At 39.4% G+C, this 64,509-nt stretch overlaps 4 protein-coding genes across 4 annotated transcripts in view; 3 read left to right on the top strand and 1 right to left on the bottom strand.

Annotated features, from left to right (window-relative positions):
• Window positions 1-4,262: 4,262 nt before the first annotated feature.
• Window positions 4,263-23,112, top strand: LOC127622738 (B-cadherin-like). The gene is made up of 15 exons (XM_052096804.1): window positions 4,263-4,398; window positions 5,425-5,532; window positions 5,658-5,798; window positions 5,899-6,054; window positions 6,242-6,386; window positions 8,130-8,296; window positions 8,450-8,578; window positions 8,675-8,860; window positions 12,346-12,590; window positions 13,015-13,157; window positions 16,745-16,969; window positions 17,222-17,443; window positions 19,821-19,945; window positions 20,044-20,175; window positions 20,477-23,112. The coding sequence occupies exons 1-15, from the start codon at window positions 4,372-4,374 to the stop codon at window positions 20,681-20,683; spliced, it is 2,358 nt and encodes a 785-aa protein (XP_051952764.1). The 5' UTR covers window positions 4,263-4,371; the 3' UTR covers window positions 20,684-23,112.
• Window positions 23,113-24,440: 1,328 nt separating this feature from the next.
• On the top strand, window positions 24,441-33,489 carry si:dkey-30c15.13 (uncharacterized protein LOC558731 homolog). The gene is given in 7 exon segments (XM_052097273.1): window positions 24,441-24,665; window positions 31,080-31,190; window positions 31,475-31,531; window positions 32,502-32,609; window positions 32,716-32,830; window positions 32,833-32,861; window positions 33,436-33,489. Coding segments are annotated over 7 exon segments (684 nt in total). The 5' UTR covers window positions 24,441-24,455.
• Window positions 33,490-34,103: 614 nt separating this feature from the next.
• On the bottom strand, window positions 34,104-43,796 carry syt1b (synaptotagmin Ib). Its single transcript, XM_052096839.1, has 8 exons — window positions 43,601-43,796; window positions 43,238-43,413; window positions 41,329-41,442; window positions 40,904-41,071; window positions 38,256-38,423; window positions 35,836-35,953; window positions 35,609-35,742; window positions 34,104-34,307 (listed from the first exon to the last, which is right to left on the bottom strand). The coding sequence occupies exons 1-8, from the start codon at window positions 43,794-43,796 to the stop codon at window positions 34,104-34,106; spliced, it is 1,278 nt and encodes a 425-aa protein (XP_051952799.1).
• Window positions 43,797-59,498: 15,702 nt separating this feature from the next.
• The window catches only part of bbs10 (Bardet-Biedl syndrome 10), a 6,910-nt gene continuing 1,899 nt past the window's right edge, over window positions 59,499-64,509 (top strand). Inside the window, exons 1-3 of the mRNA XM_052096820.1 lie at window positions 59,499-59,574; window positions 60,648-60,835; window positions 64,277-64,509. The exon at window positions 64,277-64,509 is cut by the window's right edge and continues 1,899 nt beyond it. Of these exons, the coding sequence (XP_051952780.1) occupies window positions 60,648-60,835; window positions 64,277-64,509 (421 nt within the window). The 5' untranslated portion in view covers window positions 59,499-59,574. The remainder of the gene's footprint in view (window positions 59,575-60,647; window positions 60,836-64,276) is intronic.

Genomic DNA, 64,509 nt, shown 5'->3' with positions numbered 1-64,509 from the left:
ATTTATGCTGCCTTTATGTGGCTTTCAGAGCTTCAAATTTTGAGTGTGTGTGTGTGTGTGTATGTGTTAGAGTATGTGTTTGTGTGTGTGTGTGTGTGTGTGTGTGTGTGTGTGTGTGTGTGTATGTGTTAGAGTATGTGTTTGTGTGTGTGTGTGTATGTGTTAGAGTGTGTGTTTGTGTGTGTGTGTGTGTGTGTGAGTGTATATGTTTGTGTGTGAATGTGAGTGCGCGTGTGTGTGTGAGTTTGTGAGTGTTTGAGTGCGAGTGTGAGTGTGTGTGTTTGTGTGTATGTTTGAGTGTGAGCGTGTGTGTGTGAGTGTGTGTATTTGAGTGCGAGTGTGTGTGTGTGTGTGAGTGTTTGAGTGTGTGTGTGTGTGTGTGTGTGTGTGTGTGAGTGTGAGAGTGTTTGAGTGCGAGTGTGTGAGTGCGAGTGTGTGTGTGTGTGTGTGTGTGTGTGTGTAAGTGTTTGAGAGTGTGTGAGTGGGTGTGTGTGTGAGTGTGTGTGTGAGTGTTTGAGAGAGCTGAGATACTCTTCTAAAAAACGTAATTTTTGTCCTGCAGAAGAAATAAAGTCATACACATCTGGGATGGCATGAGAGTGAGTAAATGATGAGAGAATTTTCATTTTCGGGTGAACTGTCTCTTTAAGAGCTCCTACAGTTTGCCCATCTACATCAGTGGGGATTTCTTTAAGACTGCAAGGGAAGCTCAGCTTCCCCTATAATGTCAAAAAAATAATGGTCAAATATGTACTATTGTGTAAACAATTTATTGACTAAAAAATGCATTAGAACACGTTCATCTCGAAGACGAGTTCGTTCAGAATCAGCTACATTACATACAGCAGGTCGGCTGACTCGATTTACTTCTCATACATTCCCGTAGCGTCAGTGCATTTCCCTGTTGAAGCCGAGCGTCCATTGACTTCAATGGGGCTGCTCTGAACAGTTTTTTCAGTGCTCGAAAATAGACGGTCATTGGATAAATGCTGCGATTATGTCCGCCCACGGACGCTCAGCGTCTCTGGGGGTGAATGAGGAGTGGGCTGGCCCGGACTCCGGGCTTCAGCGTGATGATTGGAGGATCTGTCGAAGACTGCATCTCCTTTTGATTGACAGCGAATCTGTACTATAAGAAGTCACTGAAGCTATTTTGCGCTCAGTCCCATCATGATTTCTCAAGTGTAGTCGAAAGACAAACTGCTGCAACCTATTTCTTTATATTTGTTTGGCGAAATTGCTAGTCAATTTGCATAATACATTTCACACAATTATACACCACATTCCTTGTTTCAGTTTTACCAAGTTTAATATATTTTGTTTTAGAGCGTCGTCGTTCGTTCGTTAGTTCGTTCATTCGTTCATTCATTCATACAGTAGGCTAGGCTAGCGTCGTACGGGTGAAACTGCGCACGATGGCAGACGGTGCTAATATTGTCGACCTGATTTTGGCGAAGCCATTTGAAAGTCTTCCTTACGAGGAAAAAATTAGAATTAAACAGCAGGGCAGATCAACACCTAAGATTGATTTAGTGCAAAAAATAGGGTAAATAAGTTTATAATGTAGGCTGAAAATGAGCTTCCCCTCTTTGAAAGACCAGCAGCCGCCACTGATATACACTATATGTAGTTTTTAATTCAGTTTGAATTGACATGGTTTTATGTTGTTGTGCAGATGCTGGTTCTCACCAGACACATGAGAGGAGAGAACTGACTGGATGGAGAAACTGAATCAAACCTTATTGGACTTTCAGACCTGGAAAAGGAAACCTGTCCACATGATCTAAAAAAAACGTGATTCATCAGACGAGGCCACCTTCTTCCATCGCTCCATGGTCCAGTTCTGGCACTTACGTGCCCATTTTGGCACTTTTTGCGGTGGACAGGGGTCAGCGTGGGCACTCTGACCGGTCTGTGGCTATGTGATGCCCTGTGTGTTCTGACACCTTTCTATCATGGCCTCAAAGAGCCTTGGGCACCTATGACCCTGTCACCGGTTCTCAGGTTGTCCTTCCTTGGACCACTTTTGGTAGGTACTACCCACTGCACACCTGGAACACCCCACAAGACCTGCCGTTTTGGAGATGCTCTGACAAGGGCCAAATTGTGATGGCTAGATCCTTACGCTTGCCCACTTTTCCTGCTTCCAACACATGAAATTCAAGAACTGACTGTTCACTTGCTGCCTAATATATCACCCCCCTTGACAGGTGCAATTGTAATGATATAACAAATGCTATTCACTTCACCTGTCCGTTGTTTTAATGTTGTGGCTGATCAGTTTATATTTTAATATATTGAGTTATACTTTTAACCTTTCATCTGAAATTGCTCTTTGTTAGCAAAATCTCAATACAGTTATTTTTCGAAGTCCTTGTAAGTAAAAAAAGTATAGAGGTCGAGCGATAGTGGATTTTGCCTATACTGATATTTAAAGGGATAGTTCACCCAAAAATGTAAATGATCTCATCATTTACTCACCCTTATGCCATCCCAGATGTGTATGACTTTCTTTCTTCTGCACATAGACGGACGATGCCCCTTCGCTCTTTTCCATTGGTGAGAACTGAAGCCGCCAGTGTCCCGATATGGCGCTGACATCTTGGGACTTGAGTCTGCGCAGTTGCGATTTCGGGACCAGACCTGCGCAGTAGTTAGCAGGAAGTAAAGCCATGAAATCAAGGCCCCGCCCTCACTCTCGCTGAATCAATCGCAAGCACACGCCCCTGCACTTTTGACTTTTGACTTATGACGGTGTGAAATAATGAATTATAGAAATTTAGATATTACATTTAAAGCTCCAATCTCCTCAGTCCTCCGAAGATCCCGAAAAAAAGTCAGTTGGTGCTTCAGTGACTACTTCGCTCAGAGAACCTGTCAATCACAGCTGTCAATCATGATGTCACAGCACCGTTTTTATAGCATCAAATAACTAAAAACAAACTTAATTTGAAAACAAACACTTGAAATGACATCAACGTGATAGAAACGACAGTAAATGACAGAAACTATCTTTGGAAAAAAGATATGTGAAGTGTAATTTAATTGTTTAGTTGGTCTCACGTCCCGTTGAATAACATGGGGAGGCGGGGTTTATGACCTATACTAGGACCAGCCACCGGGGGGCGATCGAGACGTTTTGGCTTCACTTTTGAGGGCTTGTGCAGCACACTTGCTTCTGCAGGACGCAAATGAAGATTTTTAGAAACATATCTCCACTCTGTAGGTCCATACAATGCAAGTGAATGGTGACCAAAAAGCACATAAAGGCAGCATAAAAGTAATCCATAAAACTCCAGTGGTTTAATCCATGTCTTCAGAAGTGATATGAGGTGTAGGTGAGAAACAGATCAATATTTAGGTTATTGTTTTATCTAAATCTCCACTTTAACTTTCACTTTCAGATGTGAAAGTGATACTAAACAGGCACCACACGTGACTTTCAGAAGTAAAAGGGGAGATTTAGAGTAAACATTCAACAAAAAGTTTTTAAAAACTACTGAGTTAATATCAGTCGAGCTCTAATCTAATAAACCGTTCAGATCAGAGAGATCAGCATTGCACGAATATTTTATTTCTATAACATTTGGATATTGCCTTTCAGAAGAAATTGCACATATAATGGTGCAGACAGCACACACCGTAGAACAAATATAAAACAAATGTGTAAATTTGTCCATAGGTGAGATATGGAAGAAAGCCGGTGCAAATATCAAACTCACCATATGGCAAACGCACCATATGTGCATGTTATCTAATGCTATAGTTACGGTATACTGCATGGAACATCACCATGAAAAGATCAGTTCTTTTGAACTCTATTTTTCCATGAAAACTTTTGTCTCTCCATTTGCCTAAGGGTTAAACCATGTGATAATGCTTTGGGATTATTATTAGTAACCAAACCGTGTGTGCTAAGTCAGTTAGATAGTCAAAACTCAGTGTTTGTACAGTAAAGAGCAGGTTTAATGAGACAATGAGAAGTCTGCAAAACAGACATGCAATGCATTTTATATGATAGGTAGGTCATTTTGAGTGTGTTTATGTTGCTATCTCATTTACATTTTCCATTAAATAACTTTTATGTCCCCAACATGTTTTCTTATGTTTTTAAGCATTGAACCAAATAATACAGTGTTAAAACATGCCAACCTTTCTGTCAGTAAGCTCCTTGTCTTTTGATGCCTTGTCGATAACACCTTCCCATAAACATGCAAATGCACACGCACGGCACGCACACACACACACACACACACACACAGTTCAGACCTTACAGTTACTGCTGGGAAGAGAGAATGATACACAGAGGAACATATACTTGCCATTTAATTTGTTTTTAATTAGTTTTTACCGGGGACGAGTTGCACCAAAATGATTTTCACCTGTGTTTTTTCTCTAGTAAGTGTTTATATGTATATATATGTATTTATATATATATATAGTTAATGCTATTTGATCATCTTATTGTTTTAGATATGTTGATTTCGAGTCACCGTCATCTGTGTGCATTTTTAAATATCTGTCTGTAAATGTTTAAAAAGTCTGAATAATGGATCAAATCCATTTTTAATGTAGTAAATTGAAATAACACGTTCGACGTAGAAATTATAAGTGTGTGTATATTTACATTTACATTTACATTTACATTTATTCATTTGGCAGACGCTTTTATCCAAAGCGACTTACAAAAGAGGAAAACATCAGCGAATCATCTTAAGGAGACCGTGGTACAAAAAGTGCCATACTACAAAGTTTCACTATCATCAGAATAGTATACAAAACAGATTTAAGTGCAACAAGAATTGTAATTTTTTTTTTTGTTTGTTTTGTTTTTTTTTTGTGACCGGTTAAGTGCTTTTGGAAAAGATGTGTTTTTAGCCGTTGTTTGAAGATAGAGAGTGAGTTAGCTTCCCGGATTGAGTTGGGAAGGTCATTCCACCACCGTGGTATGATGAAACTGAAAGTCCGGGAAAGTGTTTTGGTGCCTCTTTGTTTTGGTACAACAAGGCGACGTTCCTTAGCCGACCGCAGGCTTCTGGTGGGAACGTAGCTCTGCATAAATGTTTTTAGGTATGCTGGAGCATACCCAGTGACTGTTTTGTATGCCAGCCTCAGGGCCTTGAATTTAATACGTGCATCAACCGGCAGCCAGAGGAGAGAGACGAGGAGTGGTGTAACATGTGCTCTCTTAGGTTCATTAAAGACCAGACGTGCTGCTTCACTTCTATGTAATTTCATTCTTTTTAATTATAGGATGCACAATTCCTTCTGTGGAGTCTGTAGATGTTTGATAAAGTAAAGAAAAATAATTGTGAATATTTCAGTTTTCCTGTGTAATGAAACAACATCATACAGAAGAGGAAAAGTTATTGACTGGCAAGTAACTTTACGATTTTATTTTAGTGTTTTGTACTTTTTTAACAGGTGGTTTTCACAATCCAGGGAGAGATTATACCAGAGTATGCATCAGTCATTGAAGAGAGGACAACACTGTTCATGCACGATAAGAGAAACGGCGTCCCTCTTTGGCAGGTGTGTGAATTATCTCTAACCGTTTGCTGATTTACCAGATCATTTCCAAACCTATAAAAAAATGCAATTTAAAAGCTTTAAGCATTTAAAAGAATTTCTGATGTACAATAAAATCTTTAATGCAGAATGCGACAACCTCAGAGCTCCATGATGTTCGAATGGAGGCGGCATCTGGTGGCATGATCAGGAGAAAGAGGGATTGGATGATTCCACCCATTAGTATTCCAGAAAACAATAAAGGCCCGTTCCCAAAGGAACTGGTGAAGGTGGTGTTTTTCTCTTTCCCGTGACCCATGTTTCCTTTTTATTATGTCCTGGTTTTAACATTTGACTAAAGCAGAATTCTTGGTTTTATTTGCACCACAGATGAAGTCCACGGCTGCCAAGTCAATGAAAATGATTTATAAAATTACGGGCGCTGGAGCCGATCTGCCTCCCAGGGGGCTTTTCATAGTGAACAAATATTCAGGCATGTTGTCTGTGACCAAAGAACTGGACAGAGAGGAAACTCAACAATACGTTGTAAGTGGTACGGACCGTTTGAATGAATATGCAACTTTAAATTTGACTTGATCCTTCATTTTTCATCACCTTGAATCAGAAGCACATTTTTAGCTTTATGCACTATATTAAAAAGTCTCTGCATTTGAATGATGTATAATGCAGGTGTATTCTTGTTTATTGTGTGTGTTTGTATGTACTTGAGCAGCTGACAACTCATGCCTCGGCAGAAGGTCAAGACTACATCGAAACCCCCATTAATATCATTATAAAAGTTATTGACCAAAATGACAACAGACCGGTCTGCACCCAGAATCCTTTTACAGGAAACGTCCTAGAAAGGGCAAAACAAAGTAAGACATGGAGATATCTTGAAAATCATTAATCCTTATTATTTTTGTATCATATAATATGTACATACATGGGTGTTTCTTCAACTTCGGTCTTTTTTTAGCGCTCATTAAAACATTTTTCACACTCAATTTGTTTTTCTTGTAACGTTGTCCAACAGTGTGCGCACATGCTTTTTATGTACCCTAAATGAACACAGATTAGATTACATTTAGGACTAGGTGATACAATCCCTTGTGTGTTGCACATCCCTTGAGGCCTTGCTGTTATGAGTGGGAATGATGATGACATCTCAGGGTTTTCAAGCGGGCACCCTCCTTCCTCAGCGTTTCACTGATGAGCCCACTACACCTCTAGAGGGTTCAGCAATGAGGCCTGGCCTCCCAGGCTCACCCCCCTTGACGTCAACTCGTTCCTGATGTTACTTTGGAGCCCAGGTGTTGTCTCTCCTCTTAATCCAGAGCTACTGGCTTGCCCTTTCAGCTGCACTGGAAAGGGCTTTGATGGCTTGCCGTTGGGCCTGGCCTCGGATTCCCATGTCTGGTAGTTGACATGCCTACGCAGCCTCTGCAGCCAACTTCCACTGGACAAATTTACATTTGCATTTATGCATTTGGCAGACACTTTTATCCAAAGCGACTTACAGAGAACTTATTACAGGGACAATCCCCCCATAGCAACCTGGAGTTAAGTGCCTTACTCAAGGACACAATGGTGGTGGCCGTGGGGTTCGAACCAGCGACCTTCTGATTAACAGCCCTGTGTTTTAGCCACTATGCCACCACCATTCGAAATGCTTCCTTGTCCCACAACTCCTTCCAAGAGAACTTATAAGTGGTGTGGTGGTGGTGTAGTGGTCTAAAGCACATAACTGGTAATCTGGTAATCAGAAGGTTGTAGGTTCGATCCCCACAGCCACCACCATTGTGCCCTTGAGTAAGGCACTTAACTCCAGGTTGCTCTGGGGGGTAGTAATAAGGGCTCTGTAAGTCGCTTTGGATAAAAGCATCTGCCAAATGCATAAATGTAAATGTTATAACAAATAACATTTTCACACTTTTTGTGCAAGTTAGCAAAAAGACAGCTTGATTGGAAAGTCATCATTTTTTAAATATTGATTGTTACGTTTGTTTCACTCTATGTTCAGATGATCATAGTTTTAAACATGCAAAAGAATTACATATATTTACATATTTATGCATTTGTCAGATGCTTTTTTCCAAAGCGACTTACAGTGCACTTATTACAGGGACAATCCCCCCGGAGCAACCTGGAGTTAAGTGCCTTGACTCAAGGACACAATGGTGGCGGCTGTGGTGATCGAACCAGCAACCTTCTGATTACCAGTTATGTGCTTTAGCCCACTACACCACCAGCACTCTGCTGGAGATTACATTTTAATATGGATTTCTGTAGTTTAATATTAATACTTTGGGTCTGGAGCTTACAGGTTAAAACAGTAAAATCTCTACACAAATGGCATTTGAAAAGTACTAAGAATAAATGATGGCGGCCTGGTAAAAAAAACCTCCAAGTCAGTTTTAAAGCAACCTTCATATAAGAAAAAGAAGAAAGTTGAAGTCTGTTTGTTTTGATGAAATCAACCCCTGGGACATGAAATGGCCAGCGTTTGAAGAAACACCCATATATATATATATACATATACACACATAGTATATATATACTGTATATTCAAACTATAATTTGTCTCTTACAATAAAATGCTTTGTTTCATTCTCATACAGACGTACCAGTCACACAAGTGACAGCAGATGATCTTGATGATCCAGAAACTGAAAACAGCATTATACGTTATAAACTGGTGAGACAGGAACCCATCGGTGGGGTGTTCCACATTGACCCTGTCAGTGGTGTCATCAGTCTGGCCTCTTTTGGCACTTTGGACAGAGAGGTATATACATACAGCACACGCGGAATTACAAAATACATATTACAGGCACGCATACGTTCATAAATGGACGTTTCAGCCCAAAATGAAGCGGGAAAAATTAGAAATGCAATATTAAATGCTTATCTAAACATGGCTGTTTCTATGGCAACACAGACGAATCCTGTACATACACTGGCTGTGAAAGCAGCAGACATGGATGGTCAGGGTCTGTCCTCCACCTGCACAGTCGTCATCCACGTCACCGACAGCAATGACCACGCTCCTAGTTTCAGCCAAAAAACGGTGAATTCATCCTTTGAAATCATTGTTCTGATTTCAAATCAAATCTGCCATTGTTTTGGAAATTGTTGCATTACCATAATCTGAGTGTGTTGACAGTATGCAAGTACAGTGCAAGAAAATAAGGCAGGGGAAATCGTTGCGAGGTTGCCCGTCACAGATAGAGACGAACCTTTAAGTGTTAACGCAGTGACGAAGTTCACCATCATCAAGGGCAACGAGGAAGGATTCTTTAACATCAGCACCGGTCCCAACAAGATGGAGGGAATCATCACAACCACAAAAGTGAATATACACTCATATACCAAACTGAAAATACATTCAACTGACACATACGCATTTGAGTTTTATTATATGTATTTTTTCGTTTATAATTATTTATAGTTTTTTAACTTTGTGGGTGTGACAGGGTGGAGGGCGGGGCCGGGTCATGATTCTTATCAGGCTAATCAAGCCTCCGAGAGGGATAAAGGCAGACTGCGGATGGGGGTGCGACAGAGAGAGAGCATTTACGGGCAGCTGTCCGTCCTATGTGTGTGTTTGTGTCTTTTGGTTTAGTTTTATATTAAATATAATTTATATTTATATCCGGTTCTCACCTCATCCTTTCCCTTATACCGCTTTACACTGGTGCCGGTGAGAACCGGCTTGAAAATATAAATAATATTTTTAATAAAGAACTAAAACCAAAAGACACAAACACACACATATGACGGACAGCTGCCCTTAAACGCTTTCTCTCTGTCGCACAGTGATTTCTTTAAGACTGCAAGGAAGCTCAGCTTCCCTATAATGTCAAAAAATAATGGTCAAATATGTACTATTGTGTAAACAATTTATTGACTAAAAATGCGTTAGAACACGTTCATCTCGAAGACGAGTTCGTTCAGAATCAGCTACATTACATATAGCAGGTCGGCTGACTCGATTTACTTCTCATACATTCCCGTAGCGTCAGTGCATTTCCCTGTTGAAGCCGGCGTCCATTGACTTCAATGGGGCTGCTCTGAACAGTTTTTTCAGTGCTCCGAAAATAGGCGGTCATTGGATAAATGCTGCGATTATGTCCCGCCCACGGACGCTCAGCGTCTCTGGGGGTGAATGAGAGTGGGCTGGCCGGACTCCGGGCTTCAGCGTGATGATTGGAGGATCTGTCGAAAGACTGCATCTCCTTTTGATTGACAGCGAATCTGTACTATAAGAAGTCACTGAAGCTATTTCAGGCTCAGTCCCATCATGGATTTCTCAAGTGTAGTCGAAAGACAAACTGCTGCAACCTATTTCTTTATATTTGTTTGGCGAAATTGCTAGTCAATTTGCATAATACATTTCACACAATTATACACCACATTCCTTGTTTCAGTTTTACCAAGTTTAATATATTTTGTTTTAGAGCGTTCGTTCGTTCGTTCGTTCATTCATTCATTCATACAGTAGGCTAGGCTAGCATCGTGAAACTGCGCACGATGGCAGACGGTGTTAATATTGTCGACCTGATTTTGGCGAAGCCATTTGAAAGTCTTCCTTACGAGGAAAAAATTAGAATTAAACAGCAGGGCAGATCAACACCTACGATTGATTTAGTGCAAAAAATAGGGTAAATAAGTTTATAATGTAGGCCGAAAATGAGCTTCCCCTCTTTGAAAGACCAGCAGCCGCCACTGCTGTCGCACCACCGTCCGCAGTCTGCCTTTATCCCTCTCTGAGGCTTGATTAGCCTGATAAGGGACCGGGTGTGTAAAATCACGACCTCCGCCCTGTGACAGTAGGACAGGTCAGTTTAAATCAACAAGACACTATTTGAGAGGCGGGGAATAGGATAAGGAAAGGATGCAGTCGGGACTCAAACCTGAGTCCCCGTAAAAGCACCAAGTCTCTATTGCGTCACATGTTTTAATGGGATAATTATGAGCCACCACTGCATAACTCATCCTATGCCTTTTGTGCTACAGACATACAGTATATGGTGTGTGATACCTTAAATCATAAGGGCTGTTAAGGAGAGAGGTGTGTTATTACTTTCCTAAGTGATAGTGACTTACAATATCTGAGTTTGGGAGCCAAGAACTGCTTCTTATGCAGAACCAGTTACTACCCGACCAGTGTAGTCTGATTCCAGAACAAATGACTCTTTTGAATCTACAGGGCGAAACATACTACCCGACCTGTGTAGTCTGATTCCAGAACAATTGACTCTTTTCAGGGTTCCCACACATCCTGGAAAACCTGGCAGTTTTCCAGTGATGGAAAAGTCCTGGAACATATTTTCGTATAGTAAAACGGTTTGACTGTTGCTAGCAATGTTTTCGTTACATGTACAAAAACATGGTAACAGTCGGGACTCGGAATAGGAGTCAAATACACAAACTGATGGTGGCTGTGGATTGTGAAACAACATTAATGGTTAAGGGCACTTAAACCCTCATGATTGATTACAGCAGCAGCCAATCGTGTGCTTGGCAATCGCGGTACATCCGAGGCAGATCGCTTGATTGGCAGCTCATGTACAGTGTGAAGTGGCACTCGTAAAACTTCTTATTCATAAACAAACTGAATGACCTGGTACTGTACATGTACCTACCAAGTGTGCCGCACAAGCCCTTAAAAGTGAAGCCAAAACGTCTCGATCGCCCCCCGGTGACTGGTCCTAGTATAGGTCATAAACCCTGCCTCCCCATGTTATTCAACGGGACGTGAGACCAACTAAACAATTAAATTACACTTCACATATCTTTTTTCCAAAGATAGTTTCTGTCATTTACTGTCGTTTCTATCACGATGATGTCATTTCAAGTGTTTGTTTTCAAAATAAGTTTGTTTTTAGTTATTTGATGCTATAAAAACGGTGCTGTGACATCATGATTGACAGCTGTGATTGACAGGTTCTCTGAGCGAAGTAGTCACTGAAGCACCAACTGATTTTTTTCGGGATCTTCGGAGGATTGAGGAGATTGGAGCTTTAAATTGAATATCTAAATTTCTATAATTAATTATTTCACACCATCATAAGTCAAAAGTCAAAAGTGCAGGGGCGTGTGCTTGCGATTGATTCAGCGAGAGTGAGGGCGGGGCCTTGATTTCGGGGCTTTACTTCCTGCTCACTACTGCGCAGGTCTGGTCCCGAAATCGCAACTTGCGCAGACTCAAGTCCCAAGATGTCAGCGCCATATCGGGACACTGGCGGCTTCAGTTCTCACCAATGGAAAAGAGTGAAGGGGTGTCGGCCATCTTTTTTTACAGTCTATGGTACTCTCTGAATGAGAGGGGCATGTTGTTCCTTTACGTCAGCATCGGCATGGAAAAGGATGGAAGAGCTGTTAATGTGTACAAGTGACTGATGTTTATTTACATTCAAATTTATTCATCTGGCAGATGTTTTTATCCAAAAGAGGAATACATCATAAGCGATTCATCTTAAGGAGACAGTGGTACGAAAAGTGCTGCAGAACAAATTACTTTTATCAGCTAGTTCTTTTAAGTGAATAAGTGAAAGTCATTTATTTTGTCTGACTTGAAGTGAACCAAGAATCAGGAGACTTTCCTACTCCTAACCATATCGGCTGGTGGATTATAATTCAGTAGAAATGTAATAGACTTGCATTGAAAGTGGCACCCGGGCCATGCCTAAGGACCAAAATGTCATAGAGGTGTCCTAGCAACTGCATAGTAACCTACCACAACACCCTAGCATTGTGCTGATGAGTTTTGCATGGCCAAGCACCACTCAAACTTTCTTTATCAAATGCTACAATCTTATTGTTTGTGTTTAGGGTCTGGATTTTGAGAAGGTCAGAAGCTTCTCTCTGGTGCTAATGGTAGAGAACGAGGTTCCATTTGCTGTTCCTCTGTCCACCTCCACGGCCACCGTAACCATCTCAGTGCTGGACGTTAATGAGTCACCCATTTTTGAGCATGCAGGGAAACAGGTCTCCGTATTTGAGGACCTCCCAGTGGGCAGCAACATCACCAAATACACCGCCAAGGACCCAGATACGGAAAGAGAGCAGAGAATAAGGTCCTGCAAAGACATGCGTGCACACACTTAAACCATATCTGGATAACAAAATATTAAACCAAGTGGCATCTGCAAAGGAATTATACTAGGGCACAACTCACTTTTTGCAATGGCTTATAACCAACTGGTGGCAACATGATTTTTAGAGGCTGTATTTAATGTCAGTTCCTCTCAGAGTAACCACAGGTGTAGTCCAGCACATTAACTGTGTCCCACTAAATTTCTGCAACCAGAAATTGTCCAAAAAAAACATTATATGTCAATCAATGTCACTTGTTTGGATATATTGCTTTCTAGTGCAATGCATTTTGAAGTATGGTGCCAAAGCATGCTTTTCCAGGCCACTGTAGATGTATACACTTTATAAACACTGTTTTGTTGTGATTTGCCTATTCTCACATGTTTGAGTGTGCTTTCATATCAGATATATGTTGCAGAAAGACGTTGCTAAATGGCTGGACATCACAGAGGACACTGGACACGTTACAGTCAGGAGCTCATTGGACAGGGAGTCCTCGTTCGTTAAAGATGGACAGTACATGGTCTTAATAGTGGCTTATGACAATGGTAATTCAAATGAACATTAGATTGTGATGTCATCCCAGATGGATGACTTTCTTTCTTTGCTGAACACAAATTAAGATTTTAAAAGAATATCTCAGCTCTGTTGGTCCTCGCAATGCAAGTGAATGGGTGCCAAATTTACGAAGCTCCAAAATCCACATAAAGGGAGCTTAAAGGTAATCCATATGACTCTAGTGGTTAAATGCACATATTTAGAAGTGGTGTTATTCATTTTATAATTAATTTATTATAATTAATTATAGTACATTTTTTATCATAAATTCTCCCTGCCCAGTAGGAGGCGATATGCATGAAGAAAGTGAATCGCCAAAAACACAAGGAGAACGTGAAAGTAAAGTGGAGATTGTCTGAGCAGTGAAAAATAAATTAAATATTGATCTGTTTCTCACCCACACCTATCATATCGCTTCGGAAGACATGGATTGAACTACTGGAGTCGTCTGGAGTACTTCTATGTTGCCCTAAAATGTGCTATATAAATACAATTATTATTATTATTATTATTATTATTATTATTATTATTATTATTATTATTATTATTATTATTATTAAGAGGGAGGATGGAGAACAGGAGGTCAAAACACATACATTAACTGTCAAGGAATGAGCAGACAACATGGCTTTAAATGCACAAAGACTAATGAGGTGAGTGAGACACAGGTAAGAAACAATCATAGACAGCTGGCAGTGATGAGGGCAGGGAATTATGGGAAATGTAGTCCGGGAGGAATTGATGACAGAGGCAAAACACAGGGCGGACAACAGAGAATTGTGACAATTACTTGGTAATGGTTCCATTGGATTTGCGAATTAACACGTTTTAAATAATTATTTAAGAGATATCTTAAAAAGCCCTTTTTGAGGTATTGATTATGGGTTACTTTATTGAATCTTGATTTTGAGGTGTATCTCCAACACTCGCAAAATAAAGGGCGATGTCTACGCATATGGATTTATAGAGCCAAAAGTTATTTCAGAACTGACTTAAGACTTAAAATAACTTCAAATATTAATCTGATTAATGCCATGCATTCATTTGATATTACACTCACCTAGAACTTTATTAGGAACACCTGTACACCTGTACACCTACTTATTCATTTGATTATCTAATCAGCCAATCATGTGGCAGCAATGCACTGCATAAAATCAGCAAATATGGGTCAGGAGCTTCAGTTAATGTTCACATCAACCATCACAATAGGGAAAATTGGTGGCATGATTGTTGGTGCCAGACAGGCTGGTTTGACTGGTATAACTGCTGATCTCCTTGGATTTTCATGCACAACAGACACTATAGTCTCTAGAGTTTACTCAGAATGGTGCCAAAAACAAAAAACATACAGTCAGCGGCAGTTCTGTGGACAGAAACACATTGTTGATGAAAAAGGTCAACGGAGAATGGCCAGACAGGTTTGAGCTGACAGAAAGGCTACAGTAACTCAGATAACCACTCTGTACATTTGTAGCGTGCAGAATAGCATCTAAGAATGCAAACACATCGAACCTTGAGGCGAATGGGCTACGACAGCAGAAGACCATATTGGGAACTATTTTTAGGACCATACTGTTCCTAATAAAGTTCTAGGTGAGTGTATATTACTCTCATTCATTATATTTCAGTGTCAGTCTTACGGTTCTCTTTCACATTTCTCTGGAGCGCAGCAAGTCTGCATTCTGTGTCGCATTTATACCATGGTAAAGTTATTTGCGCTTTGAAATATTTAATGTGAGCCGTAAGTGAGTGGTATGGATACATTCATTAATATTAACAAATGCAAAAGCCTCCTTTTGAATAGTGTGTCCACATTTGTGCGTGTGCTTGTTTTCAGTTTTTCTTGTGCACACGCAATTTAATAGATTGCACTTACAAATCGGTGACCTTTATTTGGGATCTCAGTAAATCAGGGCCTTAGAGAGATTGGTCAGCCTCTTTCTCACTCCTTTTGTGTATCGTAGACAAAAATAACTCCTTTCTGTACATGTTTTAAATGACGAGGGTGCATAGATGACATGTTTGCATCTAGATGCAGAATTTGCATTTTTGGGTGAACTGTCTCTTAAAACTGCACATCTTGAAAATATTTTAGCCTTAAAGGGATAGTTCACCCAAAAAAAATTAAAATTATCATCATTTACTTAACCTTCATGATATCGCAAGTGTGTCTGACTTTATTTCTTCACCAGAACACATTTGAAGAAAAATAGTAAAATATCTCAGCTCAGTAGGTCCTTAAAATGCAAGTGGATGGTGATCAGATTTTGATGGTCCAAAAATCACAGACAGTCAACATAAACATCATCCATACGACTCCAGCTGTTAAATTAATGTCTTCTAAAGTGACACAATCACTTTTGGTCAGGGGCGGAGCCAGGAGTTTTTCAAAGGGGGGTGACACCCAGGACGGAGAGGTTTGGTGACCTTGGTGTGCACACATGTTAAGTTTGTACATTTGTACAGAGATGATTTCACCTCTAAAGAACTAAATTGTGCCAAAAAAATGACATAATAAAATTACTAAAACAGGAATTGCTAGCTCCACCACTGCTTTTGGTGTGAAAAAAAGATAAATAATAAAGAACTTTTTAACTATAAACCATCACTTCCAGTAGCTTCACGAGAGCGCTGCATTAACGCGGTCTCTCGTGTGACGTATTCACGTTGGCATGTTACGGACGTTACGGAGACATCCAGGTTAAGCACACAAACGCACCATTGTGAAAAACATACAGATACAAATACAGATCTAAACCAAAACCAACAAAGCTTCTGGTCATGTAAATGTACCCTGAAATGTAATGTAATCTTTGTCTTCAATTTGGTTTCATTCATAAAACAATTAATAATAAAAAATTACTTTAAAGGGTTAGTTCACCCAAAAATGAAAATGATCATAATTGACTCACCCTCAAGCCATCTTATTTGTATATGACTTTCTTCTTTCAGCCAAACACAATCGGAGTTATATAAAAAAATATCCTGGCTCTTCCAAGCTTTATAATGGGAGTGAATGGTACCTGAGATTCTGAAGCCCAAAAAAGTGCATCCATCCACCAAAATGGGGGTTAATAAAGTCCTTCTAAAGCGAAGCGATGCGTTTTTGTAAGAAAAATATCCATATTTATAACTTTATAAACTATAATTACTGGCTTCTGGTATCAGTTGTAAACAGTGCTGCTCTTTTGGGTGTGTCATATGTGCCAATGCGATTACATCACATGCGCATACGGAAGCATGATTCAGAGTTAAAAGTACTTAAATATTCATCTTTTCATACCAAAAGGGATCACGCCACTTTAGAAGATATTAATTTAACCGCTGGAGTCATATGGATGATGTTTATGTTGACTGTCTGTGATTTTTTGAGCTTCAAAGGTCTGATCACCATCCACTTCCATTTTAAGGACCTACTGAGCTGAGATCATTTACTATTTATCTTCAAATGTGTTCTGCTGGAGAAAGAAAGTCAGACAAACCTGAGAAATAATGAGAGAAGTTTCCTTTCTGGGTGAACTATCCCTTTAAACTTCAAGCCTTTAAAGTTGTTGCTGTTGTCTGTTGTCTGTAGATAATGAGCCCACCACAGGTACAGCCACATTAGTGATTGAGTTGATGGATGTTAATGACAACGCTCCGGTACTGGAGCAGCGCAGACTCCAGATGTGTTCTACAGAACCGAAGCCCGTCCGTCTGACCATCACAGATGCAGATGGGCCAGAATATGGCGCACCCTTCTCTGTCGACCTGCATAAAGAATATCACATTAACTGGACCGTCACCAGCAACTCCAGCAGTAAGACGTATTCACATTTTAACCCAAACATCTTTAAGAATGTAAAAGCTGCTGAAAAGTGGTGCAGGAAAAACACTCAAAGTGTTCTGAAGCCATACGATAGATTTGTGTGAGGGACAGCATGAAATGTTTCATGAAGTTATTTAAAAGACATGAGGGTGAGTAAATGATGACAGAATTTTCCATTTCGGATGAGCTATCTATTCCTGTAATATAATATAAATATAGAGGATGTCTAATTCTCTTTCTCAGGCAGTGCAGTGTGGTTTCTGAGTCCTCGCAGATATCTGGCTGCTGGCGAGTATCAGCTGTTGTTGCGTGTGTACGACTCCCAGATGTTATTTCAGGACAGCTCTCTCGTGGTGGAGGTGTGTGACTGTAAAGGTGACGATGTTACCTGCGTCAGTGGCATCCAAGCTGCTTCCATCTCCACCCTCTTCAGCTTTGTGTTAGCTGCCATCTTTTGCCTTCTTGGTAAGGAAACATCTCCTTTAAAGCTGTAACCTTTTCTGTTAAAACACCTTCTCCTATCTTATGATGCAAAGACAACTATAAATATGTCATTTGTATGTTAATTTAAAAAAAAAAAAACATTATACATACAAAAATATATATACATTTTGTCCACCAAATCACATTTATGTGGTGCTACCAATGTATTCATGATGTACATGTGGGGTTAGGGGATCTGCTGCCTGCCAGGAACAAACAGAGGCACCTTTGAACAATAGGCCAGACTAAGAGGAAACTAGTCTTTACATGTTAATAGCGCCCTCGTGTGTACATAACATGTCGTACTACGTGATAAGACCAAATTTCCTCTGTTTCTTGAATTAACCTCTAGGTTCATTTTTAACTGATATTATTAGTCAAATAAATAGTTTATGCCGGTTAATCTGTTCACTGGTTAACGGTCTACATCTCTAAATGTAGGAAGCTATTATGTTGTTAATGTGGTCAGAAACCATAAACAGAGAGGAACCTTTAGACTCTCATGACTAAACGTAAATTGTCACAATTTTTTGGCATTTTTATGAAAAAGCACCTTTTGATCAAGTCCTGTGGTGTAACCCTGAGAAAACGTCTTGAAATTCTTGAGTCAAGAATCAACGATATTTGTTAAAAAATATATTGTTTTACCTTGAAAAAATGTGTTTGAAATGAATGATAAATTTCACTAATGTATTCAAGGTGCAAGGGAAGTATTTTAATACCTTGTACATGATGGTTTCACCACATAGCGTTTGTAAAGGGTTAGTTCACCCAAAAATGAAAATTATTCCATCATTTACTCACCTTCAATCCATCATTTTTGTATATGACTTTCTTCTTTCAGCCAAACACAATCGGAGTTATATAAAAAAATATCCTGCTCTTCCAAGCTTTATAATGGGAGTGAATGGTACCTTAGATTCTGAAGCCCAAAAAAGTGCATCCATCCATCCATCATAAAAGTAATCCATATGGCTCCAGGGTATTTATAACTTTATAAACTATAATCACTGGCTTCCGGTAATGGCCATCTGTGCGTTCATGAGAGAGTCGAGTTCTGGCATATGACGTAGGCCTAGCATAAGCTCCGATGAGAAGTGACTAACGCAGAAGCGTGCATTGTTTACAGCAAAGGAAAATGGCGATAAGAAGTGAGTTGTTTTAGCTAACCTGTAGATTTGTGTTAGTCTTAAAATGGTGCGTTCGTGCGTCTATCCAGTCATTCCAATCGTCCATTCATGGCAGCAAACACTCTCAGCCTCTGTTAGCATTACCTGCATAAGCACCACGTGTCCCGTTCTCTCCGTCTACCGGATTCTTCTGTTTGTGCCGCTGCAGCAGCCTACGCCATCTCCCGGAGTTCCTGCTCGGTGTACTCGGTTCAAACAAATAGGGCTCAATCTCCTCTTCTCTTATATCGAAATCCTCCAGCATTTTTCTTTAAAAATCATCGTTGTTGTTTTCTAATTCGTGACTGGCATTTTGTTTTGCTCTATCCTCTGCGCTTCCGCATTTCATCACTTCTCAGTAGAGCTTACGCTCCGCTTACGTAACTCAACTCTCTTGTGAACGTGCAGACAGCTGTTACCAGAAGCCAGTAATTATAGTTTATAAAGTTATAAATATGGATATTTTTCTTACAAAAACGCATCGCTTCGCTTCAGAAAGCCTTTATTAACCCCCATTTTGATGGATGATTTTTGGGCTTCAGAATCTAAGGTACCATTCACTCCCATTATAAAGCTTGGAAGAGCCAGGACATTTTTTTTATATAACTCCGATTGTGTTTGGCTGAAAGAAGAAAGTCATATACACCTAGGATGGCTTGAGGGAGAGTAAATGATGGCACAGTTTTCATTTTTGGGTGAACTAACCCTTTAAAGTCATTTTGTATTTTTTTTGTAGAATTGTTTTTTTTTTTTTTTTTATGAATGAAACCAAATTGAAGACAAAGATTACATTTCCGGGTACATTTACATGACGTGTCTCTAGATCTTTTCACCTCCGTCATCTTTAGCATTCAGCATGCTATTCTGAATATATGTTAACAGTATTAATATACAGTATACTATGCAATAATAGCATGTTAGATATCGACAAATTAACGAACATTTATTTTATACTAAAGGAACTCAAAATTCACTCAAAATAATAGAAAATGAGTAGCAAGGATGATATATCTGTCTATATATATATCTATCAAAGTCTACATGCTTTGCTGTTTATTTGTATTTGTATGTACATGAATAACAGTATGCACCTGGTGAGCCAGCATGCGAGTTTAAGAGTATTAAAATCTGCTCCCAATTACAGGCGAACCTGCTTTTAATTGGAAAGTTTTCTTTTTTCTTTCCCCCAGTGCTGCTGCTGTTGCTTCTCCTTCTGAGGAGGAAATGTGCCGGAAAGCGGGAGCACTTTATCCACCAAGAACAAGACAGGGGCAATATTTTATGTTACAATGAGGAAGGAGGAGAAGAAGACCAGGTGAACATCCTCTTCAATTGTTCTTCATCCATGCACTTCCACTGAAGCGGTTTACCATACTTAAGCCTCAGTGCTCATGGTTTATGTTTGTGTGACAGGACTATGATATGAGCCTGTTGCAAAGGAGACCAGAGGTGTTCTGTACAGACATTGCCCCGATGGCCTTACCTCCCGTCTTCTATCGGCTACATCGAGAGGAGAACGAAGATATTGTAAACTTCATTGATGATGTATGTGTTGTAAACATGTTTGACTGTATGTTTGTTTAAAAAGGAGTGTTGTATGGAAGTATATTAATGGCAAAAGTTTAGTTTTAATAGTGCATTTTTTGGGGATGCAACTGCATATGACTGTATATTGACAATTGAGATCATTTTGCACAAAATGTCATTATTAACAATTCAGTAGTGAATATTCACCTTCCAAAATTCAGTTAAAAATTATAGATAGATACTTCCATACTGTTGTTCCCGGAACTCGTCATACTTGGTATGGTGGCTTACATGCATGTCTAATTATGTGTTTGTACAGAATCTATGCACTGCAGATGATGAGCACTTTGTGGCGCCGTATGACTCAGTGCTGGTGTTTGGTTATGAGGGAGAGGGCTCTGATGCTGGTTCTCTCAGCTCTCTGCAGTCGTCCAGCAGTGATGGGGATCAGGATTATAAACAGCTGCAGCACTGGGGGCCTCCGTTCAAAAGGCTGGCTGACATGTATGCAGGAGAAGAGGACTGATACATGCTCTGATCACAACATTACTAAAATGATCAGTATGTGAACCCTACCGGGTATAACATTCCTCTCTGGCTGTAGTTTTGGATGTATTATGTTGGCTTGACAAAGTCTACCGACATTAAAGTTTTTTCTTAAATCCCTAAACAAAGACCAAAATTGTAAGTTGTTAGTTCGCATTGAGGTTTCAAGCTACATCCTCCAAACTTGGCGCAGACTTTTAGACTGTTCTGACCTAGTTTATGTCTTTTCTAACTGATTGGATTTGCAGTTTTTCTGTAGGGGGCGATCAAAAATGGGGCAGAGTTACATTGATGAAAGCTCATGCTGTCAAAAATTCAAATGTAAACAAACCCACACAAGGCATTTAATCTCTGTTCAAGTTGCTCTCTCTTGCTTTTTTATCTAACCATCTACACTCCATGGACAAATGTATTGGGACACCTACAGATTACAACTAGAGGAGCTTTTATGACATCCCATTCTAAATCCATAGGCATTAATATTGAGTTGGCCCCCCCTTTGCAGCTATGACAGCTTCCACTCTTCTGGGAAGGTATTCTACAAGATATTGGAGTGTGTCTGTAGGAATTATTGCCCATTCTTCCAGAAGAGCATTTGTGAGGTCAGACACTGATGTTGGACGAAAGGGCCTGGCTCAAAATCTCCGTTCAAGTTCATCCCAATGATGTTCGATAGGGTTGAGGTCAGGGCTCTGTATGGGCCAGTCAAGTTCTTCCACCCCAAACTCATCCAACCATGCCTTTATGGACCTTGCTTTGTGCACTGGGGCACAGTCATGCTGGAACAGAAAAGAGCCTTCCGCAAACTGTTTCCACAAAGTTGGAAGCATAGAATTTTCCAAAATGCCTTGGTAAGCGGAGGCATTCACATTTCCCATCAGTGGAACTAAGGGGCCTAGGCCAACCCCAGTAAAACAACCCCATAGCATTATCCCTCCTCCATCAAACTTTACAGTTGGCACAATGCAGTCAGGCAGGAAATGTTCTCCTGGCATTCGCCAAACCCAAACTCGTCCATCAGACTGCCAGATAGAGAAGCGTGATTCGTCACCCCACAGAACACGTTTTCACTGCTCCAGAGTCCAGTGACGGCGTGCTTTACACCACACCAACAAGCTTGGCATTGTGCTTGGTGATGTAAGGCTTGCATACAGCTGCTCGACCATGGCAACCCATGCCATGAAGCTCCCGGCGTACAGTTTTTGTGCTGATGTTAATGCCAGAGGAGGTCTGGAACTCTGCAGTTATTGAGTCAGTAGAGCGTTGGCGACATTTACGCACAATGTGACTCGGCACTCGGTGACCCCGCTCTGTAACTCTACGTGGACTGCCATGGATAGGAGCTTGATTTTAAACACCTGTGGCAATAGGACTGATTGAAACACCTAAATTCAATGATTAAGAGGTGTGGCCCAATAGTTTTATCCTTATAGTGTAACTATCTATCTATCTATCTATCTATCTATCTATCTATCTATCTATCTATCTATCTGTCTGTCTGTCTGTCTGTCTATCTGTCTGTCTGTCTTGTCATGGGATTATTCAGCCCCAGTTTGTTTTGTGTGTATTCTTTTGTGTTGTTGCGGGTGTGGCATTAATTACGCATGCTGCCTGATTAATGCGACACTTGCACGCTATCTCCTTTCCCATATATAAGTAACCCTTTGTGTAAATTGTGTTTGTCAGATCGTTCTCGTTTGTTGTATTTTTTTTTTGTCTCTGGACATGCATGAATAGGGTTTCTTTGCCTATAGCACAAAGCTGAATTTTAAAATATATATTTTTTCATAGCAATTTTATTAGCCTTAAATCAATGAAACCATTTTTAAACATAAAAGTAATCCAAATGACTCCAGTGGTTTAATCCATGTCTTCAGAAGCAATGTAGTAGGTATGAGTGAGAAACCGATCAATATTAAATCCTTTTTTTTACCCTAAATCTCCATTTTAACTTTCACTTTCAGATGTGAAAGTGAAACTAAACAGGCTGCACATGTGACTTTTAGATGTAAAAGTGAAAGGGGAGATTTACAGGAAAAAAAGAAGTTCAATTTTGATCTTTTTCTCACCCAGACCTTTATAATGATGTATCTGGGCTAATCCCCGGATGTCCACTGACCCTAGAGCCGCCACTGCCTTCAGCTGTCACAGAAATGCTAACAGATGTATGTATTAATGTCATTTATGTATCAAGTATTCTATATAAATAATGTTATTTTAGAAATATGTTTAACCGTACTTAAAAGTAACTGATTGAAAGTAATTTACTGAAATATAATATTACACTACTTTTTACTAAAAATGTAATAGGATTACAGTAATAATTACTTAGTGATTGGATTACATCCAACACACTGCGTATGAATGAACTGACAGAATGTACACAATGTTAATTAAACTCTCAATAAACAGTGGTTAAGTAATACATTGTGTTTAAAATATGTATTTATAAAGAGTTTTTTGTTTTTTTATCCCCTTTTCTCCCCAATTTGGAATGCCCAATTCCCACTTAGTAGGTCCTAGTGGTAGCGCGGTTACTCACCTCAATCCGGGTGGCGGCGGACGAGTCTCAGTTGCCTCCACTTCTGAGACCGTCCTATCATGTGACTCGTTGTGCATGACACCGCGGAGACTCACAGCATGTGGAGACTCATGCTACTCTCCACGATCCACACACAACTCACCACACGCCCCTTTGAGAGCAAGAACCCCTAATCATGACCACAAGGAGGTTACCCCATGTGACTCTACCCTCCCTAGCAACCGGACCAATTTGGTTGCTTAGGAGACCTGGCTGGAATCACTCAGCACACCTCGTGAACTCGCGACTCCAGGGGTGGTAGTCAGCATTAATCCTCGCTGAGATACCCAGGCCCCCCTATAAATATGTAAACCTTTTGAAGACTATAATTTTTTGGTAACTCTTTACAATAAGGTTGTGTTCGTACCATTAGTAATCATGAGCTAACATGAACAATACTTTGACAGCACTTATTCATCTTGGTTATTGTTCATTTCTACATATACTAAAACATTTTTTTTAGGCGAAAAGTTGTAAAGGTTTACATTAATGCATTATGAACTAACAATGACGATTGTGTTTTTAGAAATTAAAATGAACCAAGATTAATAAACACTGTAAAAATGTGTTGTCCATTGTTACTTCAAATTACTTAATTCATTTACTAATGTTAACAAATGCAACCTTATCGTGAAGTCTTTTTGATCATTTTTATATTTGTTTTATGAAATTAGCCTCACACAATAAACACAGTACCACATATGCAGCCTGAGATTTATGACAACTAATACGAAACTTTAAAACAACCTTTGACCAGATCCTGACCAATCACAGGTCAGGACACTCCCTATCGGGTGTACCTTGAAGAAGTAGTTACCAGATGAACTTTGACATGTCTTTCAGGAAGACAGATTCTTTGCGTTGAAGTTAATCTATATATTTGAATGTTTGTTGATACTTTTGTTGGTTTGGACTGATTCAGAAGGCTGTTTCACATCTGATGCCAGGGTTTCAGAGGTAAGTTACATGTCACTGTATGTGGGAGGACTGAATGTTTATCGCAGTCACTATAAAAATGTTTAAAAATGTTGGTGATCCACCATGCCTCGAAATGCTATCTGTACTGTCCCTTACAAATGTGTTGACCACTAGTGAGATTAACCACAGATGAACAGCACAGCATAAAATCAGTTTAGCAATTTTAGCATATTTAACCATTCCATTTGTTGCCATGGTTACTGGTGATGTCACCATTGCATCTTCTCTTTTTGCCCAGATGACTCAGAACATGTTTCAGGAGGGGTTGTATCAGGTGTTTTTTAAGGAACGCCCTTTGCCCCGCCCAGTTCAACCTGCGGCCTCGACCCCTCCAGAGCTAAAGGAAGCCAGATTGGTCCGCTGGTTCGGAACAGTCATCAACACTCGCCTTCTTCTATCTGGGGTAAAACAGATACCCCCGAAAACAGCTGCTAACCCTGCAGGATTGTGAGCGTTTACATGCATGATAAGCTGACAAAAGCCCTTTCGACATTTAAAGAAATGTTCCGGTTTCAATACAAGTTAAGCCCAATCGACAGCATTTGTAGGATAAAACTGATTACCACAAAAATGTATTTAGACTCTACTCTTCTATTCTTTAAAAAAAACAAAAACAAGCAAAAATCTGGGTCCCAGTGAGGCACTTATAATGGAAGTGAATGGGGGACAATTTTTGAATGTTAAAATACTCACAAAAGTATAGCAACAAGAGATAAAGGATAGGCGTGTAAACATGATTTTAGTGTGATAAAATCCCTTACAAACCTTTTTTGTGTAAAGTTATAGCCAATTTTACATTTGTGTTGCCATGACGATGTAGTGTCAAATCTACACCCCTGTTTACAGCTCAAATAACACATGAGTTTTACAGAAAAAATGATGTAAGTGCTTTTATAAAATTAAAAGCTGCATATTTCTACCTTTTAAATACTCCAAAAATTGGCCCCATTCGCTTCCATTGTAAGTGCTTCACTGGAACTTGATTTTTGCCTTTTATTTATTTTTATTTTGATTGTATCCCCTTTTCTTCCTAATTTTAAATGCCCAATTCCCACTGCATAGTTGGTCCTCGTGGTGGCGCGGTTGCTCAACTCAACCAGGGTGTTGGAGGACGAGTCTCAGTTGCCTCCGCTTCTGAGACCGTTAATCCGCGCATCTTATCACGTGACTCGTTGTGCATGACACCGCGGCGACTCACAGCATGTGGAGGCTCATGCTACTCTCCACGATCCACACACAACTCACCACACGCCCCATTGAGAGAACCACTAATCACCACCACGAGGAGGTTACCCCATGTGACTCTACCCTCCCTAGCAACCGGGCCAATTTGGTTGTTTAGGAGGCCTGGCTGGAGTCACTCATAACACTCTGGATTCAAACTCACGACTCCAGGCTTGCTAGTCAGCATCAAAACTGGCTGAGCTACCCAGGCCCCAGATTTTTGCTTTTTTTTTTTTAAGAAATGGTAGAAAAGGAGTCAAAGTTAATGTATGTGGTAATCAACATTATGCCACAAATGCTGTCGATTGATCTTAATGTGTATTGAACCCGTAATATTCCTTTAATCAGGTGTAGGATATGAATTATAGCTATCAACAACTACATTTTCACTAGTTTAAATGCTAATACTTGATATCAGTTATGGAATTACTTTTAGTCAAAATGCTTTGTAATGTATAATTTGTTGACATTACTTTAATTACACATGAAACTTATGATACACTTTATATAAGTTGGCCTTAACTACTATGTACTAGCATTAAATATATACAAGTATATGTATTTACAGTGTAACTACATGTTGTTCTGCAAATTGCCCACATTTGCTGCTACTGGGGTTGAGGTACGGGTAGGTTTAGGAGTAAGGGTAGGGTTAGGGTTAGGATTAGGGGTAAAGTTAACAGTGTGACTACAAATGTATTTATTAACAAATTATATTTGCACCAGTAAAAATGTTAGTTTATCATGATATGACAAAATTATTAAAGGAAATAGCCGCATCAAAAATGGAATTTAAACTGGTAGGATTTCACAATGATCATTCGCTCCTATTCAAAATGCAATTATACAGATATCCATAATTCATTTCTTACTAGTTTTAGTATTTAAATTGTGCATATCAGCACTTCTAACTAGTAAAAATTATTATTTTTGACATCAGTAATTATGTTGTAATTAGTATGATTAACTAGTGAAAATGCAAATTTTTCTATCTAGAAATGTATTTCCAACATTTTTAGAAATGCACGATTTATCGGCGGCCATATCGGTATCGGCCGATAAATTAGAGTTGTTCAAGTTATCGTTATTGCATGAGACATTGCTTTAGAAGATCATTCTGGACATGGGTCCATATTTTATTTATTAATGACAAACATGCATTTTGGTTCTTTATGTATGTCAAATCATGTTGTTCATGTTTACACTAGCTGCGTTTCCATCCAAGGATTTTTTTGCGGAAAAAGTTTTAGCGCATCAAAATAAAGCTGATGGAAACGCACATTATCGCTAAAATGTCACAAATGTCAACATAATATTTTTCCGTTTAACTCAAGCGCATAAACTCTGTCGATACATTAAATGTTGCGAAAAATTGGTTTGCTGATAAAATTTGCATTAATGCAAAATTTTGTGTCACATGACAGAGTTTGCCCCAACGGTGTTGTCATGACGACAGTATTGAAAGCCAATTAATTGTATGTGATTATGGATTGATCTTTACGGCATATAGATCCGATCTGCAAATGGGACACTTTCAGGAGTGCAACACAAATACCTCCTGCACATTGAACAAATGAATGGCCACTGTTTGTGATTAATTTAATCGCTGTATCCATCGGTTTGTTTATTAAAGTTGCTTTTTCACACCATTCAAAATAGATGGCAGTCACAGAATTAGCCACAACACAAAAAAACATCATTTCTGTGCACAAAGATAAAATAAAAAATAAATACACAATACTAGGAGAAAATCATCAGTGCTTTTCTTTCTTTCTTTCTTTCATTTTTTTTTTAACTTACAGCCCAATTCTATTAAATTATTGTTTAGTTTTGCTTTACAAAAAATGCTAAATCCCCTGTATTAAATAAAATAAATTACAAAACGAAAAAACTTCAACGCACACGTTGACTTCAACGCACACGTGGGAAATGACAGGGACACCTGGAAAGGCGTGATTGGGAGGAACGGCCTCCCTGATCTGAACTCAAGTGGATGTTTGTTATTAGACTTCTGTGCTAGTCATGGATTATCTATAACAAACACCATGTTCGAACATAAGGATGCTCATAAGTTTACGTGGTACCAGAGCACCCTAGGCCGAAGGTCGATTTTGTAATCGTGTCATCGGATCTGAGGCCATATGTTTTGGACACTCGGGTAAAGAGAGGGGCAGAGCTGTCAACCGATCACCATTTGGTGGTGAGCTGGGTCAGGGGGTGGGGAAAGACTCTGGACAGACCTGGGAAGCCCAAGCGAGTAGTGCGGGTGAACTGGGAACGTTTGGAGGAGGTCCCTGTCCACGAGATCTTCAACTCACATCTCCGGCGGAGTTTTTCAGGCATCCCTGCGGAGGTTGGGGACATTGAACCGGAGTGGGCGATGTTCAAAGCTTCCATTGCCGAAGCCGCGGTGGAGAGCTGCAGCCTCAAGGTTTTAGGTGCCGCAAGGGGTGGTAACCCTCGAACACCGTGGTGGACACTGGTGGTCAGGGAAGCCGTCCGACTGAAGAAAGAGGCCTTCCGGGATTTGTTGTCCCGGAGGTCTCCGGAGGCAGTTGCAAGGTACCGACAGACCTGAAGGGCTGCGGCCTCAGCCGTGAGGGAGGCAAAGCAGTGGGTGTGGGAAAAGTTCGGAGAAGCCATGGAGAAGGACTTTCGGTCCGCACCAAAGTGCTTCTGGAAAACCGTCCGCCACCTTAGGAGGGGGAAACGGGGAACCATTCAAGCTGTATACAGCAAAGATGGGACGCTGTTGACCTCAACTGAGGAGGTTATTGGGCGGTGGAAGGAACACTTTGAAGAACTCCTAAATCCAAACACGCCCTCTATGGTAGAGGCAGAGCCGGAGGATGATGGGGATCAGATTCTATTTCCCTGGGGAGGTCACTGAGGTAGTCAAACAACTCCGCAGTGGCAAAGCCCCGGGATTGATGAGATCCGACCAGAAATGCTGAAAGCTTTGGATGTGGAGGGGTGTCATGGATGACACGCCTCTTCAACATTAGCGTGGAAATCTGGGAAAGTGCCTAAGGAGTGGCAGAACGGGGTGGTGGTTCCCCTCTTCAAAAGGGGGATCAGAGAGTGTGTGCCAACTACAGGGGTATCACACTTCTCAGCCTCCCTGGTAAAGTTTACTCCAAGGTGCTGGAGAGGAGGGTTCGGCCGATTGTCGAACCTCGGATTGAAGAGGAACAATGCGGTTTTCGGTCCTGGCCGTGGAACGACGGACCAGATCTTTACACTTGCAAGGATCCTGGAGGGGCCTGGGAGTATGCCCATCCGGTCTACATGTGTTTTGTGGATCTGGAGAAGGCGTATGACCGGGTCCCCCGGAGAGACTGTGGGAGGTGCTGCGGAGTACGGGGTGGGGGTCCCTTCTTAGGGCGATCCAATCCCTGTACGTCCAAAGCGAGAGCTGTGTCCGGGTCCTCGCACGCAGTCGAGTTCATTCCATGTGGGGTTGGTCTCCGCCAAGGCTGCGCTTTGTCACCAATCCTGTTTGTGATATTCATGGACAGGATATCGAGGCGTAGTCGGGTGGGGAAGGTGTGCTGGTTCGGTGGGCTGGGGATCTCATCGCTGCTTTTTGCAGATGATGTTGTCTTCATGTCATCATCGGTCCGTGACCTTCAGCTCTCACTGGATCGCTTGGCAGTCGAGTGTGAAGCAGCTGGGATGAGGATTAGCACCTCTAAATCTGAGGCCATGGTTCTCAGCAGGAAACCGATGGAGTGCGTACTCCAGGTAGGGAATGAAGTTTTGCCCCAAGTGAAGGAGTTCAAGTACCTCGGGGTCTTGTTCTCGAGTGAGGGACAATGGAGCGGGAGGTTGGCCGGAGAATCGGGCAGCGGGGCGGTATTGCACTCGCTCTATCACACCGTTGTCACGAAAAGAGAGCTGAGCCGAAAGGCAAAGCTCTCGATGGACCGGTCAATTTTTGTTCCTACCCTCACCTATGGTCATGAAGGTTGGGTCATGACCGAAAGAACTAGGTCGCGAGTACAAGCGGCCGAAATGGGCTTCCTCAGAAGGGTGGCGGGCTTCTCCCTTAGAGATAGGGTGATGAGCTCAGTCATCCGTGAGGAGCTCGGAGTAGAGCCGCTGCTCCTTTGCGTTGAAAGGAGTCAGTTGAGGTGGTTTGGGCATCTGGTAAGGATGCTCCCTAGGGAGGTGTTTCAGGCACGTCCAGCTGGGAGGAGGCCTCGAGGAAGACCCAGGACTAGGTGGAGAGATTACATCTCCACACTGGCCTGGGAACGCCTCGGGGTCCCCCAGTCAGAGTTGGTTAATGTGGCTCGGGATAGGGAAGTTTGGGGCCCCCTGCTGGAGCTGCTGCCCCCGCGACCCGACTTCGGATAAGCGGTTGAAGATGGATGGATGGACAAAACGAAAAAAGCATTAAATGAAAAAAAATTAATTACCAAACGAAAAATATATATATTTTTAGACCTATATATGCCTTTTCTTTACACAAACTTAAATTAGCCGTACCCTGTCCTGTAGATGAATACAGTCGGCTGAATGACGTTCTCAGAATGTTCTAGACTTTCCTCAAGACTATAGGCCTAATATCTGAACTATTTGTCCAATGCTGAGTTCACTTTCAGAAAACGAGTTTTTGAACATTTTAAATGATTAAATATTTTGAATCTAACCCTATTTACCTCAGATCGCATTTACTGCTTCTTCAGAAAATATAATTTGCCTTATGAAGCTAAAATTGATTTGAGATGATAATCTAGTTCCGTTGGTGGTTAAAAGTTGCTGGAGAAATATGCGTACCTTTTTTAGGTATGACGTCATCACGCACACCATTTTTAGCGGTAAAAGGCCATTTTAATGGAAACGGGCGGCAAATGTTGCAATTTTTCCCCGCATTTTCACTGTCGATATCAAAATAGCGCGAAAGGTGGATGGAAACTGAGTTTGAGACTTGTTTGCATTGTTTATTGAGGTCTTTTGACTGGTTTGGAGTGTGTGCAATGCACTTTATTTATTAAAGTAGCTCACTCACATAATAAACTGCAGTCAACAGAGTCCATTTTTAAAAGTAAGTTGTCATATCTGAATGTAAAATGTATTTATTTAACTGGTTCAAAGTAGGCTACGTTTAGTGAACGATTATGGGAAAACAACATTTTGGATGTTTCCTTAAAGTTTCCTTGTGTTCTGCAATTAAAGTTATTTGCAGTTAATATAAAAGCGGTTATCCACGTTACATGTTTACATTTGTAATGCTCTGGAGTGGCATTTTAAGCCTTTTGTTTTTTTAATCAGGAACACAAAATGTTTATATCCAGAGTTAGATTTATCAGCAAATATATCGGTAACTGGCCTCCGGATAGAATGAATTATCGGTTTTGCCAAAATTCCCATATTGGTGCATCCCTATAGATTTTGATAGATATGTGGGAATTGATTTCAGATATTAATAAATTAATTATGTATATCTGCTATTAGTTTTTGTAGTTAGTCAGTGGATTGGTATGCATGTAAATGTGCTCTTTACTCTTAATGAGGTACGTCTGCAATGACATTGTAATAATTCTTGTTTTTTTTCCTCTCCCTGTGTGTCTCTTTCTTTCTCTCTCAGGTTGTTCAGATATTCAGTGCTGTCTCCTGTATTCTCTGCACCATTTCTTACACTTGTTTGAGTTTCGGCTGTTCTGTGTCTATGTCGACTCCAGTATGGTGTGGCTTGTTGGTAAATTCTCCCATCACATTACAGGCTCTCAAAATTGTTTCGTGACTGCTAAAAACAGCCAAAAATTCACATAATATCTGCATCTTCGGAACTCCACAGATTTCTGTACAAACATGCAAGAGAATTGTTATAATGCTTTCGGCTACCAATAAGTAGCCTCAAAATATGGACCCCTTCAGTGACGTTCAACAACTGAGTTAATAATTCGTTGTTTATCAATCCAAATGTACCAACAACATTCCACAAGGTCTCAATATCTGTGAATTTGTTTGTGTGTGTCTCAGTATGTCGTCACGGGGTCACTGACAATAGAGGTCCAAAGGAAACCAAATAAAATCAAAGTGAGTGTTCCTGAATTTGTATGTTTGTTAAAGGGATAGTTCACCTAAAAATGAAAATTCTCTCATCATTTACTAACCCTCGTGATATCCCAAGTGTGTCTGACTTACTTTCTTCAGCAGAACACATTTGAAGATAAATACTAAAATATCTCAGCTCAGTAGGTCCTTAAAATGGAAGTGGATGGTGATCAGACGTTTCAAGCTCAAAAAATCACAGACAGTTAACATAAACATCATCCATACCACTCCAGCGGTTAAATTAATGTCTTCCAAAGTGAAACGATCACTTTTGGTGCCAAAATGAAACGATCACTTTTGGTGCCAAAATATGAATATTTAAGTACTTTTTAACTCTGATTCATGCTTCCGGTATGCGCATGTGACGTAATCGCGTTGGCACATGTGACACACCCGGAAGAGCAGCGCTGTTTACAACTGAGGAGGAGGATCGTTGTACAGAAGCTTTGTTGGTTTTGGTTTAGATCTGTATTTGTATCTGTATATTTTTCACAATGTGAGATTACGTCTGTAACATGCCAACGTGAATACGTCACATGAGAGACAGTGTGAACTCCACCTTCTCGTGAACCCGCATACTTCTGCTGACAGGAAGCGATGATTTATAGTTCAAAAGTGACCTTTTTTGCACCAAAAGTGATCATATCGCTTTAGAAGACATTAATTTAACCGCTGGAGTTGTATGGATGATGCTTATGTGATTTTTGGAGCTTCAAAGGTCTGATCACCATCCACTTGCATTTTTAAGGACCTACTGAGCTGAGATATTTTTCTGTTTTTCTTCAAATGTGTTCTGCTGAAGAAAGAAAGTCAGACACAGATATCATGAGGGGGTGTAAACAATCTTAAATATCCCTTTAAAGATTCTATATTATGCATTTCTGTGCAAATTGACAAAACATAATGGGTCCAGTACTTGTTTGATTAAGGTGAGATCTGTGCTGTATTTCAGGTCATCACTCTGATGGGTCTGATCATCGTCAGCTTGCTGTTTGCAGTCTGTTCTTTCATCACCTTCGTACTGAAGTCCAAAGCACTAGGGAAAATCAACACTCAGCAGGTGTGTGTATAGTTTAGCAGTGCAATAATGCAGACAACATCACAGATGATTCAACACTGTTTCTGTGTGAGTGTGTGTATCTAATCGATCTCTGTCTCTGTCTCAGCGCATTGGTGTGTATGTGGTCAAGGGCAGCTGTATACTGTTCATCCTCCAGTGTATGTTCACAGCCATGTACATACTTTTTCTTACTTGGAGAGGTCTGAGGAGCTACAGCGCCCCTTCAGACAAGACTACAGCAGAGTAATGCAGGTACAACACACTGTGCCTTTATGGATACACTGTCATACAGAGTCTAGGAAACATATTACTATAAATGTGCTTAAAGGAATCTTCCGAGTTCAATATAAGTTAAGCTCAATCAGCAGCATTTGTGTCATATTTTTAAAAAGAAGCAAAAATGGAGGTTCCAGTGTGTCACTTACAATAGAAGTGAATGGGGCCAGTTTTTGGAGGGTTTAAAAGCAGAAATGTGATGCTTAGAATTTTATAAAAGCACTTACATTAATTCTTATGTTTAAACTGGTGTATTATTTGAATTGTTGTGTTGTCTAAATAGTCAATTTCTGGGATTACAGCGTTGACGGCTTTATGTTATGACATCATCATGTCAACGAAGTTGTTAAAATAGCTATAACTTTACACAGAAAATGTTTGTAAGGGATTTTATCACACTTAAATCATGTTTAAACGCATATCCTTTATGTCTTGTTGCTATACTTTTGAAACAGTGAGTATTTTAACGTTTACCGATAAACGGTAAATTGACCCGAACTTGTGTTGAGCCCGGAATATTCCTTAAATATTTAATCTCTTTGTGTTTTAGGAGTCAGACGATCATACAAATCCACTACTGGACAATGAACATTTCAGCCTTTGAAAAACGAAACCAAAGGAAACAAATGGAAACACTTCACCCTAATTTATGGCTTGCTTTATTTGGGAGTCATCTAGAAAAATGAAAAGTTCATTGTTTAGCATTTGCAACCAGGTTTATTAGTATAAGATGTAATGCGTAACATAGTTATAAACTGCATATACTGTATGTTTTGGACAGTTTTAAAGCATTTATATTATGTACATCCCTATGCATAGAGTTTATGAGGGTCAAATGGACCCCATGTGTGATTTTCTTTATTTATTTACAATTAAATGTGATTTTATTCTGAAGGTGAGTGCAATTGACCATTGCTTACATTGATAGATACAGAGTATGAAACGAGACTCTTGAATCTGTGTCATATAAACATAGCTGTGCAATTCAAAACATGGATTACAAATCTTCATGGAAAAGTTGAATGTGGAAGGTGTGTTTATATTTAATGACAGTATTTACTGTATTAATACATCTATTATTTATGCATCTTCATATTGTGCGTACATGCTGCACGTGTGAAATGACGTGGTATTATTGTGGCTGAGAGAGAAGCGATTTTACCCAGTCCACAGTCCCGCAAATACTCAAAACAGACAAACACACACTTGGTAACGGCTTCATTTCTTTGACAGTTCAGCATCCACATCTTCTTCAGGTTTGAGGGCGTGCCATTGGGCGATTGGCCTTCTTGGATTGGCCAACATATCTGACCAATGGCGTTGCTCACTTCCTGAGCTGTGCTGTCCAATGAAAACCTTTCCGATGGCATCGTTCTTGCCGATTTTATCGTAGTCCAAGACTGCCACAACAACCTGCACTTTCTACAAGACAACGAGAAGGCCGGTCAATAACCATCAATGTGTTTATTTTCAAGACTTGAACATTTAAAGCTGAAATGCGCAGTTAAGTGTCACCAAAGGTTTTTGCTCTTATGGAAGGAAATTGGTACTTTTATTCACCAAAGTGGCATTCAGCTGATCACAATGTATAGCAGGACATTAATAACGTGAAAAACTACTATTATACTGATTTTTTTTTTTAATTACTTTAAAATCTCCATGTGCAGCAATGACAGCTTTGCAGATCCTTGTTATTCTAGCGGTCAGTTTGTCCGGTGACCTTTCACCCCACACTTCCTGTAGCACTTGACCTTTCACCCCACACTTCCTGTAGCACTTGACCTTTCACCCCACACTTCCTGTAGCACTTGACCTTTCACCCCACACGTCCTGTAGCACTTTACCTTTCACCCCACACTTCCTGTAGCACTTGACCTATCACCCCACACTTCCTGTAGCACTTGACCTTTCACCCCACACTTCCTGTAGCACTTGACCTTTCACCCCACACGTCCTGTAGCACTTGACCTTTCACCCCACACTTCCTGTAGCACTTGCCATAGATGTGTCTGTCTTGTCGGGCACTTCTCACCCACCTTACAGTCTAGCTGATCCCACAAAAGCTCAATGGGGTTAAGATCCGTAACACTCTTTTCCAATTATCTGTTGTCCAATATCTGTGTTTCTTTCCCCACTCGAACCTTTTCTTTTTGTTATTCTGTTTCAAAAGTGGCTTTTTCTTTGCAGTTCTTCCCATAAGTCCTCCTGAGTCTTCTCTTTACTGTTGTACATGAAACTGGTGTTGAGCGGGTAGAATTCAATGAAGCTGTCAGCGGAGGACATGTGAGGCGTCTATTTCTCAAACTAGAGACTCTGATGTACTTATCCTCTTGTTTAGTTGCACATCTGGTCTCCCACATCTCTTTCTGTCCTTGTTAGACACAGTTGTGCTTTGTCTTTGAAGACAGTAGAGACACCTTTGAATGAAATCTTCAGATTTTTGGCCATTTCAAGCATTTTATCGCCTTCATTCCTCAAAACAATGATTGACTGACTCAAGGATAAGGTGTTGGAGTGATGCTGCTGTCTAGATTTGATCAAAATTGACTTTTTTCAAACAGTGATGGTGCTGTTTTTTTACATCAGTAATGTCCTGACTATACTTTGTGATCAGTTGAATGCCACTTTGGTGAACGAAACAGCAAAATCTGCACATTATTCCAAAAATGACGCACTTCGGCATTAACACAAGTACGTAAAACTTTAAATAGAAGTCGAACTACCTGAATCTGCTCGTATGGAACTTCAAAGCTAAATGATTCATTGTAATACGGGTTCAGCGTGTTTTTCTTAATCGTAGTTTTCTTCTTCTTCAGTCTTTTACCGTTCTGCATCAGGTGGATTTTTACATAGGGGTCTGTGAAACAGATTGTCGGCAAATAAAATGTGTCACAAGCAGGATGTCATATAAAGGCGTGTCTTGATTTTTCTTTTTCACTTTTTAACTCACCTGACAGACCACCCACGTCCATTTTCTTGAGGTTTTTGGCCTCCAGAACAACTATAGTCAGTTTTCCAGTGGTGGGTACATAGCGGAGAGACAAGCAGATGTCACCTAACCGCTCGTGCTGTTGAGTCAACAACAAAAAGGTTATTATTTCACACTTCATCTTAATATCAGCAAATTCACCAAAAGGGGGTGACATTCAGTAACACTAAACATCACCACAGACACCCTTGATCTAAACTAGGATGTATACTATTCTGTTCTTTACTTTTTATATTATTGTAGTTGTTTATATACCCAACAAATGTTCTAGAAAATTCCCTGAATGATTTCCTTTGACTTTTTTTCTTCTGCAGAACACAAAGGTTTTTAGAAGAATTTCTCAGCTCTGTTGGTCCATACAATGCAAGTGAATGGTGCCCAAAACTTTTAAATTCCAAAAAGCACATAAAGGCAGCATAAAAGTAAACCAGACGACTCCAGTGGTTAAATCCATGTCTTCAGAAGTGATATGATAGGTGTGGGTGAGCGTCCAATATTTATGTCCTTTCTTAGTATAAATCTCCACTTTTGGTGATTCACATTCTTCATGAATATCGCCACCTACAGGACAGGGAGGAGAATTTATATCTACAGAGCTGAGATATTAAAAAAATCTTCATTTGTGTTTAGCAGAAGAAAGAAAGCCTGAGACATCTGGAAAGGCATGAAGGTGAGTACATTTACAATTATGCATTTGGCAGACACTTATTACAGGGACAATCCCCCCGGAGCAACCTGGAGTTAAGTGCCTTGCTCAAGGACACAATGGTGGTGGCTGTGGGGACTGAACCAGCAACCTTCTGATTACCAGTTATGTGCCCTAGCCCACTACGCCACCACCACTCCTTGTGGTAAGTAAATGATGGGAGAATTTTCATTTTTGTGTGAACTATCCCTTTAACCTCTAAACTCAAGGAATCTTTCTGCAACTAAACTGGACCATTAAATCAATAATTAGTCTACAAGCCATGTGGCCATTGCACAAGCCATTGCAGGGTATATACAGTGCATTCAGAAAGTAATCAGATCCCTTCATTTTTACACATTTTGTTATATTACAGCCTCAAGTCTTTTTGGGTATGATGAGACCAGCTTTGCACACCTGGATTTGGGGATTTTCTGCCATTCTTCTCTGCAGGTCCTCTCAAGCTCTGTCAGGTTGGATGGGGACTGTTTGGTGGACGGCCATGTTCAGATCTCTCCAGAGTTGTTTGATTGGGTTCAAGTCTGGGCTGTGGCTGGGCCACTCAAGGACATTCACAGAGTTGTCCCTAAGCTACTCTTACATTGTCTTGGCTGTGTGCTCAGGGTCATTGTCCTATTGAAATGTGAAACTTCGGTCCATTCTGAGGTCTTGAGCACTCTGGACCTGGTTTTCATTAAGGATATCTCTGTATTTTGCTGTGTTCAGCATTTCTTCAACCCTGACCAGTCCCACAGTCCCTGCCACTGAAAAACACCCCCACAGCATGATGCTGCCACCACCATGCTTCACCGTTGGGATGGTATTGCGCAGGTGATGAGCGGTACCTGGCTTCCTCCAGTCATGATGCTTGGAATTGAGGCCAATATGTTCAATCTTTATTTCATCAGAGCAGAGAATCTTGTTTCTCACAGTCTGAGAGTCCTTTCGGTGCTTTTTTGAAATTTCAAGAGGGCTTTCATGTGTCTTGCACTGAGGAGAGTCTTCCGTCTGGCCACTCTGCCATAAAGCCCAGATCGGTGGAGTGTTGCCGTGATGGTTGTCCTTCTGAAAGTTTCTCTCATCTCCATACATGATCTCTGGAGGTCAACCAGAGTAGCCATCGGGTTCTTGGTCACCTCTCTTGTCAAGGCCCTTCTCCCGGGATTGCTTAGTTTGGCAAGGCAGCCAGCCCTAGGAAGAGTCCTGGTTGTTCCAAAAATCTTCCATTTAAGAATTATGGAGGCCACTGTGCTCTTGGGAACCTACAATGCAGCCGAAACTATTTTGTAGCCTTCCCCAGATCTGTGCCTCGACACAATCCTGTCTCTGAACTCTGCAGGCAGTCCCTTTGACCTCATGGCTTGGTTTTTGCTCTGATATGCATTTGCAGCTGTAGATCTTATATAAACAGGTGTGCCTTTCCAAATCATGACCAGTCAGTTTAATTTGGCACCGGTGGGCTCCAATCAAAGTGTAGAAACATCTCAAAGATGATCCAGAGAAGTTGGATGCACACAAGTTATCAAAAGTCTGGTTTTTCTTTGACATTATGGGGTATGGAGTGTAGTTTGATGTGAAAAAATGTATAATTAAAGCAGTTTAGCCTAAGGCTGCAACATGTCAAAATGTAAAATAAATGAAGGGGTCTGAACTCTGAATACTTTCTGAATGCACTGTATCTAAGATTCCCTCTTACCTCCTCTTTTTCGGCTTTCTGCAGATCGCACCACTCCTCCGTCAGGTGACTGAAGTCCACCTTATTCATCTGCACCCTCACATCCCCGATAGCGTCGTGTTTGGAGAAACGGTCAAAGTCATATACTGTCATGACCAGCGTCTTTCCACCGAGCTCTGCGTACGGAACCTGCAGACAAAGTGTCACAAGAGTCTCAGGAGTAGCTCACACACACAGGAATAAATTAATGGCTTTACAGTACACTGACAGGAAAACAATAATTACAAGATGGATTTACTTGAATCATGAAACATTGATTCATGACAAATGGAGAGCGATTAGCTGGCTCAAATATCTCACAATGCAAATTCAGTGCATAATTGTCCTCATGGCAATTCCATAATTTTGACTTTCCCTTCATGTTAGCATATGGTTCTCATTTGGTACATTTTAAGAACTATCTTTTTTAGAACTTATTCCCAGATTATTGCAGGGAGGTTTTTGTGTGATAACCTAATAAGAACTTATACAGAATGTTCTTGAATGGTTATTTTTAGGTTTTATTTTTCATTATATATATATATATATATATATATATATATATATATATATATACACAACAGTTAGTTCCGGTCCTCGAATCTGATTGGATGAGAGACGTTCCATGTGTGCTGATGGTCTGACACCATCAGCACTCGGACACTTCACTGTGTGTATCACTCCGCTTGTGTTCCTGCCATTCTAAACTAAAGTGTAAGAGCGGTGCAGATGTGTTAAGAGCTACTGTTTGTCTTTTTTTTTACATTACATATGTTAGCCAGCAGATGGTGGCAAAAGATCATTTTTGTGTGTAATATGAACCAATGGGTACTGTTTAAAATGGCGGAAGACATTGTGGTATCTGTAGTGATCGACTCTTACTCACCATTTTTTCCACATGTGGCCCATGTGACGTATTTCGCCACTTACCTCCCTGTTCCTGGGCAGGTGTGGTCTCCGCATGGTCTTTTTCCAACTGGGTAAGACCCCCTTCCCACGATGCGTGTAAGGGCCCCAGCCGTTTGGCTCTATGCATGAAACATAGAGAGAAAAGAGGCCCATCTAGGCTCGGCCCATTCCAAGGTTGGCAAGTGTCACCTTGTTCCCCTTCTTAGGGTAACCAAAAGGATTCCGACGACTTTTTATGGGGCATTGGGGAAGGGTACGTGCAGTCTGACACAACTGGTCACCTTTGCACTTAAGAAACCTGCCCGCTCTTGTGTCAGCAGTACACGTACACGGCTCAACGCATGGCGTGATTTGAATTGGACCCCTAGTGTCGCTTCTCCGACACAACGTCGAGAGAGCGACAGATGGGGAACGTCTAGGTTACGGATGTAACCTCCGTTCCCTGATGGAGGGAATGAGACATTGTGTCCTCCCGGCCACGTCGCTGAGCCGAGCCACTGTAGTGGCTGGACCATTTCCAGCTCCTCAGAAAATTCCTGAATGAACTCGACGTATTTGCCCACTTTTATACCCGTATGTCCGGGGGCGGGGTATGCAAATACTGTCTGCCTAATTCCCATTGGCCTTTTTTCATAGATCAGAGGCATATTCGGTGCTCAAGAGAGACCCCTAGTGTCGCTTCTTCGACACAACGTCGAACGGAGGTTACATCTGTAACCTAGACGTTTGTCTTTTTTTTTACATTACATATGTTAGCCAGCAGGTGGTGGTAAAAGGTAATATTTGTGTGTAATAATAACCAGTTAGGGGACGTGAAGTGAATCCGCGTCAGCCAGTGTTTACATACAACAGCTCTTCGTGATCGCTGGTATTACTGCTACACTACTAAAGATAGGAAACAGCTTTAAACGGCTTTAAACAAACAACTTCAGCATTATGGCTCATCACAGCTGAGAGACACAACAGACTGATTAATTACACAATGGGTGCTGTTTAAAATGGCAGAAGACATTGTGGTTTCTGTAGTGATCGATTATTGCTCACCGGCTACCACGAAATAGAGAGAATTACCCCCTCTTGAATGCTATTTTTCCACTGAGAAAGCTGATCTTCAGAAAGCTGACAGTATCTCTGCTTGGGAGTGGCAACAGGTGATCACACATGCTCCATCTCGCTCTCTCTCTCTTTCTCTCTCTCTCTTGCAATCATGCTATGTGGCCCTAAATGATGCTGATGTTAAAGGTGATAACCTTTAAAGACTTTACACAGAATCTTCTTAAATGGTTATTTTCAAGTTTTATTTTTCATTCATATTTTTCATTATTCTTCATTATTGTATTTGTTGAGTTTCATAGATGTTGCAAAGAGGTTATTGATAGACAAAAATAACTTACATTAGTGTAGTACAGCATTAAAACAAGAAATGGCTTGTAGATGTAATGTTGCCATATGGTTGCAGAAATGTTACCAGAATTTAGAGGATACGGGAACATTGGGGGAATGTTATGAGAGCCATTATGCACAACCTAAAACAAATGTTCCATTTCTGTAAAGATACATTTCCTGACTAACCAAAAAAGAACCTTTAAGCTCTGTTCTAGAAACGTTCTAGATACCAAAAACGTACATACCAGGAACCAGAAATTGTTCGTTCGGTGGGATCTCGCTTACAATCTTGACAGTTAGTATTTTCATGTTAGTAGATTTTCATATCAAGATACCTTAAAAGTGAAATGTTCATTGAAAGTTGGATCTAATGTTTTACGATGAACTTTCGTCTCAAACTTTTTCTTCTTGTCCGGGAGGAGGTAGACTTTCACATATGGGTCCGAGGTGCCACTCATGTCCATCGCAGCAAGACCTTCTGCCTGCATCACACCTACAATTAGCTAAGAAAGAAGAAATAATAAAATTACCAGTTTTAAATAACATTTTCATGCATAAAAATTAAGAAACATCATACTTTATATGCCAATGATCTGAACCTTATATATATATATATAATTATTTGTAATTAAAATTTTTGAAGAAGTTTCTCCACTCTGACGATGCCAGTGTGGCCTTTGCCAACACATTAAACAAGTTTCTCTCATTAACATGGATATTGATGACTGAATTAATCCTAGTCATTCATTTGCATTCATACCGCATTGTCAGTGAAGTTGTAGTCAAGGGTATACAGCAGTTTTCCAAGTTTTGTGGCCTTTTTAGGCTCTACGTCCTCTTCCTGAGGGTCAGAATCAGTGCCATGATGGACAGCCTGAAAACACAACCATCCAAGTGCCAATCATTACCATGAACATGCCCAGATTCTGTTATTATTTAAGTAGGAAATGGCATTCCAGGAATTCCCTGACTATTTCCCATTATATCTGTTTAGATGTTCAGTTTTGCTCTTATTCATGAATTCATTATTGGCATTTAATTATTCATTTCTTGTAGGAGTGCACTGAAATGAAAACTGTTTGCTTATTATTTATGCTTTAAATTTTAAGCGAGCCACAATTAATGATCAATACAAGAGAGGGGGAAATAGGTTATTTATTTTGCACTTTTAAAACGTTTTTTGCACTTCTGTTTTTGCAGTTTTAAACAATAGAACGTTTGACATTTTATGAATTTGGTCAATAATCGTCCGATAAATATCGGTGGCTGATACCTCGGTGCATCCAATGTTTAGTGCATTATTTTCATTGTATCGCCGCGATTATGGTGATGATCAGTACATTTAAAAGTATCAAGCAAATTGATGTAGTTCAAATAGATTGGTGTATTAACATTATATAATTTCCTGTACGATATACAATCATCAAAATGCCATCCCTAACACCTAAAACAATATCCTGTTTTTGTTGTCATATTATATTGTAAAGTTCTGTCAACCACAGCTGCCAGTTCATTACTGTAAATTGAGTTTGTTTGCCACATTTTGGGAATGTTCTGTATTTAAAGGAATATTCCAGGTTCAACACAAGTTAAGCTCATTCGACAGCTTTTGTGGCATAATGTTGATTACCACAAAAATATATTTTGAGGGGCCTGGGTATCTCAGCGAGTATTGATGCTGACTATCACCCCTGGAGTCGTGCATTTGAATCCAGGGTGTGCTGAGTGACTCCAGTCAGGTCTCCTAAGCAACCAAATTGGCCCGGTTGCTAGGGAGGGTAGAGTCACATGGGGTAACCTCCTCGTGGTGGTGATTAGTGGTTCTCTCAATGGGGCGTGTGGTGAGTTGTGTGTGGATCGTGGAGAGTAGCATGAGCCTCCACATGCTGTGAGTCTCCGCGGTGTCATGCACAACAAGTCACGTGATCAGATGCGCGGATTGATGGTCACAGAAGCGGAGGCGAACTGAGACTTGTCCTCCGCCACCCGGATTGAGGCGAGTAACTACACCACCACGAGGGAGAAATAGTGTAAATAGGCGAAAAGTGTTCTTTAAAAAAAGGTTCCAGTGAGGCACTTACAATGGAAGTCAATGGGGGCCAATTTTTGGAGGGTTAAAAAGCATAAATATGAAGCTTATAGTTTGATAAAATCACTTACATTAATTCTTCTGTTAAAACACGTGTGTTATTTGAGAAATGGATGGAAATGTAAATTTGTTTATATCATCATCATTATTACAGTCGTTTTAGGGTTTTAGGGTATGTGGCATTGTGTCGTCATGGCAACAAAGTTGTAAAATTGGCTATAACTTAATGCAAATGCTAGTAAGTGATTTTATCACACATAAATCATGTTTACATGCATGTTGTTTATGTCTTGTGGCTATACTTTTGAAAAAGTATTTTAATGTTTACAGATTTGGTCCCATTGACTTCCATTGTAAGTGCCTCACTGGAACCCAGTTGTCTTAATGAAAAGGGGGGACGTGTCAAAATTTATTTTTGTGGTTATCAATATCATGCCACAAATGCCGTCAATTGAGCTCAACTTGCATTGTACACGAAATATTAATTTAACATCTTCTTCACATGTCCCAATGTCATGTGATGTTATTTAAACGAGTAACAAGGCATTAGTCCCAAACCTTTAACCTTTAACCTTTGTACCTGTTTAGTGCCTTCGTCTCTCACATTTGACATGTTGATGCTGTCCTTTTCACTTTTCTCTTTCCCACCCTTCTCTTTTTTCTTCTTAAATATCAACTTCCTGCACACACACAGGCCACAGCTGAGCATGAGGAAGACGACGAGGAAGCCGAGGGTCACGAAAGCCCATGTGGGCACTGGGGTAAAAAAATAAAATAAAATAGACATTTGGGCATTTAAGCCACAATTACAGTATATGAATATCATTGCATAAAGTGACATCTTCAAACAAATAAAAGCTGAAAGTGACTCCTTTTCTCACTTTCTCACTGTCCTGTCCAAATGCATTTTGGGGCCACTGCATGTGCGTAAGAGAGTACTCACATGGGACTTTATGAAGCTCATTTATAAACTTGCTTCTGATCCTGGGGAAAGAGCTCTCCGTGGTTGTTGTTTGAGGTGGAACTGCAGTGGCTGGAGAAGCTGTAAATTCAAGTACCTGATGTCCATTCTGCCTGTGGGTGGGTGATGCGGACGAGGGAGGACCAGCCAGTAGAGCATCCCACTTGCTCTCATGCATTCTGAGGATAAACAGTAGCATGTATTGTAGTATATTTTTATCAAGTTAATCAGGAATAATCAATGAAAAACATTGTTGATTTATACCACAGTTATGTCTGAGGGGCAAACATGCAGTTTACTGTATGTAAAGGCCTGTGACGTGATGAATATGTGCTCACATATGTTTGACTATTTGACTGTGTGTGCAGAAACATAAATAGCATTACTTAGGGGGGAGAATTGATCTCTTCCAAAGGACATTCTGTTACTTCTTAATATGGTCAAGACCAGAGTCAATGAAGAGCATGATAGGTAATGCATGTAAGCCCCACCTTGTTTGAGGAGATGTATTTAAGTAAAACCAAACCAGAGATGCTTCAGTTGTTGTTGTTGTTGGTACTGTGGTTTCACCGTAGGCAACTCGGCTTTATTGTGTGATAATAAAGTCTATTCTTCTGAAATCAAAACCCCAAAGATGCTGAGTGATTTTTCACAAAATTGGCATGAATAACTACAACAATTGGCGCCCGAACAGGGACAGTAGAGAGCAGAGTCTTTACATCACAGGCTGGCTGGGAAGGCGAACACAAACACGGTGGCCACCATTAGGAGGTAAGCATATTTTGCTTATAAACGTTTGTGTTACTTGCCAGTTCGCCTGTGGTGGTAAGAACGCTCAAAAAGCTCTTCTAAACCAATAAAAAAAGGAAAATAAGAATAAATAAAGGGTTTTGATTCCAGAAGAAATAATTGCATGCAATCATCTGTAAATTTTTGTTAATTGTTTTGTGTTTATAAAACCTGTAGGAACGGGTCACTCAAAAAGAGTGTATGTTTATAAAACCTGTAGGAACGGGTCACTCAAGAGGAGTGTGTGTTTGTGTGTATAAAACCTGTAGGAACGGGTCACTCAAGAGGAGTGTGTGTTTGTGTGTATAAAACCTGTAGGAACGGGTCACTCAAGAGGAGTGTGTGTTTGTGTGTATAAAACCTGTAGGAACGGGTCACTCAAGAGGTGTGTGTTTGTGTGTATAAAACCTGTAGGAGCGGGTCACTCAAGAGGAGTGTGTGTTTGTGTGTATAAAACCTGTAGGAACGGGTCACTCAAGAGGAGTGTGTGTTTGTGTGTATAAAACCTGTAGGAACGGGTCACTCAAGAGGAGTGTGTGTTTGTGTGTATAAAACCTGTAGGAACGGGTCACTCAAGAGGAGTGTGTGTTTGTGTGTATAAAACCTGTAGGAACGGGTCACTCAAGAGGAGTGTGTGTTTGTGTGTATAAAACCTGTAGGAACGGGTCACTCAAGAGGAGTGTGTGTTTGTGTGTATAAAACCTGTAGGAACGGGTCACTCAAGAGGAGTGTGTGTTTGTGTGTATAAAACCTGTAGGAACGGGTCACTCAAGAGGAGTGTGTGTTTGTGTGTATAAAACCTGTAGGAACGGGTCACTCAAGAGGAGTGTGTGTTTGTGTGTATAAAACCTGTAGGAACGGGTCACTCAAGAGGAGTGTGTGTTTGTGTGTATAAAACCTGTAGGAACGGGTCACTCAAGAGGAGTGTGTGTTTGTGTGTATAAAACCTGTAGGAACGGGTCACTCAAGAGGAGTGTGTGTTTGTGTGTATAAAACCTGTAGGAACGGGTCACTCAAGAGGAGTGTGTGTTTGTGTGTATAAAACCTGTAGGAACGGGTCACTCAAGAGGAGTGTGTGTTTGTGTGTATAAAACCTGTAGGAACGGGTCACTCAAGAGGAGTGTGTGTTTGTGTGTATAAAACCTGTAGGAACGGGTCACTCAAGAGGAGTGGTAGAATAGTTGTGTTCTAGAATTATTTTGTGTTATTGTGAGCTCTGTGTTTATAAAGGCCTTGTGTTTGTAAAAAGTGTGGTCATTTCTGTGGTTTGTGAGAGTATCTGTATTTGTGTTTGAAAGTGTGTAAAGAGCAAGTGTGTATGGACGTGTATGACTGAGTACAGACATAAGCCCAGTACAAAGATTGGACTGAAAGCCTGTCTTGAGAAACTTTGAAATAATTAACTTTGTTAAAATATAGAAAACTAAAAATGTTCCAAAATATCAGCCTGTGCTGCATAAATGGTAAGGGGTATATATGCAATTTACAGCAGAGAAAATATATTTGGGCTATTTTCAACCTTCCATCAATATATGGAGGCAGAGAAGAGCTGATATAACAGGAAGAAAAGGCACCTAATAAATATTCTGGTTGTAAAGTGGAGATAAAACCAATGATAAAGATATATAGATAGAAATATACATTTAATATAGATGTAAAACAAAATTAGGAAAAAAGAAATCAAAAAGTTAACTTACAACTGGCTGGAAAACATTTAGTCTTGGCTGTTCTTAGTCTAGCAGCTGTTGATTGGAATGGGCTAGAACAAAACTCCTAAACTAGACTGTAGCATAGAAATGTATTTGACTTCATGCAGATAATCTATACATTCAAGAGATATTGTAGGGTGTGTGACCAAGTTAGAGAGACTCAGCTTTGCTGCGTAGACAGAAAGTTAACTCTTAGCTTGTGAGGTTTTTTTTTAGACTAGCAGCTGAAAAATATGACAGGCCTCTGAACTACTCAGTCACAGAAGAGAAGTGAACTTCATACAGAGAAGTCAAAATATATCTGTGCTTAAAGTTTAACCTTTAAAGCACAGGGACAAGTTACAATAAAACATTTGAAATTGAAATTAAAAATTTAACAACGATAAAGAAATTAAAAATAGTTTGAAAAATCAAAAATAGTTAGGAGAAAAATAAAATAATAAATAAAGAGAATAAGAATTAAAGCTTTAAGTCCAGTGTATTGCATTAAAATGAAGTCAACTAAGTAATTGGAATTTAAACAAAGGTTGTATTTAAGATAAGTGTTGTTATATTACATAAGGTAAAACTCCAGTGGAAAGAGTAAAATCTAGAAGTCCACTGTGTAACATCTTAAAGAAATGAGAAAGCAAAATAAATAAATAATAAAGTGACGTGAATGAACTTTGTGTATTAAAAAGTGAAGGTGAAAGAAATTGGGAAAATTGTTTCAAAATATTGCCGTTGAAGATTAGTGTAGAAAGAAATACATTTAAAAAATAAAAGATTAATTTATTCTCTAGATGTATTGATTTATCTAAATTAAGGGTGCTAAAATAAATTTTCATTTTTATATGCCAAGTAAAAATGAAGAAGGAACAAGTGGAGAAATAAAAACTAAAATCTAGATGAAAACTGATCCTAAAAAGTAAATTGACAAACATATAGGAAATGTATTCATGTATGGGGTATAATAATTCATATATTAGAAGAAGATAAGGAAAATGATTTAGAAAGACATTTAGATTAAACGGTTAAAAAATAAATAAATAAAAAGATAAGAGTAAAAACTAAGAACAGGAAAAATAAAAAGAATAAAGTAAGAGCTATATCCAGAAAGTTTAAAATTCACTGAGAAATATGAGGCAGGCCAGAAAAGCTGAGGCATGCAGAGGAGGGTAAAAATGACAGGATACTTTTTAAAAATACCTCCCTATGTGACCCCAAAGGTCAGCTCCCAAAGGTCAGCTCCCAAAGGTCAGCTCCAAATACTTTAGATAGAATGTGGATAGTATTTCTCGTAGTGAGACCAGTAGTTATCAAAGCCACAGAAAATGGGAAAGGGAGATTAGAAAGAAAGATTTTGAAATTGGAATATGAAAAGTAAATCTTAAATGTGAAAATGTCACATTCATGTGTCTGTTTTATGTTCTGTCTACTCCAATATGAGAGAATAACATTTTTAACAATATTAAATTACACTATAATGTCTTGATATATACATTTACCCTGGATTATGTGTTTTATTTTTCATGTGTTTAAATATGTCTGGAGAACAATGTACATGTGTGTGCAACTTTATTGGTGTAAACTTGATCAACCAACAAAAATAAGACAGATAGTGTTTATTATTTGTGCTAGGGAAGTCTGACTGGAGAGATTTAGTGAGACCTGATAGTGAACAGAGAGGTTAAATCCGGTGTCTCTCATAATGTCTCTAGTCAAACACAGGGGGCCCCCGAATTTAGGAAAAAGAGATAGCAGATTCTTTTAAGATTAGACATTTTTATTTTATTTCTTGTTTTATATATTCAGTGTAGGCATTGGTTGATCATGGGTACACTGAAAGTTGTCACTGAGACTAGAATTAAAGAAAATAAATTTAAGAATGATTTAAATCATTGCATGTTCTCTACGTTTCAAATTTACTCAGAGAAGTTTTTACTTGGGTTTGTTCTATGACCAGTCATGCCAGATAAAATTGAAATAAGTCCCAATATGTGGTGTAGTTTGATTGAAAAAATATTGATAATGCTAAGGAAAAACTGGAGATTGGTATTAGGTGAAACCCATAGAGCAACATTAAGATTAAATTGAATATCATAAATAATTTGATGTTCATGTGTCTATTCTGTGTGAAATTGATGCTAACTATGTTTTACTCTCTCTGTTGTCAGCATTGTGTAAGTCATTTCAATAACTCATTCTGGAACCAGTCTCTCACCATTGCAGATTGCTGAGCCAGATGATTTATTGAAGAAGCTTATATTGCAGGAGACAGTCCGGAGAAAAGAAAAAAGACTGAGAAATACAGTATGTGGGCTGTTATATGATTGGCCCTCCTACTATCATGAATGCTAGTAATCATTACTAAATTGACATTTTAATTGTGGATTCAAATTTCTCTTGATAAGTTGATTTCAGTCATATATAACTAATTGGATGTTTGATTCTCCAAATGCCATCCATGGGTTCAAAATCCATGTCTAAATTGTTCTGAGGGTCTAAATTTAAATCCAGCATCTAATTGCGAATTTGTTGAGGTGAAGGTTAAATATTAAAACGTAATGGCAAAGTAAGAGTAACATATTGGATTGTTTACTCCCCTAAATTGTCCAAAGACTACCCTCACTTTAAAGAAAAAGATTAATCAGTGCTGCAAGGAGTTAATTAAGTGTCTATTTCTAGTAAGCTATTTTTTATTTTGAGTTAATCCATGAAAATACAATTTTAGAGGTATACAGTTTATGCACAGTGACATCTGTCTCTACTATGTAACTGAATAATTGATCATGAAATGCTGATAAGTAGCTATAAGATGATAATAACTGAAAAATCATATTATTAAATGATGATAACATTAGGATATAAAAAATGAGATTTGTAAGAAATTCAAAGGACATAATGTATTTTACTGATCAATTATTGCAAAACACAAGATATATGTCTGAACTTCCATTGTACCACTTTACTATTTTTTTTTTTTTTTTAAATCTTTAATTTATTTTCTGTTAATTTAAAAAGGTGATTTATGTTCGTTTATTAGACATAATGAAAGTTCCTTCTCCTGAGAAAGAGTAAGAAAAGGGAGAAAGTAATCATAAGAGAGTTTATTGATTTAAAACGAAAACTTAAATTTCTCAATGGTCTGAATACAAATGCGCATTAACACGATAGCGGGGGTCGAAGGGGGAAAACAGTTAACAACTATGGCGCGAGTGGGAACGAAGACAGGGGAACGAGTTGGCAAGCTAAGAGGATAATCAAGAGGAGGGAGGTCGAAACTAGACGAAACTAGCAGGGGCAAAACTAGATGAGACTAGCGGGGGCGAAACTAGATGAGACTAGCGGGGGTCAAAACACGGGAATCTAAATACATACAATAACCAACCCGAGTGAAACGAAAGGGTTGTGATATATATAGCCTAGGGGAACAAACGAGCGGTGCAGGTGAAACGAATAATTAGGTGATGGGACGAGTGCAGGTGTACATAATAAAGGGGTGATTGAGAAAGTGCCGGTGGTCATAATGTTCTGGCCACCGGAGCGTGCATGCGAACATGAGTCAGAGGGGGGAGAGAGTTTACGAGCGTGAGCTCGTAATAGCAAACCGGGCGTGGAAGCCTGAGGGAGGAAAAAGAGCGTACGAGCTCAAGGGGGCGGAGCGAGGGAGCGGGAAGCGAGCACGCTCGGAGTGTATGGGTGCGTGCTCGAGGAAGCAGAGATGGGGCAGAGGAGCGGGGTTCGTGACAATGGTTTACAATGGCAAAGGTTGAAAGCAGATAATATATTAAAATATATTTGATTATATCATTTTATTAAATGACATTTATCACTATTCTCACTGTTGAAGAATTACAAATGTGTTGTTGTGATTTTCTAAGAAAGAAAAAAGGAATAGCTGTAACAACAGTGTAGGAGTGGAATCTCTCCCTCAAATTCTTTCCCTCTCGCTCTGTTTAAGTTTTTAAGTGGGCTAAAACCATATCACTAAATTGTTTTATTTTCTTTTGATTTTATTTTCTTTTATATGGAAAATGATGTGTTAGATACAGTAATATGAAGGAAAGGTTCAAACAGCTTTCCTCATCATGATTAAAGAGTTGTTATTTTCAGAGGGCAATTTGAAGTGAAGTGTTCATACTAAAGATAAGAGATTTGGTTGAATGTACATCTGGATGAATAAATGTAGGTTCTAAAACTACTTAGAAATTATTAAATTAAAGTGATGATTTAAATTAAGCATCTTAGAAGCTTGACAGAGGCGACCCTGTATTTTGATTTGTTCTGATGGTTAGTCTTCACCAAGAGACAAAGTCTTTTATGACCTTTGCTAAATGAGAAAATATAACAACTTAAATGGAAATTAGTGAACTGTAAATGAGTTCAATTGTTGCATTTTACTTTTCATTTGGACAGTTTCAATAGATTGTTGAACTGTGAATAATGCTTTGTGAATTTAACCAGGTTTTGGACTGTCTCAGTATTTGAGCAGTTGTAGATGGCTCCATTGGCTGTGACGGTTATCAGGTGATGCTCCCTGAAGCAAGGGAAAATATCTGTTTGCTGATACCAGATTATTAAAGATTGGATAATAAGACTGAGCGGTACCGAGACCAGAGACAAGAGATGATGACCCAATGATGGGGAAAATTCTCCAGTGGCAAGAGGTGACGACCCAATGACGGGTAAAGACTCTCCAATTGCAAAATAAGCGCTGCCTAAGACAGGGCGCCACCGCCCTGGAAAGATGCCCAAGAAGGGTGAACTGGGTTTAAGGAAGTGGATGGATGCTATTAGGAAAGAAGCATCAAAAGGGAGGTCTAGAAGAAACCTGCCAGAAGTTGTGAGTTCCACTCAACCCGACTGTGTCTTAATAACCGCTTTATTAAAATATTTTATCACAGCGATGAATAACAAGCATTCTATCACTGTGTTATCAGGGGATCACACCCCATGTAGAAGACCAATTATAGATTGATTTTGGAGGTAAAGCTTTGAGAACCATTACATACAAAGAAGTGCCTACATTTTTAAAGTATTAAGCAAACCTGGGACTGTTTGCATGATGAAGAATTACGATTGGAAAATTATTTTTGTTTATGCTGTTATTGAACTCATGTACATTTGAATAATAATGAAGAATGGAAAAGAATATATGGTGGTGACTAAAAATTAACATGACCTGATTGCCAAAAGAAATGGGGTGCACAATTAACTAAAATTAATATAATGTCTGGATAATAACATTGTGGAAGGAATAAGATTCTGTGTGATCGTTGGTAAAATAATTTTGGATTCAAGCAACAGTAAAGCAGATGACTTTGATTGATGTGAATGGCCCAGTGCAATGGCAACCACCCTGAATGGACAGAAAGACCAACTTGGGAGGAAATTGATTCCTTCAATGAATATATAAGAAGATGCTTAAATATGTTAATTTGTGACTATAGAAAGTCACAGAGGAGGGAATATGTAGTATATTTTTATCAAGTTAATCAGGAATAATCAATGAAAAACATTGTTGATTTATACCACAGTTATGTCTGAGGGGCAAACATGCAGTTTACTGTATGTAAAGGCCTGTGACGTGATGAATATGTGCTCACATATGTTTGACTATTTGACTGTGTGTGCAGAAACATAAATAGCATTACTTAGGGGGGAGAATTGATCTCTTCCAAAGGACATTCTGTTACTTCTTAATATGGTCAAGACCAGAGTCAATGAAGAGCATGATAGGTAATGCATGTAAGCCCCACCTTGTTTGAGGAGATGTATTTAAGTAAAACCAAACCAGAGATGCTTCAGTTGTTGTTGGTACTGTGGTTTCACCGTAGGCAACTCGGCTTTATTGTGTGATAATAAAGTCTATTCTTCTGAAATCAAAACCCCAAAGATGCTGAGTGATTTTTCACAAAATTGGCATGAAAAACTACAACAGTATCTGGTCAACATGACATCAGAATGGACCCTGTTTACTTTCATAAAGGTATATTCCAAGTTCAATACAAGTTAAGCACAATCGACAGGAGTTGATTACCTTTAAATCAAGGTTATTTAAAAATACAAATATTGCAATTACAGTATTGGCACTTGCTATGGAAGTGAATGGGGCCAGTCTATAAACATTAAAATAATACCAGTTTCTAAAGTATAGCCAAAAAACGTCAATATTATATGTGTTAACATGATTTTAGTGTGATAAAATCAGCCATTTACCGGCAATACGTCGTCATGACAACAAAGTTGTAATATTGGATATAACTTTTCCCATTCACTTCCATTGCAAGTGTCTTAATGTAACCGTGATTTTTGCTTTTTTGTTTTAATTAACAATTAACAAGTCGAAATACATTTTTGTGGTAATCAGCATTATACCACAAATGCTTTCAGTTGAGCTTAACTTTCTGGTCTTATTGTCATTGATTCATTGGGGCAGTGGTGGCTCAATGGTTAAGGCACTGACCAGAAGGGTGGGGGTTCAAGCCCAGTAGTGGAGCTAGGGGGTGGCCAGGCTTTGGTCCACCCCATTGGCCACCGCAATTGCTATTTTTAGTAAATTTTTTGGTCATTTTTGGCACAATTTAGTTCTTTAAAGGTGAAATCATCTCTGCACACCAAGGTTGCCGCAGCTCTCCATCCCGGGTGTCATTGTATCCACTCACCCCGCCCCCGATAGTCTGACGCTATAAATATGCTGCTCCAACATTTCTGTGCCACCACAAATTGATTGCTTGCCCCTGCCTGGCCACCCCTTTGAAAAACTCCTGGCTCCACTGTAAGATGCCACTGTAGGGCCCTTGATCATATCTGCTCCAAGGGTGCCGTATCATGGTTGACTCTTCACTCTGACCCAAGCTTAGCTGGGATATGTGGGGGAAAAAAACAAATTTCTCTGTATATATGCATGTGTAATTCATGTATGCATAATGTGTGACCATAATAAAGGCTTCTATTTTATTCATCAGTGCGTGTTATTCCAAAACAGTTTATTGTCTTTGTTAAAATGTCTTTGTGGAGCGGAGGGGGGCGTGGCTGGGCTGTAATGTCGCTCGCCCGGTCCCCAATCGGCCTGATGGGGCACGCGAGGGATAAAGGCGGCCGGTGACGACGGTTCGAGAGAGAGAGAATGACAGGCATGTCCGTCATGTGTGTGTTTATGTTTGTGCTTTTTGTTTTGAGTTTAATTAAACATTATTTATATTGGTGCCTCCTCCTTCCTGGGTTACGGCACCAATGTAAAGGGATTCAGATGGGCAAGGAGGCGAGAACCGGCTTGTCAATATAAATAATGTTTAATTAAACTCAAAACATGCCCGTAATTCTCTCTCTCTCGAACTGTAGTCACCGGCCGCCTTTATCCCTCACACACCCCATCAGGCCGATTGGGGACCGGGCGTGCGACATTACAGCCCAGCCACGCCCCCCTCCGCTCCACAGTCTTCATTATCTTTCATCTTCCTCTGAAACAACGTATCTTTTCCACTGACGTTACTCATGCTGTGTGGCCCACTAAACAATGTTAATAGCAAAAAATTGGGCATTATTGTAGTAAACTCGCATTCATGTCTCGCTCTATTCTGGTAAGGAATGCCCATTTTTTTCCATGTTGAATAACTATTATCACTCGGAAAAACACCACTAATAATTTGATCTTTTAAGAATGTTTACCAAACGTTCCCATTAGGATGTGAAAATGTCCAGTATTTATTTGTAATTTTTTATATATATGTTTTAACACATTTTATTTTTCATGGTTATAGGAACATTCTGAAAAACATATGAAAGTTGTGGATTTTTTAGAACCTTTAAAGTAACGTTTAAAGAACATTCCACTAACAATGTATGAATAACGTTCTTGCTAATGTTTTGAGAATGTTTATGAATGACCAAAGAGCGTTCAATTAACGTTACAGCAAGAACGTTTGCTCGTTACTTTGAGAGAACTTTTAGAGGATGTTGGCCAACATTCTGAGAACGTCCAATTTCACATTGACTTTAAGGGTTTCACGTTGACTTTAAGGGTTTCACGTTGACTTTAATGGTTTCACGTTGACTTTTAGGGTTTCACATTGACTTTAAGGGTTTCACATTGACTTTTAGGGTTTCACGTTGACTTTAAGGGTTTCACATTGACTTTAAGGGTTTCACGTTGACTTTAAGGGTTTCACATTGACTTTAAGGGTTTCACGTTGACTTTAAGGGTTTCACATTGACTTTAAGGGTTTCACATTGACTTTAATGGTTTCACGTTGACTTTTAGGGTTTCACATTGACTTTAAGGGTTTCACATTGACTTTTAGGGTTTCACGTTGACTTTAAGGGTTTCACATTGACTTTAAGGGTTTCACGTTGACTTTAAGGGTTTCACATTGACTTTAAGGGTTTCACATTGACTTTAATGGTTTCACGTTGACTTTAAGGGTTTCACGTTGACTTTAAGGGTTTCACATTGACTTTAATGGTTTCACATTGACTTTAATGGTTTCACGTTGACTTTAAGGGTTTCAGATTGACTTTAAGGGTTTCACGTTGACTTTTAGGGTTTCACATTGACTTTAAGGGTTTCACGTTGACTTTTAGGGTTTCACGTTGACTTTAATGGTTTCACATTGACTTTTAGAGTTTCACATTGACTTTAATGGTTTCACATTGACTTTTAGAGTTTCACGTTGACTTTTAGGGTTTCACGTTGACTTTAATGGTTTCACATTGACTTTAAGGGTTTCACATTGACTTTTAGGGTTTCACATTGACTTTTAGGGTTTCACATTGACTTTTAGGGTTTCACATTGACTTTAATGGTTTCACATTGACTTTAAGGGTTTCACGTTGACTTTAATGGTTTCACATTGACTTTTAGGGTTTCACGTTGACTTTAATGGTTTCACATTGACTTTTAGGGTTTCACATTGACTTTTAGGGTTTCACATTGACTTTAATGGTTTCACATTAACTTTAATGGTTTCACATTGACTTTTAGGGTTTCACATTGACTTTTAGGGTTTCACGTTGACTTCAATGGTTTCACATTGACTTTTAGGGTTTCACATTGACTTTTAGGGTTTCACGTTGACTTCAATGGTTTCACATTGACTTTTAGGGTTTCACATTGACTTTTAGGGTTTCACGTTGACTTTAATGGTTTCACATTGACTTTTAGGGTTTCACGTTGACTTTAATGGTTTCACATTGACTTTTAGGGTTTCACGTTGACTTTAATGGTTTCACATTGACTTTTAGGGTTTCACATTGACTTTTAGGGTTTCACGTTGACTTTAATGGTTTCACATTGACTTTAATGGTTTCACATTGACTTTTAGGGTTTCACGTTGACTTTAATGGTTTCACATTGACTTTTAGGGTTTCACATTGACTTTTAGGGTTTCACATTGACTTTAAGGGTTTCACGTTGACTTTAATGGTTTCACATTGACTTTTAGGGTTTCACGTTGACTTTAATGGTTTCACATTGACTTTTAGGGTTTCACATTGACTTTTAGGGTTTCACATTAACTTTAAGGGTTTCACGTTGACTTTAATGGTTTCACATTGACTTTTAGGGTTTCACATTGACTTTTAGGGTTTCACATTGACTTTAATGGTTTCACATTGACTTTAAGGGTTTCACGTTGACTTTAAGGGTTTCACGTTGACTTTAATGGTTTCACGTTGACTTCAAGGGTTTCACGTTGACTAATGGTTTCACGTTGACTTTTAGGGTTTCACATTGACTTTTAGGGTTTCACATTGACTTTAAGGGTTTCACGTTGACTTTAAGGGTTTCACGTTGACTTTAAGGGTTTCACGTTGACTTTAATGGTTTCACGTTGACTTTTAGGGTTTCACGTTGACTTTTAGGGTTTCACGTTGACTTTAAGGGTTTCACGTTGACTTTTAGGGTTTCACGTTGACTTTTAGGGTTTCACGTTGACTTTAATGGTTTCACGTTGACTTTAATGGTTTCACGTTGACTTTAAGGGTTTCACATTGACTTTAAGGGTTTCACGTTGACTTTAATGGTTTCACGTTGACTTTTAGGGTTTCACATTGACTTTTAGGGTTTCACGTTGACTTTAATGGTTTCACGTTGACTTTAAGGGTTTCACGTTGACTTTAAGGGTTTCACGTTGACTTTTAGGGTTTCACGTTGACTTTAATGGTTTCACGTTGACTTTTAGGGTTTCACGTTGACTTTTAGGGTTTCACATTGACTTTTAGGGTTTCACGTTGACTTTAAGGGTTTCACGTTGACTTTAAGGGTTTCACGTTGACTTTTAGGGTTTCACATTGACTTTAATGGTTTCACATTAACTTTAATGGTTTTACATTGACTTTTAGGGTTTCACGTTGACTTTAAGGGTTTCACGTTGACTTTAAGGGTTTCACGTTGACTTTAAGGGTTTCATGTTGACTTTTAGGGTTTCACATTGACTTTAATGGTTTTACATTGACTTTAATGGTTTCACATGGACTTTAATGGTTTCACGTTGACTTTTAGGGTTTCACATTGACTTTAAGTCCTTTCTGAATTTTGCAGTTTACTCAGAATGATAATGAGTGTTTTTTTCTGATGCATTTAAAGCTCATTATACAGTGTGAAGTCTTAAACAGGTTCATATTCAGCGCACACAGCAGGTGACATGATGCTCCTTAACCTTGGGATTATTTTGAGAAATGCTGAGTAGGAACTTATTGATTATCGCTCTATTTACAGTGAAATGAGACACAGAGAGTCAGTGACACTGATACCCCAGAGACATACTGCTGACTCAAACTTATACCTGAATATGCAGTACAAATAATATTAAACATGCATAACACTACACCAATAAATATATCACCAAACATGTCGTCCTGATACTGAAAGCCTACTTCAAAAACATATTGACGCATTCATTCAGAGCATTTATATAGTCAATTATGCATTATTTCACTTACTAACCCACTGCATGCACTTTAATGTTGATTATTGGGACACAAGTGGTAAGGGTATGAGGATCTTAAAGAATCATACAAATATTTGAGGGAAATAAACACTTACCTGCAGCTCTGAAGTGCACTCAGACAGACCGTAGAGCCAGAATAGATGCTTCAGGACAGGTAAAAAAGAGAGATATCTGTGAGACTCTTCTTTAGAAGATAAAAAAATATCAAGAGAGTATCTCTGCCAGAGAAAGAGAGAGACTGGAGAGACTGTCAGAAGCATCCAGTTGGCAAGCTAGTGGGTGGAACCCAGAGGACATCCTTGACAAAAGTTCATCTAATCAGGATTGAAAAGTGATGGGACACATTAAGGGACGGTATTGATTATATCCCAAAACAAAAGGGGGAGGACGAACGTAAATGTTTAAAAGTAGTTGCCACATCCCTTGTTTCTAACACTATAAATCAAGCCATTTGGAACACAATCTATCATTAAAGGGGATCAAAGTAGTAATATGATGAGGACAACCTCACCAAGCTAAGATCTGAATCTAAATCTGCAATTAGCCCAAGCTTTAATTATTATCATAACCACAACTGCAGTAATTGCTGTGCTGATCATGATGATTACCACAAAAATTAAGGCCAGTCCATAAACGTTACTATAAAATACATACAGTTCAGTATAATCACAAGACGAAAACTTCTATACGTGTTAATATGATTTTAGTGTATTAAATTAGGGATTTTTTGATGTTAAGGCATTTACCAGAGACGCTGGGTTTACTAGTGTTACCTCGTCAGAACAATTTAAAAAAAATATTTGCTTAATTATCTTTACTCAGATAAGATTAATAAGCCATTTTATTGAAAGTCACTTTCATCTTTTTTTTTCTCCTCAATGTGTAACGCCCAATTCCCAAAGCGCTCATGGTGCCGTAGTGACTAGCCTCACTCCGGGTGGCGGAGGACGAAAAGAGTTGCCTCCGCATCTGAGAGCGTCAATCCGCGCATCTCATCACGTGGCTTGTTGAGCGCGTTACCGTGGAGACGTAGCGCATGTGGAGACTTCACACTATTCTCCGCGGCATCCATGCACAAGTCATCACGCGGCCCACCGATAGCAAGATCCACATTATAGCGACCACGATGAGGTTACCCCATGTGACTCCACCCTCCCTAGCAACCGGGCCAATTTGGTTGCTAAGGAGACCTGACTGGAGTCACTCGGTACGCCCTGGATTTGAGCTTGCGACTCCAGGGGTGGTAGTCTACGTCAATACTCGCTGAGATACCAGGCACCCCCTACACAGGGGCAATCTTTGGAACGATCCCGGGCAGCTATTTTCTATATATTCAAGCTGCATAAAGGTACAGCTTTTGAATGGCGAAAGACTGAAAACTCCCTTATGATCAAAGAACATATTTAAAATCAGCAGCAAATAAATAAATACAGAAATAAATGCTGATAACAATGGTATTATAAACTGCGCATCTTTAGCTATGATCATGATAAAAGAAAAAAATATATTTTTCAGGCTTGTACAGCTAATGCGCATGCACGATCTCGAGTTGACTGACAGGCGATGTCTGTATCTTTAAGGTGATTGGCTCTTTCGCCTGTAAAGGCAGGATATTCTTTTCTACATTCGCCTAATTGGGTGTTTCAATTTCTCCCATTTTTAATACTAGTGCTCCGTCTTGTGCTAAATAGTCTTTGATTTGATCACATAAAATCATGTTAACACATAATGTTCAGTGTTGGGTAAGTTACTCTAACTACTAATTACATCTTCAACAGTGTAATTAGATTACTGTACAAATTAATCTGTCTGAAAAGTAATCACATTACTTATTAATTAATTTCTAAAACCCTGATCAGCCTCGACCAGATGAACAATACAAGGATAGACATGAAACTTCTTTTAATTCTTTCAAGTAAATTATTCATGAACTGGGCAAAGAATTTAAGGGGCCGGCGTTAAATAAAAAAAACATACATTTTAACATTAGACGTTAAATTTCTATTTTAAATTCACAATTTAATTATTTAATGAAATTACATCAGAAATAACTGTAATTAAATTACTTAAAAATTAAGAGTAATCCCTTACTTAATTTTTTTTATTGAAAAAGTAATTTAATTACAGTAATTAATTATTTAGTAATGCATTACACCCAATACTGGTAATGTTTATGCCTTGTGGCCATACGTTTTGAAACAGTGTGTATTTAACTTTAAGAGACTCTCCCCATTCACTTCCATTGTAAGTGCCTCACAGCGATTTTTGCATGTTTTTAAACAAATGAAAATGAAAAATGAAAAGGGATTATTTATATTTATTAATTATTTCACCAATGCTGTCGATTGAGCTAAACTTGCACTGAACCTGGATGATTACTTACTATATTTATTATGAGACACTTCCACCGTGTTTCCGGTAGGTGTCAGTGCAGCACAGTACAGTGAAGGAGAAACACGTGAGATGGCAGAAGAAGAGCGTTGCGCGGATACTGCGCAAAGCTTGAGGAAGTTCAGCAGATTAGAAGGTAATATTTTATTGTAAGAGTATTTTAAATAGTTTGTTGTTTCCTTTCTCTGCTTTCGGTTATTTATGCTTATGTGTGCTGCATCCTGACACGTTATTGTTGACTCTATCATGTGATGCCTAGACGCTGTATTATTGAAATGCAGCTTTGGGTTTGTTTACTGTTATTGCTGAACACAAAATATATTTTGTTTTTCCGTTTCTTCTGCATTCTTAACTGGCATGTGTACAGTAGGATGACGAATATTACTAAACTGAACTCGCGGGCATCTAATACAGCTGTCTATGATTGCAAATGAAGTTTAATAGGTTTAATAATGATAATAAAAGGCTATACTGTAAGTGAACACATGGGTTTTATTTATTTTGTGTTATTATATTATTGATTTTTACCCGTATGTGCCTGTCCACATGTTTTGCATAATATAAGCAGTGTTTAGATTTGCCAGTGTTTTGTTTCATGTGTGTGTCTGTCTGTGTGTGTCTGTGTCTGTGTGTGTGTGTGTGTGTGTGTGTGTGTGTGTGTGTGTGTGTCTGTCTGTCTGTCTGTCTGTGGATGTGTGTCTGTCTGTCTGGGTGTGTGTGTGTGTGGGTGTGTGTGTGTGTGTGTGTGTCTGTCTGTGGATGTGTGTGTCTGTCTGTCTGTGGATGTGTGTGTCTGTCTGTGGATGTGTGTGTCTGTCTGTCTGTCTGTCTGTCTGGATGTGTCTGTCTGGATGTGTGTGTCTGTCTGTCTGTGGATGTGTCTGTCTGTGGATGTGTCTGTCTGTCTGTGGATGTGTCTGTCTCTCTGTCTGTGGATGTGTCTGTCTCTGTCTGTGGATGCGTCTGTCTGTCTGTCTCTCTGTCTGTGGATGTGTCTGTCTGTCTGTCTGTCTGTCTGTGGATGTGTCTGTCTGTCTGTGGATGTGTCTGTCTCTCTGTCTGTGGATGCGTCTGTCTGTCTGTCTGTGGATGTGTGTGTGTGTGTGTGTGTGTGTGTGTGTGTGTGTGTCTGTCTGTGGATGTGTGTGTGTGTGTGTGTGTGTGTGTGTGTGTGTGTGTGTGTGTGTGTGTGTGTGTGTGTGTGTGTAGATGCATGAGGAGTGTGTGTCTCTGCAGGTGTCTCTCAGTGTGGTTGGAGCATTGGAGTGTGTAGTGCAGCGTTGTTTCGGTCCAGATGGTGGAAGTGTGCTGTTCACTCGAGACACAGGAGAGATCCTAATCACCAGACATGGAGAACGTGTTCTCAGCACACTACACCTGGAGCACCCAATGGCCAGGTAGACATGAACACGTTTTAAAATGAAACTTTCCTTTTCTAGTTTCTTCCTTAACATCTAGATTAAAATTGAATCAAACAAACTACAAGCACATCTTCTTTTTATAGTGGCAAGTTACTAATCTACTAGCCCAGATGGAATCTGCAGACTTGCACCATTTTCTGTTAAATCTGCTGATTTCTGCAGAAGGGATTTTAAAATGTGTTAAATGGAACTTATTATAATCTTATACTAGTATTAGTCTCTAGGATTGGAACGATATGGTTACTTCATAAATCTGTTCGATGTATGACATTAGGTTCACAGCTCAATATAATCTCGATTGGATATAACAACACATAAATGACAAAGTATCTTATTTTATTAGTATCAAAGTATTTTATTTTAGGGCTGTCAATCGATTTAAAATTAATGTGCCAATTAATTAAATAATTTAATCGCATATCAATATTTACTGTGAAAGGCCACCAAATAAAGGTAAATCATAATAAAAAAAATGTAATGTAATATATACTTTAGTAAATATTATAATTCAGATCATTCAAATACATATATTGTGGGAGCAGACAAGAAAAGCATTAATTTATAAACTTTAATACATTTATAACCCTATTTTTAATAGTTGATCTGTGTACTTGAGCGTCAGACAGACGTTTTTGGAGAGTCTTACTAGTTTCCATCGCTTCTAGTCATAAGCGCTGTTTTTTTAGGATGATGTCCCAAGTTAAACTTAGTTTAAACCTTTGAAAAAGAGATCCCGGCTGTGCTGCATGCTCGTTTGTCTGATGAGGTGTGTTGCCTGTACAGCTGGAGATGCGCTGACTGCCCCCTACTGTATCAAGGTGGTACATCAAGCTTTAATTGCTCCGATAATAGGGAGATTCCTTATTACGAACTTTGCTTACAGGTCAGGAGAATGATTAATTAATGCTTTAATTTTTATGTACTTAATCGCATTAAATTAACCCATTAAATCGACAGCCCTATTTTATATTTTGGAAAAATGTTTGAGCAAAATGCAATTTCTCAACAGAAAATACTGTATGACAGGTTGCAATATATATATATATATATATATATATATATATATAATATAAGTATGTGTGTGTATATATATATATATATATACACACACACGTATATATGTATGTGTATGTATATATATGTATATACACAAGTATTTGAAATATTTTTTGTCATCAATATAATCACATTTTATCTAAAATAAATTACAAATTCTACAAATTTATAATATATCATGAAATTGCATATGTAATTGTGATATAATATACACATTATGTCATATGGTGAAATAGCTCATAATGTCAAAGTATTTACATTTGAGGGTGCGTCTCAATCAGTTCCCTAGTTCAGTAATCTGTGCACCGATCAATAGGTCAGCCATTTTTAGGGCTGTCTCATTCGCAAAATTGTTCCAAAATCGTGCACTGAAACGTTCGCTCTCTAAAAAATCCCACAATGCACCGTTAAAAAATGGGAGCATTGTTGCTCACTATGTTCCCTTACTGGAAACGTTGTCATGTCTTCTGAAGTCTCAAGTCGTTAGATGACGAGCACAAGTGTAAAACTATGAAGTCAAGTGTTATTTTCTCTTAAAAAGAGTTGCTGATTAATAACAGCTGCACCTGAATGCTTGAGCTTGTTAACGTGTCATAAGTGTCCCAATGTTCAGTGGAGCAGTACACATACCAGTGCCTGATTTCGTGTTCACTGATTCACAACATGGGGAGCTAGGGAGCTGATTGAGACACAGGGTAAGTTTACATTAATTTTGTATAACAAGCACTACAACGGTACTGTCTGTTTAAGAATGGCGGCAGTTTAATGGGCGTCTCGCTGTGTTTCGGTACAGCACGCATTAACGCCCGGTTTCTTTACCGCATCTGTGCTATGTGTGAATAGAATTAAGGCCTCGATATACTTCCTTCTTCGTTCAGCGGTAAAAATTAATTCTAAACGGCCTCATTCTATGAGTACACTTCACATGAGAATTATGAAGCCATTTTAATCACTCGATGATGATTTAAAGTAATATATATGCAGTAGAAAATGTTTAATTAGTCTTGTTTATATTCTGAATTCATTATGCACTAACGCTATGCATGGCCATAATATATGCCTCTATTATTGTGATTTATAATGACACTGACAGTTGCAAAGATATGTGTCTGAGTGGTGGTGGCATAGTGGGCTAAAGCACATAACTTGTAATCAGAAGGTTGCTGGTTCGATCCCTACAGCCACCACCATTGTGTCCTTGAGCAAGGCACTTAACTCCAGGTTGCTCCAGGGGGATTGTCCCTGTAATAAGGGCTCTGTAAGTCGCTTTGGATAAAAGTGACTGTCAAATGCATAAAAAATGTAAAAAATAAATAAACAAACATTTGTATAATAGTGATAATGTTCAGAATAAAGACAAACGAATAATCATGGGCATATCTTGCTTTAGACAGATGTGTTAATGGCTTTTGCTGCAGATGGCACATGAGTGAATGGGCACTTGAGAATATCTTAATTTGATTCCTTTAGTAGACTAATTACACAAAAATAAATCGCATGACATGGAAAATGTCTCAAATGGGCCTTTTCTGCTGCACGGTACAGCTCGGCTCGCTTTTTGGGGGTTTTCCAATGTGGATAGTATCTGGTACTTTTTTTAGTACCACCTCGGTCGAGGTTCCAAGCGAGACGATACTAAATGTGATGCCAAAACCCTGCAGATCTCTGATTGGTCAGAGAGAATCTTCACTACCAGCCTCACTGGATTAGCTACATGGGACATCAACCCGCTAGTTTTTAAGTTAGCAATAGCGATAGCAGTATAATTTGTTCACGCGACTTTAAAATTGTAAAAAGAAATGGCTGTGTGCAAAACCATGCTGTTGTCAATAAATGAGGTGCAGGCATTCCTCTCGTCAGTAGCCGAGGAGAGGATCCAACAAGAGCTGGATGGGGCGGCACAACTATGATGATCGGCCAATAATCCCACCCACGTTGAGGCTTATGTAGATAAGTTGCACCAGGTTGCTAATAATGCTATACAACAATGAGTTCATTTTGACTCTTTTTAACTTCCTAAACCACATAAACGGATCTTGCGCTAGGTCTCACCTACTGATGACGAGGACCAAAAGCAGGTGTTTAACAGGCGCTAAGAATGTTACCTAAAATTTCACCCGAGCGAGCTGTTACGAACCACTGAAACAAATGCAAAAACCCTTCTTTTTGGCTAGATTTTGTTGACGTCACATCTGTTCGTTCTTCGATTTCGTAGGAAGTATATCGAGGCCTTTAGTCTCTCTCCGCAGCCCCACAACATAGAGGTTTTTACATTGTTATTTTGAAGTCCGTGGAATATTTCTATTCGTATTGTCAAACTGATGTGGATTTATTGGGCATATTTATTGTCCTATCCTTTAGGATGGTGTTGGAGTGTGTGTGTGCGCATGCTAAAGTTACTGCAGATGGCACAAAGTCATTCATTCTCCTGTTAGCCGCACTGTTGCGAGGAATTCGGGACTCTGCGCACAAACACGGCAAAGGATACTTGAACGCCCCCCGCCTTGGAAATCTTGCCATGCAGCTGCTGGCTCTCAGCTGGAAAGAGTTGGATGATGTCATAGCTCACAAAATTATCCCATATGCCTCTTCGC

Source organism: Xyrauchen texanus, chromosome 29 (assembly GCF_025860055.1).
Source record: "Xyrauchen texanus isolate HMW12.3.18 chromosome 29, RBS_HiC_50CHRs, whole genome shotgun sequence".
Taxonomy (NCBI): Eukaryota; Metazoa; Chordata; class Actinopteri; order Cypriniformes; family Catostomidae; genus Xyrauchen; species Xyrauchen texanus.
Note: the sequence above shows the minus strand (reverse complement) of the source record. Positions and strands in the feature narration are given on the sequence as shown.

Excerpts from the sequence above, each read along its gene's own strand:
- LOC127622738 (XM_052096804.1), top strand. The coding sequence starts at position 4,372 with ATGATTTTCACCTGTGTTTTTTCTCTA. Across the intron at positions 16,970-17,221 it reads CGTCACCAGCAACTCCAGCA|GCAGTGCAGTGTGGTTTCTG; the intron begins GTAAGACGTATT and ends TCTCTTTCTCAG. Across the intron at positions 19,946-20,043 it reads AAGGAGGAGAAGAAGACCAG|GACTATGATATGAGCCTGTT; the intron begins GTGAACATCCTC and ends TTTGTGTGACAG.
- syt1b (XM_052096839.1), bottom strand. The coding sequence starts at position 43,796 with ATGCATGAGAGCAAGTGGGATGCTCTACTGGCTGGTCCTCCCTCGTCC. Across the intron at positions 35,954-38,255 it reads AGAAAGCCGAAAAAGAGGAG|CACGAGCGGTTAGGTGACAT; the intron begins GTAAGAGGGAAT and ends TTGACTCAACAG. Across the intron at positions 34,308-35,608 it reads TTCCATACGAGCAGATTCAG|AAAGTGCAGGTTGTTGTGGC; the intron begins GTAGTTCGACTT and ends GTTGTCTTGTAG.